General features: G+C 41.5%; 2 protein-coding genes across 2 annotated transcripts; both read left to right on the top strand.

Moving 5' to 3' along the window:
- The first annotated feature begins 9544 nt into the window (after window positions 1-9544).
- elovl7a (ELOVL fatty acid elongase 7a) lies at window positions 9545-18385 on the top strand. Its single transcript, XM_078410196.1, has 7 exons — window positions 9545-9608; window positions 10313-10503; window positions 11532-11612; window positions 12607-12663; window positions 13479-13584; window positions 15112-15248; window positions 18179-18385. The coding sequence occupies exons 1-7, from the start codon at window positions 9545-9547 to the stop codon at window positions 18383-18385; spliced, it is 843 nt and encodes a 280-aa protein (XP_078266322.1).
- Window positions 18386-26680: 8295 nt separating this feature from the next.
- On the top strand, window positions 26681-60315 carry LOC144599378 (DEP domain-containing protein 1B-like). The gene is made up of 11 exons (XM_078410181.1): window positions 26681-26815; window positions 33231-33496; window positions 37447-37573; window positions 41182-41309; window positions 48536-48666; window positions 49776-49823; window positions 50984-51124; window positions 54487-54653; window positions 55647-55823; window positions 55991-56167; window positions 60094-60315. Exons 1-11 carry the CDS (start codon window positions 26771-26773, stop codon window positions 60253-60255), a joined length of 1569 nt encoding a protein of 522 aa, XP_078266307.1. The 5' UTR covers window positions 26681-26770; the 3' UTR covers window positions 60256-60315.
- Window positions 60316-72089: the final 11774 nt, after the last annotated feature.

Below are 72089 nucleotides of genomic sequence, written 5' to 3'. Positions count from 1 at the left end.
ACACAATGCTGGAGTAGCTCAGGCAGCATCTCTGGATAGAAGGAATGGGAATGGGTGACGTTTCAGGTAGAGACTCTTCAGACCCTTGTCTTCCGGTGGGGGTTGGGGGGGGGGGGTGGAGGACTAAGATTATTTATGTTGAGATAAAATGAGAGCACATGGGAGAAACTCGTGTGGTTACAGGAGAACATGCAAACCATTAAGCTATGCCAGCCTGGTGCTGTGCTTTCTGGATTGACATGATTTGAAAAGGAACTAAGTTTTTTAAAGAAAGGTGCGTTAATTTGATGTGTTATCCTAAAACAAATCTAACATTTCACATTTATGAGCTACACAACATCTAGCTAATATATTTATAAGTCTTCTGGGCTTTTGGTGGACATTTTCAGGTCGGGATCCTTCTTTGGACTGAGCCACTTGGTCTGAAGAAGTGTCTTGACCCAAAATGTCACTTCTCCATTCCCTCCTTGGATGCTGTCTGAGCTGCAGAGTTCCTCCAACACTGTTTGTTAACCATGTATGTTTATCTGCCTTTTGGATATGTAAATAGTTGTGTAATTGTATCCTTGTGCACACGCCCATGACTTGCAGTAAATCAAATTCAAAATGGCAGTATGTACTGATATCCTGGTTCCTCTTCCTAGCCATACATTTCATTGCAGCATTTGCAAAACTTTGCACTGATTTCCTATTCCTCTTTCTATTCATACTTAATCTTTTTAGCTGTGTATATAACTTTGGTTTTAAAATCCTGTCCTCTGCTCCTATAATGAGAAATTGCCCATGGCTTGATGTGGAGAATCTGCGTTGAGACCTGGTGTTGGGTTGCCAATGGCAAGTGGCACTCAGATGTGGGGCTTGGTCCTGCATCCTAGCTGGTAGTTTTTTTCAGCTATTGCTGTGAACTATCAAGGGGTGCTTCCTGGGTTCACAAATTGGTTTGGTGTATTATTGTCACATGTACTGAGATACAGTGGGAAACATTTTTTGCATGCTATCAAATTATTGTATACACGAGTACAATCAAGCCACATTTACAATGGGTAGAGCAAAGATTTGTGGACATTAGTAAGACCTTTGACAAGGTGTTGCCTGGTAATTGATCCAGAAGGATGGTGCATGAGTGTTCTGGGGTGAGCTAGCTAATTGGATACAAAATTGGCTTGCAGGATGGTAGTGGAGAGTTGTTAATCAAATCGGAGGTCTGAGCAGTGGTGTGCCACAGGGATTGGTGTTGGGTCCCCGGTTAGCATACATGATTTGGATGAGAATGGAGGCATGATTGCTAAGTTTGCAAATTACACAAGTCTGTGGTATAGTGGACAGTGAAGAAATTTGTCCAAGTTCCAACAGGATGTAAATCAAGTGGGCAAAGTAATGACAGATGGAATTTAACTCCGACAGGTGTGAAATTAGATATTTTGGTGTTAAACCAGGCCAGGATGTAGACAGTGAATGGCAGCTTGTTAGAGGTGAACAGAAGGATCCACATAGTTTTCTGAAAGTTGCTTCACAGATAAACAGGATGTTGAAGAAAGTGTTTAGTGCACTTCATTGGTTGGGGCATTGAATAGGAGAGTTGGGACATCATCTCTGTCTCGCCAAGGCATTGTCAAAGACTGTACATGTGTATTCCTTCTCTCCAGAGATGCTGCCTGTCCAGCAGAGTTACTCCAGCATTTTGTGTCTACCTTTGATTTAAACCAGCATCTGCAGTTCTTTCCTACACACTGCACTTTTGTACTGTTCTGCTTGCCATGCTATGGAAGAATGTAACCATGCTGGAAAATTGGTAAATTGTATGTTGCTCGGTCTGGAGAACATGAGTGGGAAGAAGCGTGCACTTGGCATCCACCTTGCCAATCCACTTCAGAATTTGTTATGTTTCAATGCGGTGACTGCAGGCCCAATTGTGCTACTTTCTTCATAAATCAATTATTTGATCAGAGGAATCTTCCTACTAGACCTTTTTTCTGAAATGCTACCAATGTAGGTGGAAGCTTCCTCAAACGTGTCAACCAAAGCTGTAGTAAGTACTTCGGGTATGGTGTAACCAACATCCTGTCAAGATGTATCCAAGCTTCCCTGTTTGGATACGCCATAGCCCTTGCAATCAAGATCAACAGTTCATTTACCTTTCTACATCAAGGAACTACAGATGCTGGAATCTTGAGCAAAACACAGTGCTGAATGAACTCTGAAGGAACTGGGGGGGGGGGGGGGGGGGGGGCAGGGGGAAGAAGAGTGGGGGCGGGACAAAGCCTGGCAAGTTGTAGGTGGATACGGGGGATGAATTTTGATTGGCAGATGAGTTGAAAAAGGCTGGAGATGAAAAGGAGGTAAAAGGTTGAGGGAAGATTGAAATATAAAGTTGGGGGTCTGGGTCTCTCTGATCACTGTTTAGTTCACCTTATTCCGACCTACGGGCAGAAACTAAAATCTGATAAGCTTGTGATCAGAACAACGAACAGGTGGACAAGTGAGGGCATTGAAAAACTACAGTCCTGCTTTGACTGCACTGATTGGAATGTGTTCAGGGAAGCAACCACAAGCCTCTGAGTACTCAGACACTGTGTCAGCTTTCACGAGGACAGTTGCATTCCCACAGACCCAGATCTGGTTCAAAAACGACAAGCCCGGCCAGATTCACAGCAGAATTGGGACCGCTCCGCCATTCCAAAGATGAGGCCTACAGGAGTGGGGTGCAGACCTCTACAGGCAGGCCAAGTACAAGCTGAGAAGAGGAATTGGAGCTGCCAAGGAAAGTACGCTGAGGAGCAAGTTCTCAGCTAAGGACTCTTCAGTTTGGAAGGACTTAAAACAAATCACCAGCTACAAGAGGAAACCCCCTCCAGAGGATGTACTTCCTGCGGCAGCTGAGGAAACACAATCTGCCACAGGCAATGATGGTCCAATTCTATACCCCCATCATAGTCTGTCCTCACTATCTCCATGGTCTGGTTTGACTCAGCCACCAAGTACGACATCCAGAGGCTGCAACGAATCGTTCGATCAGCTGAGAAGGTTGTTGGCTGCAACCTACCCCCCCATTGATGAAATGTACACTGCAAGGGCCAGGAAGCGAGCAGAAGATCATCTCTGATCCCTCTCACCCTGGCCACGAACTCTTTGAAGCACTTCCCTCTGTAAGGCGACTCCGGACTGTCAAAGCAGCCACAGCCAGACATAAAAACAATTTTATTCCACGAGTAGTGGCTCTACTCATGTTTAAACTGTAAAGTTGCATTCTTAATGTTTCAATGTTTTATGCTTTATTCTTAATTGTTTACTGTATGTTTGTGTTGTTACTTGCGAGCGGAGCACCAAGGCACATTCCTTGTATGTGTACATACTTAGCCAATAAACTTATTCATTCATTCAAAACCAGAAGGTCCAGCAGGCCTTGGTGGACTGAGTGCGTGTTCAGCAAAACCGTTACCTGGTCAATGATTAATCTCCAATATAAAGGAGGACACGCACCAAATGCCATAGATGGCATGATCTAAAGCAGATAACTTTGAATTTTTCCACTTTATACTCCAATGTCTGTTTTTTTGCGATTTGGCCTATCTGTATCCATTACAGGCCCTTGGCCTCTGCACAACTTAGTAACTCATCTTTGCATCAGCTGTAATTTGGCTACTGTACATTGGATGACTACTTCTACCATGACAAGAATATTAAATATTTAGACACCAAGCTGGAGTAACTCAGTTGGCCAGGCAGCATCCCTGGAGAAAAGGAATGGGTGACGTTTTAGGTCAAGACCAGTCTGAAGAAGAGTCTTGATCCAAAACGTCAGCCATTCCTCTCCAGAGATGCTGCCTGTCTCGCTGAGTTACTCCAACTGTTCCTTCTTACACTAAATATTTAGAATTTGCCCAATAGTTTCCTGTTTATTCACTTCTAAGGGATGGGCACTTACTTGAGCTGCAGAATGCAAGAGGAACTGGTTCCAGCAAAGTCTCAGGATTCCAGCATCTACTATCTCTTGTCTCATTCTTTGTGATCTGCTCTCTTCGTAGTACCTGAGGAACCATCTTATGAATTTGTCACCCTTTAAAGTTATTACCATGTAGTTACTTTGGTCCCAGATTTCCATTTTATTTGGTGCAGGATTTAGTCTAGCTTGGAAACTTGTCTAATATGGTCTGTCTCCATCTAAATTTTCAGTTAATTTTATCTGGAATGATTAATGTGTTCTACATTCTGATATTAGTTACTTGGTGTATTTGTTTACATTGTTTTCTTTTGACATTTGATCACAATTCAGTCTTGCTCCTTTGACAGATCTCACATTTAAAGATTAACAGACAAAATCTTTCTTCTGACTATTCAATGGCCTGGGGTGCAGCCAACATGAATCAAAGCAAGTTGACTTTATTGGCATATGCATAAGTACAATGAAAATCTTGCTTACAGCAGTACCACAACTTGGACAAAATGCAAAAAAAACAGATTATAATAAATTATACATTCTCCAGGACCATAAACAAAAGGACAACTTGAAAACAAGTATGATAACAGTGCAACTAGACCTGGGTGTCCTTGTACAGTGCAACGAGACCTGTGTGTCCTTGTACACCAGTCATGAAAGTAAACATGCAGGCAGTGAAGAAAGAGGGGATTTGAGTAAAGGAGTCCTTCTGCATTTGTACAGGGCCCTGGTGAGACCACATCTGGAGTATTGTGTGCAGTTTTGGTCTCCTAATTTGAGGAAGGACATCCTTGCTATTGAGGCAGTGCAGCGTAGGTTCACGAGGTTAATCCCCGGTTTGGCAAGACTGTCATATGAGGAAAGATTGGAAAGGCTGTGCTTGTATTCACTGGAATTTAGAAGGGTGAGAGGGGATCTTATAGAAACGTATAAAATTATAAAGACTGGACAAGCTAGATGTAGGAAAAATGTTCCCAATGTTGGAGAGTCCAGAACCAGGGATGAGAAAACTGAGATGAGAAGACTTTTCACCCAGAGAGTTGTGAATTTGTGGAATTTTCTGCCACAGAAGGCAGTCGAGGCCAATTCACTGGATGAATTTAAAAGAGTTAGAGCTTTTGGGGCTAGCGGAATCAAGGTACATAGGGAGAAGGCAGGCTTGGGTTACTGATTGTGGATGATCAGCCATTATCACAATGAATGGTGGTGCTAGCTCAAAGGGCCAAATGGCCTCCTCCTGTACCTATTTTCTATGTTTCTATAATGCAAGTGGCTGTCCATGGTGTTCTGCTACTGAGGTAGGACCTCGTGTAGTGCCTATGGTTAACTGGGTTGAGTCCACTACTGTCACCTCTTGTCGATCTATGCATTGGAGTTGCCATCCTAGGCCATGATAAGGAATGTATCCAAGGATACTTTCTATAGTGCATCCGTAGATGTTTCTTGTAGCATCTGAAGGGTATTCAGTGACATGCTGAATCTCTCTACTTCTAAGGCACCCTAGCCCACCATCTTTGATTATAACTCCATGCTGGGATCAAGATATTTCATGTGAAATATGAACACCCAGGAATTTGAATTTGCTAACTCTCTATCACCATTTCACCTAAAAGCTGGTGTTTGGTCTCCTGACTCCCCTTTCTGAAGTTGAAAATTAGCTTTTTGTTGATGTTGAGGAGGTTGATCACTGATCTTTTTATTATGTCTCTCTTTGGCAAACCTATTTGCTTTGCTGCTATTGTATACTTTCTGCAGTTTGCATATTTAAATGCAATGCCATTTCATCATCAAAACAAAATTGAATGTATTTGAGAAATGAGTTTACAATATTACCTGATATTTTTGATAGTGAATATAATTTAAATCGTATTTAAATTAATAAGTTAAATTCCTAATGTTAATTATTGACATGGTGAAGGAAAATATATGTGGAGAGGAAAATGTACTTATCTAAATTGTAATGTTGATGAAGCAAATCTTTTGTGATTCTCTCAGAATTTGCCAATTAGCAAGATTACCAGAGTAGTATTTCCAGGATGTATAGATCCTGATTAATATTTCTATTGAATAATTTGGAAAATTGAATTGCTGATCAATTCTTGAATATATTGCAATCAATAGTTTGACTTCATTAGCACATTCCATCCCTTGATGGAAGGCGAGGAATTGATGGAATAGAATTTAATATGCAACACTTGCTTTTTGACAATTATCCATTCCTTAATTAGATGTAGCAACAGATTAGGCAATGTATTTCTAAAGTATATAAATCCCTGTTGGAATGCTTGTCTACAAGCAGAGGTTACTAGATGTAAATGGGAAAAGGATTTAGATATGGAGATAAGCAAAGAGGACTGGTCTTTTTTTTTGCCTTAATGCTCATAAATGTTCTTACAACATGAGGCACAAACTTTCTTTTTAAACTCTACATAGAACTTATTACACACCTGAAAAACTTCATAAAATGAACAATGAAATGTCCTTATTCACAAAATGCTGGAGTAACTCAGCAGGTCGGGTCGAGACCCTTCAGACTGATGTCAGGGGGGCGTGACAAAGGAAGGATATAGGTGGAGAAGGATCTCCACCTTGAAGAAGGGTCTCGACCCGAAACGTCACCCATTCCTTCTCTCCCGAGATGCTGCCTGACCTGCTGAGTTACTCCAACATTTTGTGAATAAATACCTTCGATTTGTACCAGCATCTGCAGTTATTTTCTTATATAATGAAATGTCCTTTCTGTGTCGGCATTGCAAAAAACAAAAAGGGAACTTTTATCACATGTTTTGGTCCTGTGATTTGCTGTCAACATTTTGGAATTCTGTAATTGATATTATAACACTGTTTAGATATGCATATCACAAAATCTGCTTGCTTGTGCCTTCTTGGCACAGGTAATATGGACCCTTGATGAATGTCATAAAAAATATATTGACCTTTGATCGCTGCAAGGAAGTGTATTACAATCCACTGGAAATCTGATTACCCCCATACAGTATTGCATTGGTTAAATGAAATCTCTAGCTACATCCCATTAGATAAAATCTATTACAACATAAGATGTAAGAGTCGGACTTTAAAAAAAATATGGCAACCACATATAGATTTTATGGCAAGAAGGGCAGCTTCAGGGACTATTGGTTGATATGTCACGTTTCAATGTATTTCCTGTTTGTGGCCATGTATGGCAATGTTTGGCATCCAGTGTAATTGTAATTGTAAATGTGATATGGTGCAACCTACCTACTACCCAAACTGTCAATCAAACCATATAACTTTTTGTTTTGTCTTTTCTTTTCTTCCCCTTGTACTGTGCATAATTGTAAAATTAATTCTCATTTGTATTTTTGTGAAGCTCTATAAAATAATAAAAAAGGGGGAAAAAAAGGAATTTCACCCGTATCTTGATGGATGCAGTTGAACTGTCGGGAATCAACAACCAAATGATTGTTTTACAGAAATCTGATCAGAACTTTGCTCATTGGTGGGTCCCATGCCACAAAGGACACGCTGATCTTGATTTAGCAAAATAAGACTTGAGCATTATAGAATTCCATGAGTGAATGGAGTCAGTGTTCATTGAAAATGTGCAAAAAAAACAGCATAGTCATCTGCAAATAGGATGGTATAATTTGGAAGAGATTAGGTTTAGTTTAAGGTATGTAGTATTATTGACAAGACAAGAACATTCTAAGGTGTTTTCATGTTCTTGAATAATGCATTTCATTGTAACCTGGCAGAGATGGCTTGAAGGAAGCTTGTTCTTCAAGGTCTTGTATCGTACCAATTAAGGTACAGTGATATTCGAATTACCATACAGCCATACTAAAAAAGCAACAAGACACACAACATAAAAGTTAACATAAACATCCATCAGAGGATTCTCCACATTCCTCACTGATGGAAGGCAATAAAGTCCAATCTTCCTCTTTATTCCCCCGAAGGGCGGTCGAAGCTGGTCTTCAACATGAGACTGCGAGCTCCATGATAAAATCTGCAGGCTCCCATGGTTGAAGCTCCCGTCATTCTCCAGAGGCCGCCAACTCCTCGATGTTAGGCCGCAGTGCGGACGGAGATACGATACGGAAAGAAAATCGCATCCCCATTGATACAAGAGATTTAAAAAAAGCTTCCCCAATTCCCCCACCCCCACATAAAACAAGCTAAAGAACACTAAAACAAACATTTAACACATACTATAAACAAAGAAGGAATGGACAAGACAGACTGTTGGCAAGGCAGCCATTGCTGACGCCACCTGGTGGATGATTCTAACTTCTATTTGATGGTTGTGCTGAGAATGAATGTGTTTTGGAAAGCTTATTTTTAAGTGTCAATTGTACATTTGCAACGGAATGCTTGCCCCTCTTCAGGTTAAATGAAACCTATGTTGGAGGAATTGTAGCTTTTTCCCCCTCACAGTACATTTAGCTCATAGTTATGGTAGCCTCAGTTTGTAGTATACCCGTGTAGAACAATTGTTTATTGTGGGGGAGAGATTGTGTGTGGAATGTGAAGGATTTCAACCTGAACTACTTTAAGATTCAAATATGTGGAAAGACTTGTTTTAAGTAACCGTAGTAAATGTGCCATGTTGGCTTGTATTTGTAAAGGTTGAGGAATTTGTATTTAAATTGATCCATTAAAGCTTTTTGAAGAGCCTATTGTATCCATTATAAGACTTTTGAATATCAAATTACACCACAAATGCTGCTTAAAGCATACATTGTGCTGATGATTTGACTGCTCCACATTTCTTGGTTCTGATTCCAGAGGAATCCATTCAGTTCAGTTTAGTTTATTGTCACATGTACTGAGGTACAGAGAAAAGCTTTTGTTGCGTGCTAACCGGTCAGCAGAAAGACAATACATAATTACAATCTATCCATTTGCAGTGTATACACCAATGCGCCAAAACATTATGACCATTGACATGTGAAGTGAATAACAGTGGTTATCTTGTTACCATGGCACCTGTCAAGGGGTGGGATATATTAGGCAGCAAGTGAACAGTCAGTTCTTGAAGTTGATGTGTTGGATGTGTTTGACAAGGGCCAAATTGTTATGGCCAGACGACTGGGTCAGAGCATCTCTGAAACGGCAAGGCTTGTGGGGTGCTCCCGGTCAGCAGTGGCGAGTACCTACCGACAGTGGTCCGAGGAGGGACAAACCACAAACCGGCAACAGGGTGTTGAGCGCCCAAGGCTCATCGCTGCGCGAGGACAACGAAGGCTATCCTGTCTGGTCTGAATGGACTGTGGGAAGACGACAAGCCAATGGAGGGAGTGTGATGCTCTGGGCACGCAGCATCTCTGGAGAGAAGGAATGGGTAATGGTTCGGGTCGGTCAAGACCCTTATTCAGAATTCTCTCCAGAGATGCTGCCTGGCAATGCTGAATTACACCAGCATTTTCTCTATATCTTCGATGTAAACCAGCATCTGCAGTAGTGCATGGGGTGATCACTGGTCTGTACTCGGTTGGCCGAAAGGCCTGTTTCCATGCTGTTTCCTCCTATCCTGTTTCAACTTTGCTCAAAAGGGGCATTATTAACTAACTTTTGTATGTTATTTGTAGAACTAAAGAGGAATCTTGAACGTAACAGATAATGTCTTTGCAAGAACTGACATCGAGAGCGGTGCTTTTATACGATGAATGGCTCAAAGATGCAGGTGACTCTTTGTTGAATTGAGAATTAGAGCTGTGGCATTGTTTAAGATGTTGTTATATATTTATACATTGTGTCCATGTTTGTGAAATTCTTTGCCTTTTAAATCTTTAAAAGATCTATCCTTCATCTTCTGAAATTAAAAAATTGCCACCAGTTATTTGCCTAAGATTGGATCTGTTCTGGTAGTCTTGTACTATTGTGACATTGATGTGGAGTGAAATGTAAAAAGAGCCAGGTGACACTATTTCTTGATTGTGTAAGAATTCTTGAAGCTTAATTTACAAGGTGTTGGTAGTTGTTTTGTAATTTGCCATTTTGCTAACCTTGGTGTTAGTCATTCATCAGGGAGGGAGATCGATATCAAGTGATCCAGGTATTGTCGGACAACTCTCTTATTTGTTTCAATAATTGAACAACTGGAAAATCGGGAAAGCTAATCAATGGAGATAGACATCTTTATGTTAAATTCGCTAAACTTTAGGAGGCCAATGCTGAAAGCAACATTTCCCCCCTCCCCCCCCCCCCCCAGACAGCCTTTAGAAATCAAGTATTGATGAGCCAAGTTAGGAGGCCATCTCTGAAGAAGGGTCTCGACCCGAAACGTCACCTATTCCTTCTCTCCCGAGATGCTGCCTGACCTGCTGAGTTACTCCAGCATTTTATGAATAAATCTGAATTAATATGGTTCTCTTTTTCATTTTGTAGATCCCAGGGTTGAAAACTGGCTACTAATGTCTTCACCCCTTCCACAAACAATCATCCTTGGTGCTTATATCTACTTTGTCACAACATTTGGACCAAGATTAATGGAGAACAGGAAGCCTTTGAACTTGAAGCAAGTAATGATTGTGTACAATTTTTCAATGGTGATCTTTTCCCTGTACATGTGTTATGAAGTGAGTATTTTGTGACTAATTTAACTACTTTTTTAATTAATAGTAAATGTTGATCCAAAGTTATTTGAAATTTGCATTTAATTGCTGTATGGATGTAAAAGTACAATCCATTCCTGGGTTATGAATGTCCAATGTATGGACTCCCATACACAAGAACAAGCTCCCTGAGATGACCTGTACTCCACTTTCACATTATGTGAAAAGCATTTGCAACTTGCTGTCCTTTGTTCCCAGGAAGTTCTCATTTGTTTCTCCCATCAACTCCAGTTCAGGATTCTGAGATTACATATTTGCATTTTCATTAAGTACAACTGTAAAGTTTAGGTGGCTTGTATTCATTTGGTTTGGGATGAAACAATATTAAAGAAATACTATGAAACCGAGAATGTTTGAAATGGCATGTTATATGGACATTCTCTACAGAAATATACACTTTTTCATATTTGATGGAAATACAAATATGTACTCTGTACACAAAATCTAGAATTGGAGTTGAACGGGGGAAACAAATGAGAGCATCTGGGGAGGGGAGGGGGGGGGGGGGGGTGGCAGCAAATTGCAAACTGCTTTCATCTAATAAGAAAAGAGAACAACTACAGAAAGAAACAGTTTGTTTCAGCATCATCACCTTAGTCAAAAAAACTCAAATAGCCACTCTAATAAAGGGTTATGTGCAAAGCCATCACTTAACTTCCCTAAAGATGTTTACAGAGCAGCATCTCTGTGGATATTTTAGCTGTGATACTTTAAAGGTTCCTCATGTGGTGCCTTTGGATTCTAGAATGTCAGCATCTAGTATTTCATTTAAGGGAATTTTGTCTCTAGATCATCATTTAATTTTATACCTGGTGTGGGGAAACTTGTTGGTTTTAGAGAATATAAACCCGTCTGTTTTGATATGCTTGGGTTAAAAGCATTACTGTTACAGAGATTCTTATTACAAAATTAAGTTGAGACATAAAAATAATGTTCACTTTTCTTTTTAATGTAAAAAATTATTAACATTGTATTGCTTTCCTGACCACCAGTTTCTTATGTCTGGCTGGGCCACAGGATACTCATTTCGTTGTGACATTGTGGATTATTCTAGGTCACCACAGGCCCTCAGGGTATGTAAATATTCAACTATCCTTTTTTCAATCTGAAGGTAATATGAACAGCATGTTGTAGATCAGTTTAGTGTAATGTGTGGGATCAATGGAAATGGAGCAAGTAGAAAAGAATGTGGATTTGCAATGAATTGTGCCCGAAAAGTTAACTAGTATTATTGGAACCAGTAATTGTATAGTCTGAGCAATGCAAGTGTGACCTGTGATGTACCATAAGGATTGGTGCTGGGACCCTTGCTGTTTGTGTACATCAATGATTTTGATTTAATGCAGGAACTGTTCCGTTTGTGGACAACAGAATATTAGGTGTTTTTGGTCGGAATAGTTGGGAGAGATTGGATAGGATGGGTTAATTTTCCTTGGAACAGAGGGCTGCAGAGGGGCTGAATAATAGAGAAATGTAAAATCACGAGGGACATTGCTCTGGTGAAGAAAAAATCTTATTTACTGTGTCAACAATGTTTAAATGAAAGGACTGAGGTTTAGAGGGAATCTGAGACTGTATATGTTGACAGAGGATGTTAAATCACCAAGCCAGAAAACTACAGACCAAGTGCTGGTATATGGAATTGCCATTAATGAGTACTCTTTGCTTGGCACTGACAGTGCTCTACTTTATTCCCATATTACTACTTGTATGCATTATGGAAAATGCCTTAATCTTTCAAGTATGCTCTCTTTAAAGGGAGGGTGAGGGGCAATGAAAGGCAAATTGCAAATGCGTAAAGCCAATTTTAATGAATTTCTGAATTTAAATTATTGCCATGTATGGGGATGTTGGTTTCCACAATATATAATCCTGTTAGATGAACAAGTTCTAGTCCAGCACATTACCATTGCCAAGCATAAAATACCCTTCTACCAATCTGTAATTCCATATACTATCCTTCTATGCCTGTGTTTTAATGTGTAGATAATAAAGATAGACAAATTAAACTGCATTAATACAAGTTTTATTTCTTACTAAAGTGTTTAATGTGCTACCATATTTTAGATGGCCTGGACTTGTTGGCTTTTTTACCTCTCCAAGTTTATTGAATTATTGGACACTGTAAGTAACACAGGAGGTCAGAAGTCTGTTTTTTTTCATCTGATATTTGCTACATGAACCTTTAACTATTAGTCTTGGATATTATTACATTGAACCAAGTTAAGGTTTGGCATCATGTAGTCCATAAAATAGGCCAAGGTTTTAAGGTAATAGTTCTGAATTATTAACTGTATCAAGAATTTGTCCTCTTTTAAAGCTGCCAACCATCTTGTTGAATCTTGTGCTTAGCAGCAACCATAGCTGAGTAGTGTTGCTTGTGGTGTCACTGCTTGGCTGTGCCAGGATATTCAGTCCTGATCCTGGGTGCTAACCTTGAAAGCAAGCACATTCTCCCTGTAATGGTGTGGGTTTTCTATAGTCTCCTGTTTCTTCCTACACTTCAAAAATATGTGGGGTGGTCGGTTAATTGGCCACTGACATTCTCCTGATGTGCAGGCAAGTGTGGAAGAGTGAATGGTAATGTAGGAAAAATATAATTGTAAGATTGGTATAAATGGGTGGTTGATGGTTTGCATTGATTTTATAGGGCAAAAGACTTGTTTCTGTGCTATATCTTTGACAGCTCTGCTCATGCCTCACATGGTGGAAACTGTTAATAGTGAGTGAAAATTTCTTGAATTACTACACCTTTCTGCCTAATTAGAACCTGCCCAAACTCCTTGACATTTTCTTTGCATTAAAAGTATTGAGGTTTCTTATTTTGACTTTGAATTCCTGTTTTTTCATAAAATACCTTTTCAAATTGCAAAAGCAGTGTTTTGTGGTGATTTAAAACGTTAGTGGTGAATACATTTCTCCTGATTTTCCCCATACAGGTTTTCTTTGTGCTTCGAAAGAAGAATGGTCAAGTGACATTTCTTCATGTCTACCACCATACAATCATGTCTTTCACTTGGTGGTTTGGGGTTAAATTTGCTCCAGGTAAAATTGATGATGAACTCTGATTATTTGAGTGGGTTGCTTAATTCACCAATCAGCTATGATTGTTTTTAAAATGATAAGTCAGTCACTATATTTGTTAGGAAGGAACTGCAGATGCTGTTTTAAACTGAAGATAGACATAAAATGCTGGAGTAACTCGGTGGGACAGGCAGCATCTCAGGAGAGAAAGAATGTGTCGAGACCCTTCAGACTGATGTTGGGAGAGGGAGATAAGGAAGTGTAAGGTGTGAAAATAGGATGAAGGGAATAGAGTTCAAGGAAAATGTAGAATAGATCATTGTTAGCTGGGAGAGGTTAACAACAAAGCAAATGGAGATAAAATGCAGTTGGAGGTGGTAAGACTGGTTGGAGAAGGAGGATGGAGAGAGGAAAAGCAAGGGTTATTTGAAGTTCAATGTTAATACTGCTGGGGTGTAAGCTGCCCATGAAATATGAGGTGCTGTTCCTCCAATTTGCGCTGAGCCTCTGACAATGGAGGAGGACAAAGGTCAGTGTGGGAATGAGAGGGGGAGTTAAAGTGTTTAGCAACTGGGAGATTAGGTAGGTTTAGGGTGACTGAGCGGAGGTATTCAGCAAAACGATCGCCGAGCCTGTGCTTGGTCTAAGGTTCCAATTTCAACTATATCGTTCACTTGCACCTCCTCCAACCTCATCTACTGTATCTGCTGTTCCAGGTGTGGACTATATATTGGCGAGAGCCATTCTACATTTCCTTAATCAACATCTGCTTTGATCTGTCATTTTCACACATTACCCTTCCATATCTCTATTCCCCTCTCCCCTGACTGTCTGAAGAAGGGTCTTGACCCATAACATCACCCATTCTTTCTCTCCAGAGATGCTACCTGTCCTGCAGAGTTACTCCAACATTTTGTCTATATTCAGAAAACTAATTGTTACAAATAGTCTTTTTTTAAAGATCGTAATTGTAAATTTTTCCAATTCATTTTGGAAACAACTAATCTATTGTAGTTAAAGCACGATTTGCCATCTTTGGAGGTACAGATTCCAGCAAAGTTTTATTATGCATGATACCATTGGGTGGCGCAAGCCTCTTGCTGTGGTTGCTAAATTCAAAGTTAGTTCTGTGATACTGAAGTATTAAATTACTGCAGGACCTATAATCAGCAAATGTGGATGGGTGAATAAAGATAACAAACTGTTACGTACAAATAATCTACACATTAAACACTTTTATGATGAAAAAATTGATCATAATGTTTTATATGACTTAATTTTTTAAGCAAAAGATGGTATTAGGTTTGGTGTTTTTTTTGAGTATTTTCTACTACTAATCATATTCAAATACCAGCATGCACCTTTTCATGTCTGAGGAAAGGTCTCGACCCGAAACATCACCCGAAACGTCACCCTCGCTCCTAGATGCTGCCTGACCTGCTGAATTACTCCAGCATTTTGTGACACCTTTTCATGAGCTCTGTATTCTTACAATACCAATCCAATTTATTTCTAAATCTGCCTTTTCTTTCTCCTTGCCCAATACAGGTGGTCTAGGAACATTTCATGCTCTCGTGAACTGCATAGTACATGTTTTCATGTATTCATATTATGGTTTATCTGCATTGGGACAATATTACCAGAAGTATTTATGGTGGAAAAAGTACATGACTGCAGTTCAGTTGGTAGGTTTTTAAATTTTGTCTTGACTGACATTGGAAAGGCTGCATTTATTGACAATCCAAACTTTCTCAGAGGATTTAGAAATGGTCATATTTAAGGGATTAGTGGTAAAACCATTACTAGAGAGTAATATGTCCGAAAATTTTGTGGGTTTTAACCTATCCTGTATTTCTTGCTGTCAGCTGGTATACTGGTATTTTCCCGTGGCAAGCTGAAGTGTGAAAGCAAAAACACTTATGGTCTCTGATAGTTTAATTGCCTATTATACACTATTCAGTCTTTTCTATAATTCCTCAATAAAAACATTGTTCTGGTGGAAACAGGAACACAAATCAAAATTGATAGGCTAATTAGAAATGCTTAAGTCTGCATAGGACATTCAATCTTTCTATTACAAAGTTTTGACCTAAAAATACTTTGAATTAATGGGATTAAAATGTACTAACAATTTACAAGCCTTGGTCACAATGATGTATAACAAGTTTTTGCCTATCCTTAAAGTTATTTGTCATTGAATAATCCATGGTAATGTAATTATTTAACACCATGATCAACAAAGTGCTTTACCACAGGTTGGAGCATGTTAAAGCAGGAGTTTTTAAGTGCGTAGACAGCATAAGAGTATAGGCAACTAGGTTCAAGTAATTGAATACCTTGAAGGGTACACTTGGGATAGAAATCAGAAGGGCGAAAGAGGAACATTGGATGGTTCTGGTAGATGAGGTAAAAAATAATCCAAGAGATATTAATACAAAAGAGTAATGAGAAAGAGAACAGGGTCTTCTATATGTGGCGGCACAGGAGATGAGTGATGTGTTCAATATTTCTTATTTACGATGGAGAAAGAGGTGGATGCCTGGATGCTCAAAGGTACGAGTAACGGTGTGAAGAATCCACATTACAGAAGTGTTCAAGAAACGCAATTTTTAAAACCTTTAGACGGGTACATTGATAGAATGGGTTTAGATATGGGCCAACTGCAGGCAGGTGGGGCCAATGTAGATGGGGCGTGTTGGTCAGTGTGGGGAAGTAGGGTTAAAAGGCCTAGTTCCACGCTGTATGACTCTTGGAGGTGCTGGAGGTCTTAAAACACATTAGAGGTAGATAAATTCCTGGAATCCGATCAAAATGTATCCTAGAAATTGTCAGGCCACTGGTGAAGATCATCAATAGTCATGAATGAGGTGTCAGAAAATTGGAGGGTGGCTAATATTTAGGAGGGTGGCCTCTATTTATGGAAACATGGGAACTACTTGTCAGTGAACATTGCATCAATAATGGCAAGTTGCTGGAAGTGATTTTGGGACACGTGCATCTGGAAAGCCAAGGACTGGTAAAGCCAATGGTTATCATGGTTTTGTACATGGGAAAATTGCCTTGCTTTTGAAGAGATGACCAAGAATATTGAGGGTAATGTGGTAGAAATTAGCTTAATGGACTTTATCAAGTTCTTTGACAAGGTACCAAATGTTAGGCTGGTCTGGAAGATTGGATCACATGGGATCCAGGGCAAGCTGGCCTATTAAATACAAAATTGGCTTTAAGGTGGTGGTAGAGGCTTGTTTCTCAGGCTGGAGCCTGTAACGAATGGTGTACTACAGGGGTTATGGTTGGCTCCACATTTGCTTGTTACTTGTATTAATGATCTGGATGTCAATATAGGTGGCATGGTTAAGTTTGTAGAAGACACTAAAATTGGTGGTATATTGGGCAGTTGAGGTTATCTACAATTGCTTGTGGCATGAGTTGACAGGGTGGTGAAACTGTGTGGCACATTGCCATTATCAGTCAGGTTGAGTGGGAGTTGGAATGTCATATTGCAGCTTAAATCAGGCTAAGTCCGCATTTACAGTACTGTGTACCATTCTGGTCACCTCGCGCAGAGGAAAGATGCCATTAAACTGTAAGGATTGAAAAAAAAATGTGAGTATGATGCTAGATTTAGTGGGTTTGAGCTACACGGAGAGGCTATATGCAGGGTCTTTGTTCCCTAGCACATGGGCTGAGGGGTGACTGATGTATAAAATCACGAGTGGGGAGGATAGATAAGGTCAACAACCAGACTCTGTATTTCACCCAGAATATGGAAATCAAAACCCAGAGGGCATGGGTTTAAGATGAGAGGGGAAAGATTTAAAAGGGAGCTGACCGGCAATGTTTTCGCAAAGGGTGGTGTGTTCATGGAATGAGCTGCCAGAGGAATTAATTGAGGCAGGTACAATTACAACATTTAAAACACATTAGGATAACTGCATGGTTAAGAGGTTTGGAGGGGTATTTAGCGAGGTGAAGGCAAAGCAAGTAGCTGGCTTGGTTGCCATGGACAAGTGGGCCAAATGAGATGTTTCTGTTCATTATACCTCTGACTTGACTGTGTGGCACTCTAAACAATTTGCAGGCACTAAGTTATGATCTCAAAATTGCCTATTCTGTTTCAGCAGAGTGTATGGCTGGATGTATTTAAACATCTTTCTTACACAGAGGCTTCTTGACTTTCCTTACCCCACTCCCTAACCTCCAGACACCCAATTTTCCTGAAGTCCCTTCTTTGGGTTTGTTGAAGTTATCATTTGCTGAGGTAGGTTCCTGTTCTGTGGCAGAAATTGATGAATAGGAGACTATCTGTTATTGAAATTCCTTGGCTGCTTTTTGATCATTTTTCAGACATGTGTAACAGGAATGGTGATATTGCTTGTCATCCGAATGACCTGTCTTGAAGTATATTGCAGAAATTCTCTGATCAAATCTGATCTTTTGGTCTCATAATATAGCTTGGTTCTGTTTTTGAGAAGTGGACCTACTATAAACTGTGTAGACTTAAATGCTACTTGGAGCCATTCTTAAATCTTCAATTCTATTTAAAGGGATTTTTAATTTTTTTAATGGTTTACCAAAAATTAAGACAAACTGACATTTTTTCTTTTGCTTTCAGATCCAGTTTGTGATCATCACAGTTCATATTGGACAGTTTTTCTTCATGATAAACTGCCCATACCAGTATCCAGTCTTCCTCTACGTAATATGGCTATATGGAGTTAGTTTCATGCTGTTATTTCTGAACTTCTGGTACTATGCATACACACAAGGTCAAAGATTGCCCAAGAACACAACGAACAAATTGGAGAGCAGTAAAAATTAATTGGAATTTAAATACGATGTACCTGGCTGAAATTAAAAACATTTGACCGTGTAGTAGAAGGCATACTTTTTAAAGAAATTGATAATAAGCATCTATTTTTGTGATTAATGTCTCTGAAGTTGATTTGTCTTAATGCATGCTACCATGTAGCTGCACATTTTGTAAATTAAATCAAACCTCTTTAAAATGTGTTGTGCCTCTAACTGGCTGTTTTGCTATGTTAAACTCATTTGTGTTGTAGATGTTCAGCTTGTGCTTCCTTTCCTCCTGCTTGATTACGTTTGTGTAAAATGATGTAAATGAATTTTGTGGATTTTGAACTGGAAGCTGTACCAGTGGCAGATTAATATTTGGTCTAGGTGGTCTCACTTTGGCAGGAGGGATGCAGTTGGATGGCTTTAATTTTGCATTTGTTTCCTTTGAACTGCCACAATAACTGATTTTACTGCAGTGTCCTTTTATTATTAAAAGGATGGATGGCATTACCAGCTTCAAATTATCCACCTCCGACCTAAAGAAAAGATTTGCAAAAGCTGAGATTTTAAAACTAGAAAGCTGCAAGCAATGTGGGGGACCAGAATTAAAATTTGAAAACAATAAGATAATTAAAACAATCAGTTTCAGTTCAATGATTTGTTTATGATATGAATTGATGTATAAAATTCACAAGTGTGCACTTTTAGGAAAGGTGCAAAAATACTTCATGCAGCATTTAGCTGAAAAGATATGTTGTTCTCGTGGCCTTTGATCAAATTAACACTGAGCAGCTGGAGAGTCTTTTTGAGAAGAATTTCTTAGAAACGTGTCTAACTGCCTGTTCACCTTCGCACAACTGTCTTATTTGAATGAACATTAGGTCTTTAAGGGGTACACCGCATATTTTTAAACTAGCTTTATATTCGACTCCCCAGCCCGAACCTTGTACCTCCCTTGTTTTCAATATTTAAATATTTTTGTTTGGCTACTATTTTTGTGAAGGGCAACAAATGGTGTTTGGGATATTAAAGGGAAACTGAAACCTTTGCTTATTTCTAGTCTTAATCTTGCCAACAGTGTATTTTTAAAATCTGTTTATGGTGTTTGGTGCTTTTTTTATAGTGAAGTATTGTACTTCAAAGAATGCTTGCCTGTTTCAACTTGTGGTTGGATCCTTTAATGTAGTCAAATTCTACCCTTTTTTTTGCCAATATGTGATTTGACATATCTCCATATATTCTTTTCATCTTGGGTTTAAGATTTACTTTCGGCAGTCAGGCCAATTTCTACACTTGGAAAATGTACATTCCTCAGCCAAGTTTGTGTAACACTTTAAAAAGCATAATGCAAGAAGTTGTCAAAGCGTTTTTCATAAATGACACGAGTGAATTTAGCTACTAACAAAATATAATAATGAATATGGATGTTTAAATAGCACCTAAATGCATAGTTCATTTCCAACTTGGAACCATCTAACTCCAGTTGCTGTTTAATGGGAGGTATCATATCACAAGCTGGATATTCACAATGGAAGAATGAAATGATGCATGAACTGGTGAAAGGGTATACAGGAAATTGATAATGTATCTAAAGAGGGTTGAATGTTTTATTTTTAAACTACTATTTTCTAAAGTAAATTTTTTTTTCAAATATGAAATTATGATTGGTGGAAGGACAGGTCCAGATGTAAATATTCTGAGGGAAAACAATGATGGGTCCACTAAGTTGCACCTTGAGGTTTCTCAGATTTTTTTAACACAAGAACCATATTGTATTCCACTCTGCAAGTGTTTCTAAATGAATTTTTGTAATTTTATGAATGGTAATACTTGCAATTTCTTTATGTACATCCTTGAATATATACAATTAAAATGTGATATTTTGACACCTGTGTTCATCCAGCAGAAATCACTTATTTGAAACTTTAAATTTAAGAAATGGTTGCTCAGCCAGTGTTTGCACTGATTGGGTTTTGGAGAGATTTTCATGTGGCTCACTCTAGGAATGGAGGTGGCCCAAATGGTATCAGTATAGGAATGGGATAGGAATTAAAGTGGGTAACACCAGTCACATCGTCCCATCCCCATTGCTTTCTACAGAGCATGCTCTTCTTCCAGCTCTTTGGTTTGCTTATTTTCCCACCTCCCCAGGTACTTTCTCCGGCAACTGTAGGACACTTGTCCCCATCACGCTTCCCTTGTGTCTATCCAGGAACTCCAGCAGTCCTTCCAGGTGAGATAGAAGTTTGCATGTTCTCCTTTACATCAGTAATGCCAAGTATCGGCTAGACAAGTTTTCACAGAACACTCGTGCTCAGTCCACAAAGACTTGTTGGATCTCCCAGTAGCTAACCACATTCCCATGCTGATTTTTCTATCCTGGACTTCCATCACTGCCAGAGTAAGGCCACATGCATAGTGGAAGAGCAGTGCCTTGCATTTCTCTTGGGTAGCTTGCAACCCAACATTGTGTACAATGCCTGTAGTACAACCCTAGCAATGCAATCACCTTTTTTGTTTCTGAATGCCCATATGAATGAACTAATAGGCTGGTTCTCAGATATTCACCCTCTTTATTACAATAATAGACTCCTTGATTTAACATTACAATGCTGTTGCTACCCACTCCCTGCCACACTAACCTGAAGAATCTATACCATGGAATGCTGTTTCCAACCATATGTGATCTGGTCTTACAAGCATGTAATTGGGGAATAGAGAGCATGTGCATTTTAAATTGGCATCGTAGTTGGCACAGAGGGGCCTGTTCCTGTGTTTTATATTTTCCTTATGTTAATGCCCTCTCAGTTCAACAGACTGGCATTAAACTCCTTGCATTAAAGTACTTGCACACCTCCTTCTGAATCTGAAGTTGGTTTCCTTCTGTTTCTTCCCCATCTGCTACTACCTGTATCCTGTTCTCTTGCCAAATCTGTTAAAATTTTTGCTAATGGCTCTAGCAAATATCCCTGCAAGAATGTTGGGCCTATTGCGGCTCCAATACATTTCTGGTTTGTACAGGTGACCGTTTTCTCAATGATCCCAATGATCTATGCATCTAGAACTCTCTTGGGATTTCCTCAACTATGCCTGCGATAACCAATTTTCCTCCCCCTCTACTTGCCATCATGTGGCACTGAATGTAATCTAAGTGTTTAAATTAATGGCAGTCTTAGTCGCACAGCTTGAAAAGTAGGCCCTTTGGTCCAAATGATCCATGCTGATGAAGATGCCTCATCTAGATGGTCCTAGTGTATTTATCTGTGTTTGGCCCTCTAAACCTTCCCTATCCAAGTACCTGTCCAAAAGTCTTTAAAATGTTGGTATTGCACCTACCTCAATTCAGCTGGCAGCTCATTTCATATACCCACCACCTCTATGTGAAGAAAGATGGCCCTTAGATTCCCATTTAATTGTCATCGCTTGCCGTAAACCTAAGTCCTCTGGTTCTTGATTTTCCTTACCCTGGGGAAAACAATTCACTCGATCTCTTACCCTCATAATTTTATATGCCTCTAAGATCACCACCTGCCTCCTACATTCCAAAGGAATAAAATCCAAACCTGCTTAATTTCTCCATAGTTCAGGCCCTCGCGTCCAGGCAGTATCCTTGTATCTCTGCACCCTCCATCTCGATGACATCCTTCTTATGAACACAGTACACGCAGGTGCAGCCTCTGCAACTTCTCTTAAAGCTGTTACATAACATCCTAACTTCTAAACTCTGATTGATGAAAGTCCATATGTTAAAGGCCTCTTCACCACCCTAAGGAGATGCAACTCTATTTTTGAGGAGTTAGGCACGTGCTCCTAGGTCTCCGCTTTACAACACCCTCCAGGGCTCCACTATTCACTGTGAAGGTCTTGCCCTGTTTGACTTCCAGAGATGCACCACATTGCACATCTGAATTGAACTTCATTAGCCATTCATCAGGTCATCAGGATCCCAATGTCATTCTTGATTTAACCATCTTCACTGTCTATGATACCATATAGTGTTGTAAATGAAACAAACTAAATTTAATGGCTTGGCTGTTGCAAGGCAAAAAGGTAATTGGATGAACCATGTGATTTTAAAATGCAAGGAATTTTCCAGTCTGACCATTTCAAATGGAAAAAAAGCAAGTCCCATAATTAGATATTCTTGCAGATTTTAGTTGTGGCGAGGAAATGTTTACATAATACATGATGTTCACAGACCCACCCTTGCTCTTGGCAGAACTAATGAGAGAAATGATAAGTGTTGTATCTGATTTGGTAGGATTCCAAGAATAGCGGAATGAGACACTTAATCCATTGCTCTTCAAACCAGACAATAAAGTTAATTATATTCCCCTGAAGTCCACATTGAACCCCTGGAATCTTTACTTTATCCAATTTGCTTTTTGAAACTACCATTGAATCTTTTGTCAGAGTCTGTACTTGTAATTTTGTTTGAGATTACTTCAAACATTTAAGATCTGATCTGAAGAGTAATTCTTAGAATACAATGAAAACCTGAGACACGACCTGTGGATGGCACAGTGGCAAAATAGTGGAGTTGCTGCCTTACAGTGCCAGAGAACTGGGTTTGATCCTGACTACAGGTGTTGTCTGTACAGTTTGTACGTTCTCCCTGTGGCCTGCTTGTGTTTTCTGCGGGATCACCAGCTTCCTCCCACACTATTATAATCTGAAAATCTTAGTGCTAAAATGAGCCACACATGGACCAGAAAAAGGTTGAAATGGTTTTCTTTTCCATTCCTAACGATCACGTCTTTGAAATTCACACGTGAATACTAGGAATAAGCTATAAATAAGAGTCTTGCTCACTAAACAGAAATGTACATTTTCATGGAGCCATTGAATGTCTGTTCACATGCATCCAAGATGTCGTCTGAATATTATTGCTGATCTTTTGCAACTGTTCACCAAGTAATCCATTGAATGGTAAGAATGAAGTGCATTTTTGTTCTTTAAATATTGTAGCTTCGGTGAACTGATCTAAGTGCATTTGATTGCTGGTATTGTGCAATATGTGATGAGAAAGGTTGTATATGAGGAGAATTGACTTGTGATGATTTTCAATCGTATAAATTCAGGATGCAGCAGGCAATGGCATGAAATTTAAGGCTATATATGGATAATGCTGAAATAGCATTAACATTTGCACTCCAGTGAAACTTGATTTGTACATGTCAGAATTCTTTGAGGAAGTAACAAGCAGGATAGACAAAGGGCCAGGGGATTATGTTTACTTGGATTTTGAGAAGATCTTTAAGGTGCCACACGTGAGGCTGCTAAACAAGACAGGAGCCCATGGTATTAGAGTGAAGACACCAGTGTGGATAGAAGATTGGTTGACAGGCAGAAGGCAAAGAGTGCCAATAAAGAGGGCCTTTCCTGGTTGGTGGCTGGTGACTTGTGTTCCTCAGTACTTCGTATTGGATCCATTACTTTTGTTAATGATTTGGAAAATTAAATTGATGGATTTGTGGCTAAGTTTGTGGATGATAGGAAGATAGGTGGAGGGGCAGGCAGTGTCGAGGAAACGGGAGGGGAGGGGGGCTGCAGAAGGGCATGGAGAGTGGGCAAAGAAGTGGCAGATGGAATACAGTGTAGAAAAGTCTACAGTCATGCCATTTGTTAGGAGGACTGGTGTAGTCTATCTATTTTCTAAAATGGGGAGAGGATTATGAAATCAGATGTGCACAGGAACTTGAGTGCTGGTGCATGATTCCCACAGGTTAATTTGCAGGTTGAGTTGGCAATAAGGAAATCAAATGCAATTTTAACATTAATTTCTTTTTTCGCATTCGTGAGGACTAGAAAATAAAACCAAGCATGTAATGCTGAGGATTTAGAAGACTGGTCAAACCTCATTTGGAATATTGTGAGCTGTTCTGGATCCCACATTCACCCCTCCCAACCCTTCTAAATTTGGCGGAAAGTTTCCGCTTATTTCATTTCCGCCATTCCTATTTCGCCTCGCATTTTGACGCAAAACAGTCGGTAATTGCAATTTGTCAATTCGGCTGCTAGAGGTCTAGGGGTTCCTCAAGAAATCCCACCGCCCTGTAAGTCTCCCCGAAAATGTGGCACCTAGGCTGGGCAAGGCAGCCAATCTTGACCTCATCGGAACTTCCATGGCCAATCTGGTGGGTTGAATTTGCAACCTGCGGCCCCGGAGCCAGCAAATCTATCCCCATAGCCGACTTTCTTGGCCAGCTGGATAAACCAGCTTAGCTCTGGAAAATCAGCTCTTAGTGCCAGAAAATCAGTGTAATGAGTAAATATTAAATTTAAGTGCAAGATCATATAAATATATTAATTAATTAACTGTTAAATTATAAAACACAGCAGAAAAGCCAATTACCACCTTTTTGGGGCTGATTATCAATTAATGTGCAAATTTACTTCAAGTACCGTATGCTAAGTCGAGTCGCATATATCAACTCTTTCTTCATAACTTAGTCATACATTTTATGACCATTGTTCTTTTATTCAATACCAAGAGAATTGGGATGTGTAAGGAAAAGCAAAATAGAAAAAACAAAACAAAACGATTTTTTCTTTGTGTTGCAAAAAGTATCTCTGTGCAATAACCTTTCTATAAATAGCAGAATATTCTCCTAATAGGTCTGACATTGCACATGTAGTCTAAGAACTACAGACTGTTGGAAATAATAGTCATTTTCAGACATGAATGTAGCGCAACGCGTATGCGCATTTGACGTGGATACTTTTTTTGCTGAAAAGTTGCATTACATGACAATTATTAATTTTGATGTATAATTCTGAATTTTGGACAAAATTATGAATTTGTAAAATCAAATGGTGGGAGGTCTGCACGTTGGAGGAAGGATGTGCTGGTGTTGCAGCGGGTCCGGAGGAGCTGTACGAGAATGATCGTGGGGTTAACCTACAGAGTGATGGCTCTGGGCTCTGCTTGCTGGAGTTTAGAAGGGAGGGGTGGGATGGGATGGTCTCATTGAAACTTAATTTCTTTAGACAGAGGGTGGTGAATCTGTGGAGTTCATTGCACGAGACTCTGGAGGCCAAGTCACCTGTATTTTTTAAGCAGAGATTAATAGGTTCATGATTAGTAAAGGTGTCAAAGTTTTCAAGAAGAAGGCAGGATAATGGGGTTGAGAGGGAAAAATAGATCAGCCATGATCGATTGGCAGAGCAGACTTGATGGGCCGAATGGCTCAATTGTGCTCCTATGTCTTATGAACGCAATTTTCAGCAATATGTTTATATTTTACGTAAATACAGGTCTATGCTAGAAAATTCAACTTAAAATGATAGGCAGGGCCTAACAAGCAATTCATTAAATGTGGCACATTTAAGTCATGCCATCAAACAGCTAAGACTTGAAAAAGTTGCAGATTGCTGGAGTAACTCAGCGGGTCAGGCAGCATCTCTGGAGAATATGAATATGTGACGTTTCGGGTTGAGATCCTTCTTCGGACCTGGCCCTTGCGTTTTGAAACAAAGACAGACATCAACAGAGAATTTGTACGTGCCTCTGCAAGGAGGCGTTTCGTTTGCATTCAATATTTTTAAAAACTGTTGGAGGGGGAAGACTGTTATGAAACATACAGGTTGTGGCTTGTGGTGCAGCGCCCAGCAACCGCGCCACCCGCCGCCTCCTCAGCACTTCGTCTCCTCTCACTGGTCGCGAGCCCTGTACAAAGCGGTCGCCCCTGGTTACCGCCTCCTTATAAGGGCAGCGCCGCGGGTCACGGGGCTTCTGGCCCTGCCCAATCAGGGCCCGGCGTCTCCTTGTTCCCCCAGATTTAAACTGGCTCGGGTTCTACACACGAGGCGGATGGAGGGTAACGGCTAACTGGCGGTGGCAGGGGGAGAGAGCGGGGAGCGGGGAGCCGGGAGCCGGGAGCCGGGAGCAGGGAGCAGGGCAGCCAGGGCAGGGGGGGGGGGGGGGGGGAAGAGAGTGAGCGGGGAGCCGGGGTAGGGCAGGAGGGAGCGAGTGGGGAGCCGGGGTAGGGCGGCGGGGAGCCGGGATAGTGCGGCGGGGTGCATCGGGCAGTGTGAGCCGCCCGCTCGCCTCTGGGCAGGAGAGCGGAGCAGAGTGAGTGACGGGGTGGGGGTGCACAGGGCAGAGGCAGAATTGTACGGAGACTGGGTACACGGACAGTGAGCGACGGAACAGCGGTGCCTGGAGCAGGGTAGAGGTGCACAGTGCAGTGGTACACGGGCAGGGAGAGGGTAACACGGGGTCGGGTAGAGGTGCACAGTGCAGTGGTACACGGGCAGGGAGTGGGTAACACGGGGCCGCGCAACGGTGCATAGTGCAGCGGTACACGGGCAGGGAGAGGGTAACACGGGGTCGGGTAGCCGTACACAGTGCAGTGGTACACGGGCAAGGGATTCAATTGAAGCGGAGCGCACTGTGGACGTGAAGATCATGGGGAGCAGGATAACGCCGGGACCGTATCGAGCAACCAAGTTGGTGAGTTGCTCTACAGTGCCCGGGTTAAAGCTTCGATGCGCGTGGAAATGTAGAGTTCGGCCATTGCCGGGAAGCCGTAGGTTGCATTTGCAAAGGCTTCAGTTGTAATTTCGTTACCCGGTTTTCAAGCATCCTGTGGTCAGAGCAGATGGATTGTTTGATTTATTTATCTTGGTGTTTAAAGTTTCGTTTCCATTTCCCTAACTAGTCTGGAGAGGGGTCTGAATGAGAAAAGGTTGGCATCAAATATGCAAGGATTTCTAAAAAAAATGCAGTTTAGTTCAGACATGTATTCAGTGAGGAAGGATTGTAAGTGGAAATGTCGGGGCGATCAAAGGGTAAAAAGGTAATCTGCTAAAGGAGAAGGCTCATTTGAGTAATAAGCTAATTTCAGTCGACTTGAAAATAAACCAAACGTGGTTTCAAATGAACTGCATCCAAGAGTTTAATGTAGAAATTCATGTAGAGTTTCATGTACAGTCTCTTACAAATGGATGATAAGGCCGTGAGATGGTGCCAAAAAAATCAGTTTAAGCGATCTTCAGCAAAATCGCTTTGTGGTAAAGTTCTGGTCACTGAAGAGGATGCAGGCGAGATATGGTCACTGAAGAGCATGCAAGGGGGATAGTGTTAAAAAACAAACTGCTGAAGGAACTCAGCAGATCAGAAAGCATCTGTAGAGGGAAATGGACAGAGGACATTTGGGGTTGTGACTCCGTCCATCATCTGTAGTCACCATTAACAAAGGTATAACCAAGTTGCCAGAAATTTGTTGTCAATGCGGAAAGATATCCTAATTGTTAATGTGTCGGAAGGAACCGACGAGAGTTCTGCACAATCCTCTCTCGCTGCTCCCCTTCTGTGATTCTTCCTGCCGGCATTCATTCGTTGTTCTTTACCTCTCAACATCATCATCTATATCTCGTTTCCCCTTTCCCTAACTAGTCTGAAGGGGGGACTCGACCCAAAACGTCACCCATTCCTTCTCTCCGGGGATGCTGCCTGTTCCGCTGAGTTATTCCAGCTTTTTGTGTCTGATTGTTAATGTGTTTTCTTTGGCACACAAGAGGCCGAGGGAGGTATTAATTGAGGGGATGGTTTAGTTTAGGCAGGAAAATGTAAGATTGATGAAACAATAGGTGCAGGAGTAGGCCATTCAGCCCTTCGAGCCAGCACCACCATTCAATGTGATCATGGCTGATCATTCTCAATCAGTACCCCGTTCCTGCCTTCTCCCCATACCGCCTGACTCCGCTATCCTTAAGAGCTCTATCTAGCTCTCTCTTGATCTCTTGAATCTTGAAACCATTCAGAAAATTGGCCTCCACTGCCTTCTGAGGCAGAGAATTCCACAGATTTACAACTCTCTGACTGAAAACGTTTTTCCTCATCTCCGTTCTAAATGGCCTACCTCTTATTCTTAAACTGTGGCCCCTGGTTCTGGACTCCCCCCCCCCCCCCCCCCCCCAACATTGGGAACATGTTTCCTGCCTCTAACGTGTCCAACCCCTTACAAGGGAGACCCAGAATTATAGAACGCCCAGAGTTGCGTTCAGAGGGACAAGGAGAGCAAATGAGAAAAGGTTGACATCAAATATGCAGGGTTTCCAAAAAAAAATGCAGTTTAGACATGTAATCAGTGAGGAATGATTGTAAGTGGAAATGTTGGGGTGATCAATGGTAAAGGATAAGGCTTATTTGAGATACTACGTGTATACTTTACAACAGTGTTTGTCAAGGAGTATGATGGCGATTGGGAAAAGAATCAAACGTGAAAGAAAAACTTGATGTGGCAGATATTTAGTCATGAATGCACAACCAGGACTAGTAGAAAGCGCATTCAAATGTGGCATTAAAATAGGATCTGAATAAGTACTTTAAAAGGAATTTGCAGGACAATGGGTAGAAGGCAAAGAAGCGGGACTGACTAGTTTGCTCTTGGGCCTCCTTTTTTGTGCAGTAACCTTTTAAAATTATTTTTCAGGTCTATTTCCATAAACAGCTTTGTCTGTGAACAGTGGGAATTGATTTAATATAACATTGGGAGGGGACCTAAGGAAGAGAACAGTGAAAATGGAACAACATTGTTTTGTTGCAGAGATCTAGAACGTCGATTGAAAGTTGTGATAACCTTAAAAAGTGCTGGAATATGAACTTGAAGAGAAATGATCCACAGTACTATGGGATTTAGTGGAAGGTGGGATTAAGCTGGGTAGATCTTGGTGCCTGCCCTACAATTTCAATCATTTATTGACTAAGCTATATAGCTCCCAGAAGTATAGAAATCCATGGATTTGTATTTATGTAACGTTTCCCCTCATGTTTATAAATGGAAGTTCAGTTTGTTGAAGCTTACTCTGAATACCAGCTTACCCTTTTTGGGGGTAGACACAAAATGTTTGAGTAAACAGGCAGCATCTCTGGAGAGAAGGAATGGGTGACGTTTCGGGTTGAGAACTTTCTTCAGACTCAACCCGAAACGTCACCCATTCCTTCTCTCCAGAGATGCTGCCTATCCTGCTGAGTTACTCCAGCATTTTGTGTCTACCTTCGATTTAAATTAGCATCTGCAGTTTTTTTTAATACTCTTTTGGGGGCAAATTAGCCTTTCGTAATTGTATCTATCAAAGTATTGTGAATGTTCCAATATTACAAGCATTGAGCACAATTTTTTTTGATTTTACACCATGGGGAGTTGGGGAGACTGCCCCATGGCTCCATTTGAATGGCATTAATATTGTTATGAAGAAAGTATTGTACAGTATTGAAATTTTTAGAGGTTAAGTGGAGACCCTAGGAGGCTGGCATTGGGTAATAAAATCAGTGTATTTGGCTATTTGTAATCCTTAGCCGAGTAAATAATTAATTTAAAAAAACCAGAAAATATTACAAATGAACAAAAGGTCAGGATGTGTGTGCCCTCCGAATCGATTAAGTTTCAGGTCAATGATCTTTATTCAGAAAAAATGAAGGCTCTTTCACTGGCAATTTTGACTGTTATTCCATCTGCTATTGGTGGTTTAAGTTAAGCACTTCAGCACCAATTGAATTTCTGTTATAAAGTTAGGGTCAGTAGCTGAGGGGAGTGAGAATGAATGTGCAGAAGTATTGGGAGTGCAAAAGTAAGATTTATTTAATGCTAATTTAATCTGCTTTTGTAAATTACTCCATTTACATTGACAAATTTTGGTGAAGCAAAGTTGTCTTGTGAATCTAATTCTGTATAATTGCATTTGTGTTTTGAAGTAATGATAAAAGAGTTGGAAAATAGTGTTATATGAGGAAAGCAGAGGGAAGGCCAGAATAAAAACTCTTTTTTTGGGCCAATAAATTAGTGACAAAAAAGCCAGAAGGAAGTTTTTAATTGGGGAAGTGAGGAGAGATGTAATTCCTGGGGACTACTGCATCGATAATTAATGTCTTGAATGAAATATAATTTGAGACCATAGAATGGTACTGCACAGGAACAGGTCCTTCAGTGTCTGTACTGAAAATGATTTCAAGATAGTCAACTCTGCTTGCACAGGATTCCACAATTCCCTACATATACAAATGTGGATTTTGAAATCTCTTACACACCACTATTGTATCTGCTTCATCCATCAACCCTGGCAGTGTGTCCCAGATAACCACTACTCTATGTGTAGAAAATTGCCCCGCACACCACTTTTTAACTTTCCCCCTCTGGTCATAAAGCTATGTCCTCTAGTCTTTGACATTTCCACCCTGGGGATAAAGGTTCTTATAGACTATTCTATCTATGCTTATCAAATCCTCGATCATAGCATTCCCCTATGGTCCATTATAACGTACTTTTATCAGGTCTCCCCTCGGCCTCCGATCCTCCTGTGGGAACAATCCAAGCTTGTCCAATCTCTCCTCATGGCTAATGCTTTCAGGCAGGCAGTGTTGTGGTAAAGTGTAGGAAGGAACTGCAGATGCTGGTTTAAACCAAAGATAGACACAAAATGCTGGAGTATCTCAGCGGGATGGGCAGCATCTCTGGATAGAAGGAATGGGTGACATTTTGCGACCCTTGTTCAGACTGAAGAAGGGTCTCAACCTGAAACGTCACCCATTCCTTCTATCCAGAGATGCTACCTGTCCCGCTGAGTTACTCCAGCATTTTGTGTCTATCTTCAGTGTTATGGTAAACCTCTTCTGCACCCTCTCTAGAGCCTCTCCTTCCTATAATGCAGAGATAAACTGGACATAATACTCCAAAAGCAGCTTGTGCAAAGTTTTATAGAGCAGGGAACATTTGCCTCCTTAAACACTATCTATTCGTATTACAGGAAGCTATAGACTTGTAACCCACGATCCCTCTGTACATCAATGTTGTTACAGTTTTTGCCTTTAAGTGTGTACCATTGCATTTGCCCTTTCAAGGTGCAACACCTCTCAACTTGCTTGGATTAAACTCCATCTGCCATTTTTCCACCCTTATCTGTAACTGATCTATATCCCCTTGTATCCTTTGACATTCTTCTTTACTGTCTGCAACTTCACCAATTTTATTGTCATCCACAAACTTACAAATCATCCCATCTATATTTACATCCAAGTCATTTATATATGTCACAAATAATAGATCCAGCGCAGATGTGGTACAGCACTAGTCACAGACTTCCAGCTAGAATAAAACCTTTCCCATCAGGCTCTGTGGATTTATCCACCTTAATGCTTTTCAAGATTCCCAATACCACCATGTACTTGTTTTTGCGATCTTCCATGTTGTTCTTCTTGGTACATACAGAAAATGTAACAGGATAGTTAAATTAAAAATTTGTTTTTAAACATAAAATTTTCTGCAGATATTTGCTCTGTAGGGAGATAAATGGGGAGAAAGTAAGCAAGGTAAAGAGGCCATGGTAATGGGTAACCAATTTGAAAGATACAGTATTGGTGTTTGGGGAATGGAGCATTGGGTGGCAAATAACATTACATCAACGCTTTTGGCACTTTGGCCTTCATCAGTCAGAGTATTGAGTATAGAAGTTGGGAGGTCATGTTGCAGTTATATAAGATGTTGGTGAGACCACATTTAGAATATTGTGTGTTCAGTTCTGGGCACCATGTTATAGGAAAGATGTTGTCAAGCATGAAAGGGTTCAGAAAAGATTTACGAGGATGTTGCCTGGACTAGAGGATGTGAGCTATTGGGAGAGGTTAAGTAGGCTGGGTCTCTATTCCATGAGGCGTAGGAGGATGAGAGGAGATCTTATAGAGGTGTACAAAATCATGAAAGGAATAGATCGGGTAGATGCACAGAGTTTTTTTACCCAGAGTAGGGGAATCGAGGACCAGAGGACATAGGTTCACGGTGATGGAGAAAAGATTTAATAGGAATCCGAGGGGTAACATTTTCACACAGAGGGTGGGTGATGGGTGTATGAAACAAGTTGCCAGAAGAGGTAGTTGAGGCTGGGACTATCCCATCGTTTAAGAAACAGCTGGACAGGTACATGGATAGGACGGGTTTGGAGGGTTATGGACCAAGCACAGACAAGTTGGGATTAGGGTAGCTGGGACATTGTTGGCCGGTATGGGCGAGTTGGGCTGAAGGGCCTATCAATCTATGACTCGATTTCCCAATTTGTACTTGTTGACCCAATGGACTGTAGATGTGGGTTTATCAAAAAAGAGACAAAGTGCTGGAGTAACTCAGCAGCTTCGGGAGCATCTCTGGAGAAAGTGGATAGGCAACATTTTGGTTTGGGTTTCTTCTTAAGAGTGATTGTAGTCAGAGGGGGGAGGAAACTGGAAGAGGGGTGGTGATGGGACAAAGCTGGTAAGTGCTACAGGTGAGAGGCATTTTTTAATTGGCATTGGTCGGACAAATGCCACAGATGAAAACGCCTCGTCTATCCTTATCTCCTCATCTCAAACTTTTTGTACTTTCGGCTCTAGCCTTTGTCCTATGCTCCCCAGGACCCTCCTGTTCCCTGGTCCAACTTACCAAAATTCAACACTTCAGACGTATGTGAATTAATTTCCATTCACTATTCCTCGGCCCAGCTGATCAAGATCCTGCTGTGATTCTTGATAAGCATCTTCAATGTCTCCACACTGCCCATTTTAGTGTTACCTGCAAACCGTATCATACCATATACATTTTCATCCAAATCTTTTGATTTTTTTTGTTGGACAAGAGTACTGAGGAAAGTGGTGTTAAGATTTAGATAATCTATTATCTAATTGATGGGTTTGCTCAGTTCAATTGTTGTAAGACGTTTATCAAGAGTAATTATTTTAACAAAATTGAATCTGCAATTTTCAGAGTAAGAAACCAGCAGGTAAAGGATCGGGACAAAATAAATTGTAAATGTATAATCTAGCCTCAAAATAAGCATCAGCAGAAGACTAAGAACAAATGTTATTTTGCTAATCTTTATATTTTTCCTACCTTTCCCAGTGGAATGAAATTATTGAACTTTTTCGAGCTGGAATGCCTCTGAGAAGGCATCGCCTTCACTTCAGGACTCATGATCGCTGCTTTGCTGCCACAGAGGGAATTGATTGGTTAAATCGATTACTTAGAAGTAATCACAATTTTGGACCTGATGTTACTCGTCACCAGACTGTACAGCTGCTGAAAAAATTCTTTAAAAATCATGTGATTGAAGATATAAAAGGAAGGTGGGGAAAAGAAGACTTTGAAGATAATAATCGATTGTACAGGTACGGCAGCATTGCAAAACTGTGTTTTGTGACAGTGATTTCACTCATACTTTTTATCCTTTTCATACATCTTCGAATCTTACCGGAAGGAGAGAGCGCTTTGGCCCTATGCATTCACGTTAATCAACAAGAACGTATACGAATCACATTGTTAGTGACAATAGACAATAGGTGCAGGAGTAGGCCATTCAGCCCTTCGAGCCAGCACCGCCATTCAATGCGATCATGGCTGATCACTCTCAATCAGTACCCCGTTCCTGCCTTCTCCCCATACCCCCTCACTCCGCTATCCTTAAGAGCTCTATCCAGCTCTCTCTTGAAAGCATCCAACGAACTGGCCTCCACTGCCTTCTGAGGCAGAGAATTCCACACCTTCACCACTCTGACTGAAAAAGTTCTTCCTCATCTCCGTTCTAAATGGCCTACCCCTTATTCTTAAACTGTGGCCCCTTGTTCTGGACTCCCCCAACATTGGGAACATGTTTCCTGCCTCTAATGTGTCCAATCCCCTAATTATCTTATATGTTTCAATAAGATCCCCCCTCATCCTTCTAAATTCCAGTGTATACAAGCCCAATCGCTCCAGCCTTTCAACATACGACAGTCCCGCCATTCCGGGAATTAACCTAGTGAACCTACGCTGCACGCCCTCCATAGCAAGAATATCCTTCCTCAAATTTGGAGACCAAAACTGCACACAGTACTCCAGGTGCGGTCTCACCAGGGCCCGGTACAACTGTAGAAGGACCTCTTTGCTCCTATACTCAACTCCTCTTGTTACGAAGGCCAACATTCCATTGGCTTTCTTCACTGCCTGCTGTACCTGCATGCTTCCTTTCATTGACTGATGCACTAGGACACCCAGATCTCGTTGAACTCCCCCTCCTCCTAACTTGACACCATTCAGATAATAATCTGCCTTTCTATTCTTACTTCCAAAGTGAATGACCTCACACTTATCTATATTAAACTGCATCTGCCATGTATCCGCCCACTCACACAACCTGTCCAAGTCACCCTGCAGCCTTATTGCATCTTCCTCACAATTCACACTACCCCCCAGCTTAGTATCATCTGCAAATTTGCTAATGGTACTTTTAATCCCTTCGTCTAAGTCATTAATGTATATCGTAAATAGCTGGGGTCCCAGCACCGAACCTTGCGGTACCCCACTGGTCACTGCCTCCCATTCCGAAAGGGACCCATTTATCCCCACTCTTTGCTTTCTGTCTGTCAACCAATTTTCTATCCATGTCAGTACCCTACCCCCAATACCATGTGCCCTAATTTTGCCCACTAATCTCCTGTGTGGGACCTTGTCGAAGGCTTTCTGAAAGTCGAGGTACACCACATCCACTGACTCTCCCTTGTCAATTTTCCTAGTTACATCCTCAAAAAATTCCAGTAGATTTGTCAAGCATGATTTCCCCTTCGTAAATCCATGCTGACTCGGAATGATCCCGTTACTGCTATCCAAATGCTCAGCAATTTCGTCTTTTATAATTGACTCCAGCATCTTCCCCACCACTGATGTCAGACTAACTGGTCTATAATTACCCGTTTTCTCTCTCCCTCCTTTCTTAAAAAGTGGGGTAACATTTGCTATCCTCCAATCCACCGGAACTGATCCTGAATCTATAGAACATTGAAAAATGATCTCCAATGCTTCCACTATTTCTAGAGCCACCTCCTTAAGTACCCTGGGATGCAGACCAACAGGCCCTGGGGATTTATCAGCCTTCAGTCCCATCAGTCTACCCAAAACCATTTCCTGCCTAATGTGGATTTCCTTCAGTTCCTCCATCACCCTAGGTTCCCCGACCCCTAGAACATTTGGGAGATTGTGTGTATCTTCCTCAGTGAAGACAGATCCAAAGTAACGGTTTAACTCGTCTGCCATTTCTTTGTTCCCCATAATAAATTCCCCTGTTTCTGTCTTCAAGGGACCCACATTTGCCTTGACTATTTTTTTCCTCTTCACGTACCTAAAAAAACTTTTGCTATCCTCCTTTATATTATTGGCTAGTTTACCCTCGTACCTCATCTTTTCTCCCCGTATTGCCTTTTTAGTTAACTTTTGTTGCTCTTTAAAAGAGTCCCAATCCTCTGTCTTCCCACTCTTCTTTGCCATGTCCTCTTGCATCTCCGTCCACTACACAAAAAACAAACTTATGGAAGAGCTTGGTGGGTCAACCAGTATTTGTGGAGGGAATGGACTGAGGGAGAAGGGGGGTGGGGAGAAAGCTGGAAAAGAGTCAGAGTTGGCAGAGGGGTGGAGTAGGTGACAAAGGCTAGAGGTGAAAAGGAGACAAAAGGGTATCAGATAAGGAAAGAAGTGGATGTGTAAAATGTAAAACCCAAAGAGAGGTATGTGGGTGGAGTGGGTCAGCAGGGAGGGTAAACATGTGGCATGAAAGGGTAAGATGGGAGTCAGAGATTGGAGCTGAGCATATGGAGGAGGGGAAATGAGCACAGTGATTATGGGAGAAATGTGTGATTGCTGGTGTGGAGGTTTAGGACAGAGGAGAGGGGGGCATGAAGGAGTATTAATTGACAAGTTAATTGTTCATACTTTTGGGACGTAGGATATTCAAGTGGAATATGTGGTGCTGTTCTTCCAGTTTGCACGTGGCCTCGCTCAGACAATGGAAGAGGCTGAGTGAGGATAGATGGGTTGCTATGCAAAGGGAAGTTAAAATGGTTAGCAATCAGGAGTTCCAACAGGCCATGGTGGACAGAGCGCAAGTGTTCGGCACGGTTGCCTTGTCTATACTTAAACTCGCTGATCAATTGAGGTGACACCTGGAGCACCGAATGCAATAAACAAGTTGGAAGAGGTCTTACCAGCAAGGATGACTGGTGTTGCTGGATGGAATTGAGATAGGACCAACCTGCCTATATTTGTGTCACTTTACAATGGCCAGTTAACCTACCAACCAGCACTGGTCAATGATGACAGGCAGTAGACGTAGTTTACATTGATTTCAGCAAAGCCTTTTAGACACTGTCGGCTGTTTTGGAAAGCTAGATTTCATGGGATCCTGGTAAAACTAGCTAATTGGATACATAATTGGCTTAATTGGAGGAAGCAGATGGTGGTAGTGGAAGGTTGTTCTTTGAACTTGAGGTCCCTGACAAGTAGTTTGCCTCAGGGGTCAGTGCTTGGTCCTTTGTAATTTTTTTATCAATATCAATTATTTGGATTAGAATGTGCAAAGCATGGTTAATAAATGAAGTGACATTAATGTTTGGCTGAGGACCAAAGCTAAACTATTGTAATTGTTAGCCTAAGTAGTGCTAATTTAATTTTAGGTTTATTATTTTCAAGTGTACTAAGGCACAATGAACAGTTTTGTTCTGCAAACAAATCGAACAATACTACACATACTGTAAATACAATCAAGTCCAACTCGAGTACAATAGATGGAGCCAAGGAGAAGATACAGGATGCAGAATATAGTACTCTGCATTTTAATGCATCAATTCCTTAGACGAAGTTTAATGTACGAAATGGGTAGAGGTGAATCGAACAGTACCCTAGCTTATGGAAGGACGATTCAGAAGGCTGAGAACAGAGGGGAAGAAGCATAACATAGTAGTCCTTGTTATCAAGTTGTTCCAGAGATGGGTTTTCAACCAGGGAGATGGCATCTGCTGTTGTGACAGTAAGCAAACTGCAGTGGATCAAGGCTAACTGGGAGGCTGGAGTTAATGTGCGCAATCATGGTATGTCGATTCCTTACTGTCAGTTTGGGTTGCTTCTCGATGCAAATTGCATTTGGATTTACTGAAGTGTTTGTATGGAGCAAAATCATTTTACTCCAAGTTTACATTTGTAGTATAAATTCTAGGCAAATTATTTTAATTTCCATAGCCCACTTATTGAATATGTAGTTATTAATTGTGGTATAAGTAAAGTCATTACATGATCTGTTCCTTTTATTTTTCAGATTTCCTCCAACGTCCCCGCTTAAGCCATATCCAAAAAGGTCATATCATTTAAATTCCAAATTTCAAAATTGGAGTGAATATGATGTTCCAAGGCCAGGTCATATCCTAGTAAGGCCTATAATTTTGGTAAGAATTTTATAAATTTATTGCAATGTAAATTTGGGCCCACAACTGATGTAAATCGTTGCCACTAATTATTAAATGTTGAAAATTTCACTGTGGTTAGTTTAGTTTAAATCTTTGAGTTATATTTGAAATTAATTTTCAAGCAAAGCATTTCATGTGGTGGCAGTATTTACAGAGTTTTTGTTTGATGATGAAGCATAGCGATTGTATTTCCATGTCAAGAAGATGTACGAGTTGAAGGTGAAGTGTTTGTGGTGGATCTCATGTACGCTGCCTTTGTTCTGTAATTCCCAATCTATTGCAATAAAATCAATTTATTCACACATAAATACCTATGCCATCTCTCACAATTCCGTAACACTTGGCATGGCAGTGGAGCTGCTGCCTCACAGCGCCAGAGATTTGGGTTAGATCCCGACTATGGGTGCTGTCTGTGTGGAGTTTGCACGTTCTCCCCGTGAATGCATGGGTTTTCTCCAGGTCCTCTGGTTTCCTGCCACATTGCAAAGAAATGCAGGTTTGTAGGTTAATCTGCTTCTGTAACTTGTCCTGACTGTGCAGGATGTCTAAAGTGGTCTGTGGGAGTCATTTATGTTTAGACTAGCTACTATTGGCATATTATATTATTTTGTCAAGATATATCTTGCCGTATTATTTTGGATACTTGGGGGCAGTCGTTAGATGATCAATGTGATATATATATATATATATATATACATACATATATATATATATTTTAAAATATATTTATATCTTTATATATTTATATATATATTTGTATGTATATATTTGTATGTATGTATATCTCTGAGATTTTAAAATTTGGTTGTGGACATGTGGACCTGCAGCCAAAACAGCCAAAAGGGGAGAATGAGAGTGGGGGTGGGGGAGTGAAGGGGAGGGGGTGAGGGAGGAGAGAGTGGGGGTGGGGGGAGAGTGGAGCTGGGGAGGAGAGAGTGGGGGTGGGGGTAGAGTGGAGCTGGGGAGGAGGGCAGACTGGGGTGGGGAGGAGGGAAGAGTGGGGATGGGGGAGAGTGGCAATGGGGGGAGGAGGAGGAGGAGTGGGAGGGAGGAGGAGGAGTGGGGGTGAGAGGCAGGGAGGGGGGTGGTGGTGGGGGGAAGAGAGAGTGGGGGGGAAGGGGGGACAGTGGTGATAGGGAAGGGAGGGGGGGTGGGGAGAGTGGAGGTGGGGAGGGGTGGGGTGGGGAGGAGGGAACAGTGGGGGTGGGGGAGAGTGGGGATGGGGAAGAGGGAAGATTTGGGTGGGGAGAGTGGGGTGCGGACCGGGGGAGGGGGGGGAATAGGGGTAGGGAGGGGGGGGGAATAGGGGTAGGGAGGGGGGAAGGGGGTGGAGGCGGGGCTGGTGGGGGTGGGGGCAGGGGAGGTGCAAGTGGGGGTGGGGTAGGGGGGATGGAGTGGGTCAGTGGGGGGAGGAGGGGCGGATAAGGGGGATTGAGTGGGGGGTTGAGGGTGCTACACCAGTACAGGAGAGGCTTTGGGTCCAGGGCTCACTCACTCACGCTCTCTCTCCTTCCCTGCCCCTCCCTACGAGGAATGGGCCCAACGGGTCCACTTGGTCTAATATATATATGTATACATATACACATATATATGTATGTATATATATATATGTATATGTCATAATGGACTGGGAGTGGTCAGATACAGGGAGGGAGAGTATACAGTTCTTACCAGATTGGAGAACAGACCTGGGAGCAGATGGGGGAGCAAACCTGGAAAAGACCTGGAGACCTGGGACCAGACCAGGGTCAGAGCAGCCAGCTACGACTTGTATGCGAAATAAGTACTGCCTGGTATGTTCAAAACTAAACGCTGTTTCTCCGTGTTTAGTTCTGACTCTGGGGATAGAAAGCAGACCTGTCCCGGACGACCTGAGAGGTCTGGATGGTTCATAATGTAGCAGAAGATCAGAAATGTATTTTGGCCCTAAACCATTCAGTGCTTTATAAACCAACCGTAGTATTTTGAAATCAATAACAATAACGAAGATATATCTGCTCCAAGAAGCTGAAACTGATGGCCCTAAAGATTGATGAATCACTGAATCACTGAAGATGCCAACATATAGTACATACCTTTTAAAAAAAAAAAGTATAATGTTTTTATAGCTCCTTTTAATGTTAATTGGCAATTGTTTTGTTATATACGTAGAACAATTAGGGGCCAGATTGTAGGAGCCATTTATGTTTAGACTAGCTACTGTTGGCATATTATATTATTTTGTTTAGATATATCTTTCCATATTATTTCAGACACTTGCAGGCGGTCGTTAGATAAACCGGGCAGTGTATATATATATATATATATATATATATATATGGGCATAACAGACTGGGAGTGGTCAGATACAGGGAGGGAGAGTGTACAGTTCTTACCAGACCGGGGAACAGACCTGTGAGCAGACGGGGGAACAAACCTGGAAAAGACCTGGGACCAGACCAGGGTCAGAGTAGCCAGCAACGACTTGTATGTAAAATAAGTACAGCCTGGTATGTTCATCTCCTTGTTTGTACAACTACTTCAATGAACAACTGGAAAAATGACTGGAAGATCTGTTCTGTTGGGGTTTGCGTACGATCACGCCGACTCCCTGTATAGTAATGACAATTACTACAAGAACCTACAAGACGTCAACGGCAGACCAGGCAGACAAAGTTATTTTGTACCCAACGGCTGTGAAAGCAGATGAAGGCTACAACAGATCTATCAGCTCCAATCGTCTTAGTTCCCTTGCCATTGGAATTAGTTGATTGATTTGTGAAGGACCGTGTGCTTCTTGGAGCACAAGCGTCTTCGTTCTGTGAAGGTGCGTAGACCATCATCCTCGACCTTGAGGGATAGCCATGACGACGGAATGGCAATTAGAAAATAGTTTACTGGAAAAGTCTGGAAGTTGCCATTACATGGTCCAACACAGAACGAATGTAGGGTGATTAAAGGGCCTGTTTCCAAGCTATCTCAAAACAAAACTAAACTTCATAAAATTGGAAACTGGTTTATATACAAGGAATTGAACCTTTCCTGGAGAATGTAAGAAGCTCTAAAGCAACGGCTTGCTAACTTGTGGAGTACATTTTTACATTTTCAGTGAACTTTGTTGCTAAATTATCTCTTATGTGATCCATGTGATTTTTGGCACCCTCCTTTAATTCCCTTTGAGGCGTTTGCACATCAAAGATTGAGAACCACTGTGCTATTATGGGGTTGAGGTGTGCTTTGGAAGCAAAATTTTAACAATCCTTTGCACGAGATGCACTGCAGCAATAAATGGTGTACATTGTGGTTGCAATGTTCTGAGGGGGTAAGGTGCAAATAATTGAAGGTGATGGAAAGGGTATCAATTAAATACCAAACACTTGGTTTGCTGCTGTGATGGCCAAAGACATAGTGTGTTGATAGCTGAGGATAAAGTAGATTTTTCCTCTCGTTGGTTCTTTCGTATGCTGAGCCTAATAGCTCTGTCCTTCAGGGCTCAAGTGAATTGTTCCGATAATGGATGTCCTCCCAGAGGATATATGCAATAGTCCTGCTACCTTGTGTGTTTTTTCTCAAATGTTTATTATCAACTGTCATTCAATATTTTGCAGAACTCTGAATTATGGCACAAGCGCCACAGCATTGCAATTGGGGAAGTTTCAGAATGCAGAATTGTACATCGGGAAAAGGTTTCTCAAGGAACTGTTGAAGGAATCTGGAAATCAATGTCGTTAGCACAGTATGTACAGTTTTGCTTCCCACGTATTCTTTTTCTTCCCTTCTCTCGCATCCCTTGCACCCACCTAGGTCATAGAGCAATTATTTCAAAACCGCTTATTTTCTTCAGAATGTTTTAGAAGTTGCAGCAGAACATTTGGGGACCATTGAAATTTCTATGTCAAACTGGTGGCATCTTTGCTGTCTGTGCTTCCAAGTTTAGGACTTTCTACAAATGAGGAAGTTCCAACCTGATGGATGTTCTTTTCAATGGGCTTTCTAACTGCACTCTATTGAAGTTCAGCAATGGAACATGAATTTTCTGTAATTCCCAAAACAATTGCACCTGGAGCAGGAATTTTCCTGCTAAATATATCCCAAGATAGACATGGCTCCAGAACAAACACATCCATTAAATGGAAGGAACGGCTGCAAGAGTGCAGGCAAGTCCTGACAATTTGCAGACACAAGAACATCCAGATGCCGGAATCTTGAACAAAAATTAATTTGCCTTCTTTTTAATAGTCAATAGTCGTTTATTTGTTACATACACATAAATGTGTAGTAAAATGAAACATTACCCGCAGTTGAACAATAAGACCAATAAGATTAATCAATAAAAATGCAATAACACATACAATCACAACTAACACCAAACAAAAAGAAACATCCATCACAGTGAGTCTCCTCCAGTCCCTCCTCACTGTGATGGAAGGCCAGAATGTCTTTTTCTCTTCCCTGCCGTCTTGTCCCGCGGTCAGGCTGTTGGAGTTGCCACGTCGCGGCGGTCGGGGCTCCCGATATTGAAGCCCCCGCTGGGCGGTGGAAAAAAATCCCGCGGCCTATTTCAGGCCGCGCCGGATGGTGAAAGGTCCGCGGCGGGCCGACCCAAGCCCCGCGATTCGGGGCGGGCGGACACGTTGCCTCTGCCGCTGCCGGAGCTCCCGATGTCGGCCCCCATCCAGGGGCCTGCGGGCTTCCGACGTCCACGCGGCCCGCGCCGGAGCCTCCGTAGACGAGTCGCAGCCGTTCCCGCAGCATTCGCAGGCAGCCAGCGCCGCAGGTGGTGAGTCCGGACCGCGGGCTCTGCGAACCAGAGACCCAGGTGGTCCCAGGTGCATGGCCGGTGGTAGGCCGCAGCGGGAACGGAGACACGGCACAGAACAAAGGTCGCGTCTCCGTTCTGGAGAGAGAATGTTACAGTTACAGTTCCCGTTCCCTCCCACCCCCCCCCCCCCCCCAAAACATAACATACAACACTACATCATATTAACACTACAATTGAGACAAAAACAACAAAAAACACAAAAGACAGACGGACTGCAGGCAAGCCGCAGCTGCGACGGCAGCGCTGGCTCCTCCATTTTGGTTCAAATGTTTTGCCATTGTTTGCTTTTTAAATGTTATTTTAAATTATTCATATTTTGTATTTAATTTGCATATTTCACATGTCATTGCCTTTCAATTAAGATGAACTCTTAATAGCTTTGAAAACTGATGAGCCTCTGATCATTTCTTAGCAACTATTCTGCTCTCTTTCCCTTAGTTGTTTTGTAGGCACAGGTTATTCTGGTCTGCTGATAAAACAGCATTACATCAAAATAAGATCCTGTTGCAACCTTTGGATCAATGGAGTTTTTATCAGCAGTTGAGACCAGTTCTGAAAATGAAATTTGCTTACTTCTAAGGCTAACTGGGTGCAGTGGATGATGATGATAAGTTTGACTATGAACAGCAGAAATGCAAGCGAACCCCTGCTGTTTAGTAGGAAAATAACTGCAGATGCTGGTATAAATCGAAGGTATCACAAAATGCTGGAGTAACTCAGCGGGTCAGGCAGCATCTCTGGAGTCAACCGCTGGAGATGCAACACCTGTCCCTTTACCTCCTCCCTCGACTCCATCCAAGGACCCAAACAGTCTTTCCAGGTGAGGCAGAGGTTCACCTGCACTTCATCCAACCTCATCTATTCTATCCGCTATTCCAGATGTCAACTTCTCTACATCGGCGAGACCAAACGCAGGCTCGGCGATCATTTCGCTCAACACCTTCGCTCAGTCTGCCTTAACTATCCTGATCTCCTGGTGGCTCAGCACTTCAACTCCCCCTCCAACCCCCAGTCTGACCTTTCTGTCATGGGCCTCCTCCACTGCCACAGTGAGGCCCACCGCAAATTGGAGGAACAGCACCTCATATTTCGCTTGGGCAGTTTACAGCCCAGCGGTATGGACATTGACTTCTCCAACTTTAGATAGCTCCTCTGTCCCTCTCTTCCCTTCCCCCTTCCCAGTTCTCCTACTGTCTTCCTGTCTCCACCTATATCCTTTCTTTGTCCCGCCCCCCCTGACATCAGTCTGAAGAAGGGTCTCGACCCAAAACATCACCCATTCCTTCTCTCCAGAGATGCAGCCTGACCCGCTGAGTTACTCCAGCATTTTGTGATACCTGCTGTTTAGTGCTTCCACATAGAGAAGAATGTATAAGAAAGTTGATGGAATATAAATTCATAAGATTTCTCATGCAAGTTTTCACCTTTTTGAAACTACAATTTCTTTCAACATCTAAGGTAGGTTGCATCGTAGACAGTGACGAGGATTGTCAGGGATTGCAACAGGATCTTGATCAGCTGGGCAAGTAGGCTAAAGAATGGCTAATGGAGGTCGGTGCGTATGGGTGTAGGGTGTTGAATTTTGGGGAGTTAAACCAGTAGGGACCTTCGTATTGGATCGGGGGCCCTGTGGAGTTTTGTAAAGCAGAAGGATGTAGGAGTACAGGTGCATAATATCCTGAAAGTAACATTACAGGTGGATATGCTGGAAACAAAGGCTTTTGGTATATTGTCCTTCATCAGCCAGGTTATTGAGCGTAGAAGATGGGATGTTCTATTACAGTTGTACAAGGTATTTTGAGTATTAGACAATAGACAATAGGTGCAGGAGTAGGCTGGAGTAGGAGTACATTGTTTTGCTCGCCCTAATATGGGAAAAATGTCATTAAGCTGGGAAGAATGCAGAGAAGATTTCCGAGGAGGTTGCCATGGCTCGAAGGCCTGAGATTGGGCAGGCTAGGATATTATTCTTTGGAATGCAGAAGGCGTTTAAAATCCAGTGGGTAATTGATAGGGTGAATGCACAGTCTTTACCCAGAGTAGGGGAATCAAGATCCAGAGGATATAGGTTTATGGTGAGTGGGGAACAAGTTAATGGGAACCAGAGGGGTAACGTATGTGGGGCATTTGAAGGCTTTGGGCCTGTTCTCGCTGGAGTGTATAAGAGTGAGGGAGGGGGAAATCTCATTGAATCCTACCAGATAATGAAATACCTAGAAAGTGTAGACGCGGAAAGGGTGTTTCCGGTATTGGGAAAGTCAAGATTCAGAGGGCACAGCCTCCGATTAAAAGGACGTACCTTCAAAATGGAGATGAGGAGGAATTTCTTGAGCCAAAGGGTGTTGAATCTGGAATTCATTGCCATTGATGGCTTTGGAGGCCAAGACATTAGGTGTTTTTAAGTCTGAGATTGATAGATTCTTGATTAGGAAGGGTGTCAAAGGTTATGGGGCAAAGGCAGGAGAATGAGGTTGAGAGGGGAAAATAGATTAGCCACGATTGAATGGCGGAGTAGACTCGATGGACTGAATTGCCAAATTCTGTTCCATTGTCTTCTGGGTAACATTTTCACACAGAGGGTAGTGGCGACATGGAATGAGCTGCCAGAGGAGGAAGTTGTGGCAGGTAAAAGACACGGACAGGTACATGGATAGGAACTATTTCAAAGGATGTGGGTAAATATGACTAGCTTAAATGGGGCATCTTGGTCAGCATGGACAAATTGGACCCAAAAGGCCTGTTTTTGTGCTGTATGACTGACTCACAAGGTTTACGGGTGGTGGAGAGATGTGGCTCGAGGTATAGAATGCATAGGGAGCCTGAAATGATGATGCTGACCCATTTATTAAGATGTTTTATGTGGAAATATAGCAATGGATGGAATAAGACCGGCGCATGGGTTTTATAAGCAGTGAGAATTTTGAATTTGTTATGTTTGAGGGTAGAGTGAAAGTCAACAATACAAACAATTGAGTGGTGCCTGGTGAAATGCAGTGATTACAGTAGGATATGTATAACTTCTGTCTTTACAACTGGAAATTTGATACTAGAGTTAAGTTACAGGGCAATTAGTTCAATGAATGAGTCTACCCTTCAATTCCGAATTTGGAATCTGGTGTTAATAAAAGCTTTTGAATTGGTATTAAATAATGCTTGTTCAGTTTCCTTTAAGAAACTCCTTGTTTCTTTCTGGGCCACCTTAAATAGGATTATTTTTTATTGTTCTTTAAAGTGTCCTTGCAAATGGTACCATTGCATCAAGCTACTGGACTTCAGTGGTTTCAGATGAACTCTTAAGCCCCTCTTGTGGCAACCAGGAGTACTAATCATGTTTAACAATATCATTGTCTTAAGAATGAATATTTAAAAATGGTACATGATAATATTCCCTGTTCTCAGCTGATCCAGAGGACTAACGTGTATGGTGACTTGGAGGAATGGATTACTGAAAGAAGGCAGACGTTTGCGGTGATGGGGCATTATTCCTGCTGGTAGTCAGTGAGCAGTGGAGTTCTGTAGAGATCTGTGCTTGGACCTCTGTTTGTGATATATGGATATAAATGATTGGGATGTAAATGTAGATGGGTTAGTTAATAATCTTGTAGATGACACCAACATTGCTGGAGTTGAAGACAGTGAGGAAGGCTCTCGAAGCAGACAGTGGGAGATAGATCGACGCTAGAGATTCATTCAAGCAAGTGTGAGGTTTTGGGAGGTCAAATGTAAGGGGAAGGTGTACAGTTGATAATGAGACCCATAACACCATTAATATACAGAGTGCTTATAGTGGCAACATACAGTGTATTTAGAAAGTATTCAGACCCCTTCACTTTTTCCACATTTTGCTACATTACAGCCTTATTATAAAATGGGTTAAATTCATTTTTTTAATCATCAATCTACACACAATACCCCATAATAAAAAAAAGTGAAAACAGGAGTTTAGAAATGTTTGCAAAGTAATTAAAAAGAAATGACTGAAATATCACATTTACCTAAGTATTCAGACCCTTTACTCAGTATTTTGTTGAGGCACCTTTGGCAGCGATTACAGCCTCAAGTCTTCTTGGGTATGACGCTTCAATCTTGGCACACCTGTATTTGGGTAATTTCTCCCATTCTTCTCTGCAGATCCTCTCAAGCTCTGTCAGGTTGGATGTGGAGTGTCGATGCACAGCTATTTTCAGGTCCCTCCAGAGATATTCGATCGGGTTCAAATCTGGGCTCTGGCTGGGCCACTCAAAGACATTCAGAGACTTATCATGAAGCCACTCCTGCATTGTCTTGGCTGTGTGCTTAGGGTTGTTATCCTGTTGGAAGGTGAACCTCCGCCCCAGTCTGAGGTCCAGAACACTCCGGAGCAAGTTTTCATCAAGGATCTCTCTGTACTTTGCTCCGTTCATCTTTCCCTCAATCCTGACTAGTCTCCCAGTTCCTGCTGCTGAAAAACATCCCCACAGCATGATGCTGCCACCACCATGCTTCACCGTTTGGCATTCAGGCCAAAGAGTTCAATCTTGGTTTCATCAGACCAGAGAATCTTGTTTCTCATGGTCTAAGAGTCCTTTAGGTGCTTTTTGGCAAACTCCAAGCAGGCTATCATGTGCCTTTTATAGAGGATTGACTTCTGTCTGGCCACTACCATAAAGGTCTGATTGGTGGAGTGCTGCAGATATAGTTGTCCTTCTGGAATTTTCTCCCATCTTCACAGAGAAACTCTGGAGCTCTGTCAGAGTGACCATCGGGTTCTTGGTCACGTCCCTGACAAGGTCCTTCTCCCCCGATTGCTCAGTTTGACTGGGCAGCCAGCTCTGAAGAGTCCTGGTGGTTCCAAAGTTCTTCCATTTAAGAATGACGGCGGCCACTGTGCTCTTCGGGACCTGCATTGCTGCAGAAATTGTTTCATACCCTTCCCCAGATCTGTGTCTCAACACAATCCTGTCTCGGATGTCCACGGACAATTCCTTCAACTTCATGGCTTGGTTTTTGCTCTAACATGCATTGTCAACTGTGGGACCTTATAACTGTGCCTTTCCAAATCATGTCCAATCAATTTAATTTACCACTAGTGGACTCCAATCAAGTTGTGGAAACGTCTCAAGGATAATTAATGGAAACAGGATGAACATAAGCTCAATTTTGAGTATCATAGCAAAGGGTCTGAATACTTATGTAAATGTGATATTTTAGTTATTTCTTTATAATTACTTTGCAAAAATGTCTAAACACCTATTTTCACATTTTTATTATGGGGTATTATTGTGTGTAGATTGGTGATAAAAAAAAGAATTTAATCCATTTTAAAATAAGGCTGTAATGTGGAAAAGGTGAAGGGGTCTGAATACTTTGAATGCACTGTAAAATAGACCATGGTAAATAAGGTATAGTGGCAACATAAATAGACAATGGTAAATAAGGTATATGGTATGCTGCTGTACAAGACTTTGGTTGGATTGAATTTGGAGTAATGTGTGCAGTTCTGTTTGCTCCATTACAGGAAGGGTGTGGAGGTTTTAAGGGGTTGCAGAAGAGGTTTACTAGAATGCTTCCTCGATTAGGTGTTATTTGGAGATGTTGACAAACTTGGATTGTTTTTTTTGGGAAACCTGAAGTTGACAAAATTGTATAAAATTAGGAGAGGTGTAGAGAGGGTAAGTGGTCAGAACCTTTTTTCCCCATGGTGGAAACGTCAAAAACTAGAGAGCAAAGTGAGAGGGGCAATGTTTAAAGGGAATGCGTGGGACAATTTTTTTAAATATAGAGTGGGTGGGTGCCTGGAATGCACTGCAAGAGATTGTGGTGGAGGCAGACATGATTATGACATTTAAGAGACTTTTAGATAGGCATGTGGATATGGAGGGATATGGATATGTACAGGCAGGTAAGGTAAGTTTAGTTTGGCATCAATAGCACAGCTATTGTGAGCTCAACCTTCATTGCTGTACTTTTTTATTTTCTATGTTCTAACTAGTGCATTGAGGAGTCAAAGGATGAATCTTCCACAATATTTTTTTATTAATCAAATTCTTAGGTGTTTGAGGAGAATGTTTATTGCACTGATTTTACGATGTGGATTTTGTAGCTATTTATGTTGTATGTCTCTATGAGAATAGATGAAATTGTATTTGCCTGTTTTCCAGTTTGCAGAAAATCTTGGGGCTTACGTCTCTGGAAGGAGTGCTGGATCCTAAACAAGTCAATCCCAAATATATAACCTATAATGTTCACCATGTCAATAAACAAGGAGTGGTAATTTTGGAGAATAAATTGGGTATGTATTTTAACATTTGAAGAATTTGGATTAAATGCTAAAATTGAGAAATTATATTCAGTAATTAAACATACTTTAAAAGCAAGTTTCCTCCTTGCGTTTTGATGTTGAACAATTTTTAAAAACTTTTTGCTTTGTGTTGTACCTGTGATTAATTTTTCCCATGGGTTCCACAGATCCCAATAGTCTCCCATTTGCATGCCCAAGTCTCTTATTTTTGGTGAATCTGATTCACCAAATCAGACAAGTAGCTTAACATGAATTCAAAAGTTAAGTTTCATACATCTGGGTTTTCTGTGTGTTACTTCAACTTTTAGTTCATATAGACCAAGTGGACCCATTGGGCCCAAACCTCTCTTGCATTGGTGCAGCACCCCCTCCCTCCTCTCCTCCTCCCCCCTCCCCTCCACTCTCCCACTCCATCCCCCTCAACCACCCTTATCCACCCCTCCCTCCTTAGGAGATAAATTTAAACTTTAAAATGTAAATAACTTAAAATATATAACACTGATTTCAATGAAACTTCTTCCATTAGCACCAAAGGGACGACGGTGAGTAAGGTGGGCCTAAAATTGTTGTGCTATCGTAAACCGTTTGGGCTGTAGTTCAGGAACAAACAAACAAACAAACAAACAAACAACCGTGAGTTTTAGTATATAGATCATAATCATTGTTGTTCTGGTATTCAGAAACCAGCAATGCCAGAGTCAACATTTCAGTGAAAGTAGATTATCACAGCTATCTTGGTCTGATATCCAAACATGCCAACCAAACATGGGATTTAGGAGCAAAAATCAAAGAACTTGGATATTTCCCCTACAACCTTGCATGGTATGAGGAGACTAATTGAGGAATATGAACTATTACTCAGCTATGATTAATAAAAACTATTGATCAATTCTCGACATTCTTTGGATCTCTGTGGTTTAGTCGTACATCCAAATGTCTCTACTGCACAACATGTAGCCGATCAGGAAATTATATCTTTCAAAGCAAGGGTTAAATCGTTTGAAGGGTTGTGAAGGTTATATAAGAATTTACGGAAGAAAAAGAGAAAATGTTATAAAGAGTGTGATAAATAACCTGGAAATCTTTCCATTTTAAAATAGAAGAGCTTCCGCATTGGGTTCTATCAGCCATGAGGTGTTTGGCAAACTGTAAGTATGAACGTAGTTACCTATAATCTTTTAACCTAGATAAAACAATAAATTAGACACAAATTACCCTTTTGAATTGCAGAAACTCAATGAAATTGTTTGTACCTGAAACAGTAATGTGTCCCTAATACTATTGCTACCTCAACTACGTCCTCCGGCAGCTTGTTCCATATACCTACCTCCTTATGTGTGAAAAACAAAGTTGCCACTCAGTTTCCTATTAGATCTTTCCCCTCTCCTAAAACCTATGTACCCTGGTTCTTGATTCTCCTACTCTGGTTAAATGGAGCACAGGAAGATGATGGGTGATCTTATAGAGGCGTATAAGATCATGAGAGGACGAGTAGGTGCACAGTGTCTTTTACCCTCCCAATCTATTCCTAAGATCACCCCCATGCTCCAAGTCAGCCGCTTGCTCTGCAGCAGGGGGTGTGTGCACATTTATTAGCCTGAGTAGAGTGTTTTGATACATGACGTTTCACCTTGGAGATATCCACCAACTTGCTCTTTGACTTTAGTAATTGAAAAATTGCTTCCCCGCAGTAGTATACCCAGGCCAGAACTGGGATAATCGTTTCATCTTGCCATCCTGACAACCCTTCTTGCTTGTGGAAGGCGCCCCCTGGGGAACCTGGGCTGAAGAGGGCCAGGCGTGGAGAGGGACATCAGGTCGCGGGACGACCAAAATGGAGGCGACAGCTTCAAAGGGCTTTTGTTACTAGCTGCAGCTGGGACTATAATACAGCGCCTCTTGCATATGGACTCAATGGGCTGTTCTGTACTGACTGGGGCATTTGTACTTGTGTATGGGAATAGTCTAGCGGAGCTGTATGCAGAACATGTATTTCACTGTACCTGGTATATACGACAATAAAGAAACCATTAGACCATTGTTCACGAAAACCCTTGAGTTCACCATCTACCACTTCCGAGAGGTGCAGCAGCCACAGAAAGGATGAATATTTCTCTTCCCCCCCATAAAGTCCTTTAACTGTTGTCTAGGATGCACTGGCACCACTTTTAAGTAATGTGTGGGGTTGGTAAAATTCCTTCAATTAATATAATACTTTGTTCATTCACTTATCCGTGTGAATTGGTGTATTGTATGGTTAAGTGGTCCAAGCCTTTTTTTAGTGTGACTTGCTTTTTCCTTTTCTGAGGGCCAAATGGAAGTGAATTAAACCGACCAATGTACCCAGGGTTTGAAAGAGATGTGTTCAAAACGATAGCAGACTACTTTCAAAAACCATTGGAGCCTTTGTTGACATTTGAGTTCTATGAACTTTTCATCAACACTTTAGGTGGGTAATAATTTACAATTAACAAATATTAAAGTTTCTGAAATAATTTGCATAGTCAGGTTTTGGCCAAAAGTCTTGGATTTGTAGTAACCCTGAATCCAGCACTGGCTGCCAAAAGGTTGTCCAATTCCTCATGAAACATGTTTTGAAGTGGTAATCTCCACTTCTGTAGCTATTGATGAAATTATGAAACATTCTGTTCCTCATTTATATTACATGCAGGCCTCTCGGGTGTTGCCCACTTCACAAATGGGAATTTGACATTGGTTAAAAGGAAGTTAAGTTATTGTTAGAGCAGGTGGATGTAGTGCTTTGTAATGTGCTTGCTTGAATTTAGATGAAAATGTTTTGAATGAGCGTGCATCAATCTGCAGTAAATTATCTGCAATGTTAAATTGCTTAGTTTGTGGCTACAGAGTATTGTTTAAATGTAAGATCACTTGTTTTCAGGGGTGACATATCTTTTTTGGTTAATTGGCCACTCATCGAGTCATGCAACCTTGGAAGTGAAAAAATTCCAGAGATTGACTACACAAAATGCATAATCCGAAATGGCCTAACCTTTTCAATTTGAGATGGTGAGCCCCACTCTGAAAATCAAAAACAACAGATGACAAAAATCTGAAATGAAAACACTATCCTACACACAGTAGGGACAATTTACATTTATACCAAACCAAATTAACCTACAAACCTGTACGTGCTTGGAATGTGGAATGAAATCGAAGATCTCGGTGAAAATCCACACGGTCACGGGGAGAATGTACAAACTCTGTACAGACTGCACCCATAGTCAGGATCGAACCCGGGTATCAAAAGGCAGCAAGTATTTCATTCCTCTATAATTTCCTTATTACAGAGTGATAGAGCTATACAGCACGGAAACTGGCTCTTTGGCCCACTTTGTCGTGGCAACCAAGTTGGCATATTGGGCTTGTCCTACTTGGCCCACAGCCCACTAAACCCTTCATATCTATAAATCTCTCAATGTTTTTTAAAAGTCATAATTGAACCTGCTTCTATAGCTTCGTTTGGCACTGTTCCAAATAAGGACTGCTCTCTGAGTGAAAAAGTTGCACCCGAGGTCCCTCTTAAATCTTTCCCCTCCCACAATAAGCCTACATCATCTAATTTTACAATGCTCTACTCCGGCAAAAAGACTGAGTGTTCACTTTATCTATGCCCCATATGGCAGAAGAGTTGAACAGGTACTTCGGATCTGTCTTCATTAAGGAAGACACAAACAATCTCCCAGATGTACTTGAGGACAGAGGATCTAGGGGATAGAGGAACTGAAAGAAATTTGCATTAGGCAAGAAATAGTATTGTGTAGACCGTATGGAACATTCTGGAGGGCTCTATCACTTACCGTGCAAGTCCTGCCCTGGTTCACAGACCAAAGTCCGACATCTTGCCCTGTTTGAGTTAAATGTAATTTATAACGATCTGGATGACAATGGAATTAATATTGTTAGTAAATTTGCAGATGACATCAAAATTGGTGATTAAGTGGACAGCGAGGAAGGATATCAAAGTTTACAACAGGGACTTGATCAGTTGGGAAGGTGGATCAGGGTATACCCTGATCCACCTTCCCAACTGATCAAGTCCCTGTTGTAAACTTTGATATCCTTCCTCGCTGTCCACTTAATCACCAATTTTGATGTCATCTGCAAATTTACTAACAATATTAATTCCATTGTCATCCAGATCGTTAATGTATATAACAAACAGCAATTTTCTCCCTCGCTTCCTACAAAGTCTGATGATGCATTTGGCCATGCCCCAAGAATTTATAGACTTGAATGTGCTTTAAAACTATTAATACCCTCCTCTTTGATAATTCATATATGATCTAAGACATCCCAAATCCTATACCTCAATTACGTACCTTCCATGATCGCAGTAAAAACAGAAGAAGATTTTTTTTTAATGTCTCCCTCTTTTATGGTTACACTGAGTAGGTCTGTCCTACCCTTCTCCTTTAAAACTAATAGAATCATGGTCACTGGTCCCAAAGAGGAGGTTCGGTGTTGTGTCCTCTCTAGTGGAGCCCTCAATATGTTTATTCAGCAAGTTTTCTTGGATACATTGAACAAATTCCCCATCCCGTACAAGCCCTTTACACAATGGGAGACCCAGTCCATATTAAGGAAGTTGAGATCTCCCACGAACACTAATCTATTATTTTTTAAATTATTAGCAATTTCCCTGCACATCTGCTCCACTGATTATTGCAAGGCCTATAATACCGTCCTATCAAAGTGATCATTCTGTTTCTATTTCTAAGTTCTCCCCATGTAGCCTACCTGGACGAACCCCCAAGAGTATCCTCTCTGCGTACTATGGTTAGTTCATCCCTAATCAAAAAGGCAACCCTGCCACTCGCCCCCACTCCCCTGCTTCCTACCTGCATCCCTACCATGCCTGAGCATCTGTACTCTGGGATACTGAGATGCGAGCCCTGCCCTTCTCTCAGTCATGTTTCTGTTATGGCCATAATATCCCAGTCCTCAAGCCAATCCACGTGCTCAGTTCGTCCACCTTATCGGTTCAGCTTCAAGCATTGAAATGAATACAGTTTAAACCATCTGACTTTCTATGCTATACTCCTGCCCTGTCTGCTAATCTTGCTCTCTGACCACCATATTTGCCCCCAACGTCTCATCTGCCTCTTTTCTGGTCTGTAACCTCTGCTCAATGAGCCAATTAAACAGCACCCTTTTTCAACCTCCCTGCTGCTGCTCTGGCCCCCCATTATACATTCTTCCAGCACTATATGAAAGGGATCACATTTGCTCTTGCTAATCTTTTTCCTGCTTTTTACATGTCCACAGAAGCTCTTACAGCACGATTTTATGTTCCTCACTAAGAGGTTTTGGGCACAAGAATGAAGGTAGTAAAAAGTGAAAATGTTGGAAATGTCATAACTGTTGAAAGGTTTGGGGCCTGAATCCTTAACTGTTTCCCTTTTCACAGATGCTGACTGACCTTTTCAGTGTTTCCTATACTCTGTTTCCATATCAGATTTACAGATCTTTAAAAAAAATAAATTCACAGAGATAATTTAGAAATGTATCTGATAAGGATTTGTGGTGAGCTCTTTCTTCCTTTTCACCATTTATATAAATTCCATTATTTTACACAAACTCTGATATAATGGAGAAAATTAATTGAAGTAAAAAATGCTGTATAAATTTGGTATTAAATTAGCTTTGGGTGATTTCTTTTGCTTGTGAAGAGGCAGCTGTTCATGTGGTTCATCGAGCCCCATTTTATTTACATTTTTCATGCCAAATTCAATTTACCTGATTCTAATTGCAGTGGGCTTTGGTTTAATATTGCACTATTTTGAAAGCTAGGTCTTCTGCAGGAACAGCGAGTTGGCGTTGAAGCACTTCAGATTTGTTGTCTTCTTTTGCCCCCGGAAAACCGGAGAAAGCTTCAGCTGTTAATGCGGATGATGGCTCGAATTGCTCTTAATGTTGAAATGCCTCCTCTTCATGAAGCTATTGCCAGCAGAACATTGGTGAGTTTTACACAGTTGATTAAATAAATAAAAATCCGTTAACATCTGGGAATAATGAATCGTAAACAAACTTTCAATTTAGTAAAAATATTTTTAAAGTTTTGGAACTTATCCATTATATATTATTGGTATACCTTTATGGAAAATGCATGTAGGTAGCTCATTGACCAATCAGTGATAGCTAGTTATATCATTATTAACATATGTATGTACCAATCCTGAAACAATGACAGTGGGACTAGTGTTTTATTTATTTTCCTTTTTTAAACATTCTACTTACTCCACTTGAACATTGTTCTTGCAATATGAGCTTAATGTAACTAAGCAGGAACTTGGAGGAATAAGCAGTCTTTGAAAGTTGCTATAAAACATTAGACAATAGACAATAGGTGCAGGAGTAGGCCATTTAGCCCTTCGAGCCAGCCCCGCCATTCAATGCGATCATGGCTGATCACTCTCAATCTTCCTAACTTGACACCATTCAGATAATAATCAGAAGCATGCATCTAATTTAAGAAAGCGAAAAGAAATAAAGAATGGTGTCAAAAACTTTACAAATAAAGGTGTTGGTCAGATGCACTATTTAATTGAAACATTGTTTAAATCATTTCCAGCTTCTTTAAACTTGACAGTCATTTTTACACAGTCATATAGTATGGTAAAAAGCCCATCGGCCCAACTTACCCATGCGACCAAGATGCCTATTCACACTTGTCTCACCTCTCTGCATGTGGCCCATATCCCTCTAAACCTTTCCTCTCCATGTACCTGTCCAAATGTCTTTTACATTTTGTAATATTTTGTGTCATTTCATTTGACTCCAACACAGATTTTAGAGCAGGGTGGAAATAGGTAGTGCAAGTAATGAAAACAGGAAGCAGAACATCACACATAGCCCCTTCCAAGCAATTTGCTTCACTTCATATTGCAAACTAGGAAGTGTGATTTTCAGTGGCCATCCATTAAAAACAAATGTTTCTTTTAAATTTGAAGATGATTCAAACCTTCTCTCGCTGTATCCTGCGCTCAGAGAATGAAGTGGATCTTGATGAACTATTTGCTACAAGACTTGTCAGTTTTATGATGGATCATTATCCAGAGATATTGGGAGTTCCAGACCATCTACAAAGTGCAGTGGAGGAACACTTAGCTCACCTCCGAAGAGTTCAGGTACTTTAAAGACCTCAGTTTAAGACTGAATGCATAGCAATAGGATTTTGTTCAATTGTCAAAGAATAATGTTACAAAATACCTCCTCTGGTAAGTTCTTGAGAAATTTTGATTTTTAGTCTCGGGCAGAGAGAGTTCTTAGTTGCATCTTTTTTTCCCTTCCCTAGATTAAGTATGCAGATGCGGATGCTTCACTAGCATCCCACACTATTTGTCAGAAGATTAGTTCTGAAGATTTTAAAGAATCTTGGAGAAATCCTCAAGCTGCTTTAACAGCACAACTGGAAGAAATAATAATGGGTAAAGACATGTCTGTTAAAGAGAAAAAGAAGAAATTAAAACAGGTAAAGCAACAATAACTCAATTCAGCCATCTGTTTCAGAATCTTACGAACTGAAATTCAAATATTTTATGGTTTTTCATATTGAGGTATTTTTAAGTAGTTGGTATCTGCATTAACATTAAAACTTATGAAAAACCATTTATTTCAGCCGTGCCTATTGAAAAAGAAATTGTAGCCAAACTGGGTTTAACAGTAAAGAGCAATAAACACTGCTGGAGGAAGTCAGCGGGTCAGGCAGCTCCTATAGTTTTGGGTCAGGAACCATCTCCTGATTGAAATTATATCCGTCCACTTCCATCCGCAGAAGTTGCCTGACTTGCAAAGTCCTTCAGCATTTTGTTGCTCAAATTCGAGCATTTGCAATCTGTGTTTCCATGCAGCATTGAGGTTGTGGATGTGCTTCTTATCTGATTTTGTCCAGTAAAAAGTTAATTTCATTTTATCTCTCCATGTTCTTGATATTGCACTTTCTTCTGCTACACTACAAACTCCCAAACAAAAGGATGCAATGTGTGCCCCATGATAGCAATCTAAGAAGTCTGAGCCGAAGAGAAACATACAAAATAAGAATATGTAGTCGTAAACAATTTAGCTCTTTTAAGCTTGCTCCTCCATTTGTGGCTGATCTACATTTCAGGATCCTTTTCTTGCTTTCTTCTTTTATCCTTAATTATTGTAGCCATTTTCTAGCACCTTGCATTTATTTAATTTGACTTTGATTGCTTTCCGTGAGAGAGAATTTTGCAGGTTTCCCACTCTTCAGATGCTAAAATGCCTCCTCGTTCTACTCTTAACTAGCATATCACAACTCCTTGGGCTGTGACGCCCCTAGTCTCCATGATCAGAACAACCTTCCAGTCCAGTCCCATCAGGGTTTAGGTTTATTCTTGTTGTGCACTGAGGTACTGTGAAAAGCCAATTAGATCAGATAACACAATCATGTCAAACTCAAGTTTAATGGGTAGATCAAATGGGAAGAAAAAGAATGCAGAATATATCGTACAATGCGACAATCCCAGCATTTTAGCACATGTTCCATACAAAGTCCAATGCCTGCAATAGGGTAGAGGTAGAACCCTAGTCTATGGAAGGATTGTTCAGATGCCTGATAACAGATGGGAAGATTCTGTTCCTGAGTCTGAATTTCATAGGTTTCCCTCATCAAACTGCCAAACCCTAGTGGACTTAAGTCTACTCATCATGTCAGTTCTGCCATCACAGGAATCAAGCTGATGAACCTTTGCAGCCCCTCTAGACAAGAACAGCCTTTATCAGACAAAGACCAAAATTGCACACAATTATTGATGTGGTCACATTGAGGCATCTCTCCTGCTCAAAGTGAAATAAAAGAACCCGCTTCCTGAATAATTTCTTCAAATCTTATGTAAATGTAATGGACCTGGAGCATGTATTGGCCTTTAATCCCAACAATTTCACTTGCTAGCCCAAAGGTACTTAACATTTCTGTGAGGTTATTTGTCTTCACCTTTACGAAGAGAGAGCAAAAATACTGGTGTGTTTGTTCTCCATTATAAATTCCATTGTTTCTGACTCCGTGTCTTGTATTAATCTTCACTTTTTTTCTCTCCACAAACTCTAATATACAGTTTTAATGTTTTTGCAAGTTTCCTCACACTTGCATTTTCCCCCCTCCTTTGTTAAGTTCTAAACTGTTCCCATTTCTTGGGCTTGCTACTTTTTTTTTTTACCAGTGTGTCTGTCTCTCTTAGGACATAATATGAACTTCCCTCATTAGTCATGGTTGTAATCCTTCCTGTATTATTTTTGTACTTCAGGCAGCTGCTTCATTATCTGTGTGTTACCCAATTGCAGTGATCACCACGCCCTGTATAACACTCTTCCCTGTAAATCAAAATATGGTTTAAATACACTGTACCGTTAGCGTTGCCAACTGTCCCGTATTAGCCGGGACATCCCGTATTTTGGGCTAAATTGGTTTTTCTCGTACGAGACCGCCCTTGTCCCGTATTAGGCCCGGGGGGGCGCTGAAGGCCCAGATGCTGCAGGAAACAAATCTGCAAGTGCTGGTTAAAATCGAAGGTCGACACAAAATGCTGGAGTAACTCAGCGGGTCGGGCGGCATCTCGGGAGAGAAGGAATGGGTGACGTTTTGGGTCGAGACACTTCTTCAGACTGAAGGTGTTTTATTTTTTTGAACTAAAATACTTTATTTCTGAGTGTTGTTTTACACAAGCCGACCTTACCCTTTCCTCTGCAGCCCCACGAGTCCCGACAGATTAAACGCTCCCTGTAACACGGCTTGGTTTGGGCACGGCGATCTGCGGCCGTGTCTCGATCCCCGGCGCTGTGCGGGCCGCTCTGTCCCACCGGTCGCTCCGCACTCTGTCCCGGCTCAGTGACGCTTCCGGACCGTGCTCCGGCTTCTGCGGCCACTCTGCCTCTAGCTCCTGGGGGCTCCCCTGACGAAGCCCCAGTCCACGCAGATGTGCTGCCCGGCCAGCTCCGACCCGTTCAAACCCTCCATGGTCACCTGCGTCTCCTTGTAGCCTAGGTCTCGTACTCCACCAGAGCGTAGCCCTAGGGGTAGCCGGTGCGCCGGTCCAGGTTCAGGTGCAGGTTTTTGATCTCACCGAACTCAGCAAACTTGTCATGGATGTCCTCCTCGGTGACTTCCTCGTGGACCCCGGTGACAAACAGGGTCCACCCATCCACCGAGCTTTGAGGGCCTGGCTCGTCGCCGTCTTGCTCCACAAAGTCGTAGTCTTCTCGCAGCCTGGATCGAGCGCCTTCCTCGCAGCCAAATCCTCGCCCCCTTCCTCTTTGCCTTCTTCAGTTTGTGGATACTCTCGTCGTCCATGGCGAAGTCCTCACCACCCGCCTCATGGAGGTCGAGCGGAAGATGGGTGAAGTTTCGGATCGAGACCCTTCTTCAGACTGAGGATGCGTCTTGACTCGAAACATAGAAAATAGGTGCAGGAGTAGGCCATTCGGCCCTTCGAGCCTGCACCGCCATTCAATATGATCATGGCTGATCATCCAGCTCAGTAAACTGTACCTGCCTTCTCTCCATACCCCCTGATCCCTTTAGCCACAAGGGCCACATCTAACTCCCTCTTAAATATAGCCAATGAACAGGCCTCAACTACCTTCTGTGGCAGAGAATTCCACAGACTCGCCACTCTCTGTGTGAAGAAATGTTTTCTCATCTCGGTCCTAAAAGACTTCCCCCTTATCCTTAAGCTGTGACCCCTGGTTCTGGACTTCCCCAACATCGGGAAACGTCACCCATTCCTTCTCTCCCGAGAGAAGCCTGACCCACTGAGTTACTCCAGCATTTTGTGTCTATCTCCGGACAGTGGAGGCCCGGGTGTTGCGTAGCAGCCTGCCTCCCGGCCCGGGCGGCCACCATTGGTGGAGCAGGAGCACGTGGCCGCTGGCTGGGTGAGATCACGTGGGGTGCGGGGCGGTGACGTCACCTTGTCCCGTATTTGGGAGTGAGGAAGTTGGCAACCCTATGCACAGTAGTGAATAAATTGTACTACCTCCCATTAGACTACTGCAAATTTGTTGTCAGAGCAACTTCTTGATCATGTTGGCAATTTTAGATTTTTCATTGGAAAGCTGCAGGTTGTTTGTAATATGTTATAAATATGCTGTTGTTTATACAGGCCCTACCCGACTTGCATAATAGACGACTTGGGAAAACTCACACTTATATAAACAATTCACAATAGGTGGTCCTGTTTCCTAAATGATGTGTTATTGCAACTTCCTTCACCCCTCGACTGACTTCTGCAGCTCTTTGTTTCTAACTAGTTTTAAGGTGATTACGACTTGTGTAAAATCAGACTTGCATGAGGGTTTACAGAACATGACCTTTGTGTAAGTTTGCATTTGTAAAATGATGCAGCCTTGGGTCATATCGTAAAATATTTCACTTTTCAGTTTCAGAAGGCCTACCCTGAAGTTTATAGAAATCGTTTTCCAACAACTGAGAGTGAATCAGTGCTTTTCCCTGAAAAATCAAAGCTGAAAACTCAACTTATGTTCTTCACAATGAGGAAATCATTCCAGCCATTTCATAGAACCAGGAGCTTCCGAATGTAAAATTACTTAGCTGACTGGTGTTAATGCTATCATGAGGATTTCTTGGTTAATATCCTCAGTTTTCTCTGGAATTTGGACATTGGTGCTAAGAATATTTTTGTATAACCTCTGTTAGAATTCTCTAGATATTGTTGTAATGGATAACTGTTTCTAAAATTTAGGAAATATTTACTAATTCCAGTGAATGAATTTATAAAGTTTCATTTTGATAATTGAGTGTTCGTGTTGGACGCAAAGTATTATTTAAGAGTTTTGTGCATTTTGTTGTTGATAGCAAACAATATTGGCACATTTGTGGCCCCTTTTTTCAGTGTTAATTTTTATGTTTGCTTATTTCGAAGATGGAAGATAACTAATCTCTTTAGCTGCACAGTAACAAGTATTTTGAGCGCAGGATTAGCAACCTAGAGGCTCTGTTCAAATACCACTAAACTGAATTGTGAACTAGAATTTGAAAATGTGGTTATTTGTGGTCTGGTATCAGAATATTTATACAAACTTTTATCGTAATTTCTTGAAAATAACTTTTCACAAACAACTCGGATTCTTGTTTCTCTGTGGTTCCAGTTTCCTGGAGGTTAGGTAGTTGACTTTTAATATGTGCAGCGAAGGATGGCAATAAATGTTGCCTTGCTAGCAATGCACAGATTGAAAAATATGATTAATTAATGCAAATTTATTTTAAAATATTTGCTAAAATTGATAAACATTTACTGTGTAGATTCAAGGCACTGATTGTAATTGTTACTTGGGCAGTAGCCATTACTGGCATTATTTCAGTTAACTTATTTCTGCTGAAAATCGATTGATTTGAATGGTTTACTTATTCCTCTAGTTACACCACAAATTTAAGGTCCTTTTCATTCCGCTGGTAAGGAAATTCATTGCCAAAACACGCTATCTTTATTTTGAGCTATTAATAGTAAAGGATTATATCTGCACCGAATCTGTCAGAAAGCAAACTACTGTGAGTACTGGAAATCTGAACTAAAGACAAAATGCTAGTAGTGAGGAATTTAGGAAGAATTTGTCAAGTGAAATAAATGTTTCGAATTTATGAACTTTTCATCAGGACTTGCCCTCATGCTATTTTTTCCTCTTCATGTGACTACCAAGTGCTCCAATGCAGAGTTAACTGACAGTTTAAATCTTTTCCAGTGCTTCCCTCCTTTGGCGAACCATCTGCATGTAGTCAAAAGCTGGGAATCATTTACGTGAGGGAATTAAAATATTAAAAGTGCTGGGTGTTTTGGTGCACCATTGTGCTGTGCTATTTTATCACCTAATTGTTCTATTTGTCTATTTTGGCAGAGATACTGGAATATATTGAAAATTTGCTGGCAGTAAACTAACGCTGCCATAATGGTAGAAAAAAATGGCAAATCTAGAGGAGCTAATCTTTATTTACACAGACCAAGTCTGTGAAATATGAACTAAACAAACTGGAGGAGATGAGTTTGTATTTTCTAAACTAAAAGACTATTCAATAACATCTGTGGTGTAAACATTAACTTTAAGAGCACAGGCCTCATCTTGGAGATTTGAAGTTAATTATTCAAATGGTCTGGTTTTTATTAAAGCTTTCCCAAATCCAATCCTTACCATAACTTTTGTGTGCAAGTAAGACATTACATACACATGTCATGACTCTTTTGGGTTCAATCTTATCACGAACAATTCCTCAATCCAATAAAGAGAAAATGTAATAAAAGACAATCTCTAATAGAAGTGTCCACCCCAGATGCTCTGTAGAAAATGCTGTGATTTTTGGCAACGATTTACATGAAAACTCAATAGGAAAACAGAACAGCCAAGTTTAAAATGCTGCAAGCAAAATCTGGCTAAATATAACTTTTCCCCATGCCACTGTCATAGGAATCTGGATGTCACAATATATCGACCAGTCTGGAATGGTTTGGTCTTAGACGTGGAAATTGTTGCACATGAGTGAAAGTTAAAATTACTTCAATAAAAAATGTGCTTCTGTCTAAAAAAGACACTGCAATTACCAAATAAGGGTAAACAGACTTTTATTAATTTTGCACAGTTGGTCGAATTTATTGTACGAGAATGAATTTTTTATGGTGTGGCCTGATTTGCTAAAATGAAAGCTGCTGCTTAGGTCCTGCATCTACTGTTACAAGTCTCGATCACTGAATATATTTTTAATTGTTATATTCTTTTCTGTTTCGCTTTGTTCAATTGTTACATCCATGTTTTTATTGTTGTCTCTATCAACCTGAAAGTGTACTCCACATTCATTTTTGTCAATTGCAAAGACTTTGTTTTTTTTTCTTTGTACTGTTCTTTGGCCACAAGATGGCATAATGTCTTGTTGCCAATCTTCCAGTGATGCTGCTGCTGCTGGTCAGCATGAAAGTGTTCTGCTTTAAGCAAGATGCTTTTTTAAAATAAAATCTCTGACAGGAATGTGTTTTCTTCAGAATTTGTGAATTTACTTATTTTTGACCATTTGATATAAGAATTCACTGGATGAATTTAAAAGAGAGTTAGATAGAGCTCTTGGGGGCTAGTGGAATCAAGGGATATGGAGAGAAGGCAGCCACATGTTACTGATTGTAGATGATCAGCCATGATCACAATGAATGGCTTGAAGGGCCAAATGGCCTCCTCCTGCACCTATTTTCTATGTTTCTAATAACTAACTGTACTCTGTTAATGTTAACAGTCAATGCATAGTTAAATAATGCGATACAAAATAGTGTACATAACGAATGTTGCTTTTCTGATTTAAAAGTAAACTTATGGTACCTCCAATAAAGTACAAAGATTGTTTTATTTAATAATTCATATATCCCTGCACAACCTGTGTGCCCCTTTATTATAAATTGCCAACCATGGACTTGAGTTTTCTGAAAATATGTGATAGTTTAAAAAAAAAGAATAACCAATGGAAAGTAATTGACAATTTACTTTCCATTTTTCCTTGAGCTGTTGAATTGATTTAATTAGTTGACTCTTAAAAAGCTTTGTAAGCCAGTCAATTCATGAGCTGTTTGGGGGCTCGGTAATAAATGCCAGCAACTGTTCGAATCTTGGAAGAATTGTACATAGATCAATTCTATTCCAATATTTTGTCAGCTTTGATCCAATGATCACTTATCGAGTCAACTCCTGACTAATTTTCTCCAATGTTCCCTTTTGTTATCCAATTGATAAAATAAAACACCAAGACAATGTTGAAGAAACTGTCTTATTCAAATTTGACTTTGATCAGTCATTCTTGAGGTCTGCCTGATGTGTTTAGAAAGAACATTGCACTCCTGTTTAGTTATCTCTGCTATCTCAACACAGTTCACAGTTCAGCATTGAGAACCAAGTGGCACAGAATTGATTTTAAAGTGAAAAGTTGGGTAATTGGTCTGACTTTAATATCCAGGTAGTGAACCATCAGTCATAGATAGAGTTGATCATAATGTATGCAAACTGCTGGTAAAAACACGTGAAAGCATTTAAGGTTCCTGATGTGAAAATCTTTAGACAAAATTATGTAGCCAGACACCAATATTAGCAAAAATATTCAAAACTTTAGTTAAGGATATGAATGAAAGTGAGGTTTATTATGGCATTTTCATAGATTAGTGGCATAGTTCCTGTCATAGGTAGTGTGATGAAAATTAAAATTGCCGAGATACCAGAATTGGCAGGTGTTTTCAAAGATGGCGATGGCATGAAGTCTTGGAGTGATTTGAATATAAATATAATTTTAAATTGTCTTGTGATTACATTGTACCTTTAAAACTACCATTCCCAGAGGTGTCACAGCAATATTATCATACAAAATTTGATAATGTCACTATTGGATCAACCACTTTGTCACATGTATCAATTCAAGTTATGAATTAGACTTGTCCAATCTTGTGATCAGTTGATACTTCTGTCCAATTTGGTACATTTCATCATGCACTTTATTATATGTGGAATGGAAAGGTTTATAGAAATTGTGTTCTAATTGTTAGATTTGATCGTCAAATACTTTAGTCAGCTAAAGCTGTACTGGTGCATGGAAGATTAGTTTTGTTATTAATAAGTTCATAAGTCATAGGAGCAGAAGTAGGCCATTGAGTCTACTCCGTCATTCAATCATTGCAGATCTATCTTTCCCTCTCAGCCCCATTCTCCTGTCTTCTCCCCATAACCCTCAATAACCTTACCAATCAAGAATCTGTCAATCTCCGCCTTAAAAATATCCGATGACTTGGTCTCTGGCAATGAATTCCACTGATTCACCACCCTCTGATAGAAGAAATTCATCCTCTTCTTTCTATGCTCACCATCCTCCGAGCCTAAACTGACCGACAACCTCTGTCGACACGCTAGCCTCCTCCCATCTAGACACTCCCCATTATGTATTAAGTCATACCCATAAGCATGTAAAAAAGACATAAACTAGAAATATTAAAACATAGCCATAACACAATGACAATAACTGAATTAAGCATAAATGGCTCCTACAATGTTGGTGAGACTGCATTTAAAATATTGTGTTCAGTTCTGGGCACCATGTTATAGGAAAGATATTGCCAAGCTTGAAAGGGTTCAGAAAAGATTTACAAGGACGTTGCCAGGACAAGAGGGTGTGAGCAGTTAAGTAGGGTGGGTCTCTATTCCATGGAGCGCAGGAGATTGAGGGGAGATCTTCTCGAGGTATACAAAATCATGAGAGGAATAGATCAAGTAGATGCACAGAATTACCCAGAGTAGGGGAATCGAGGACCAGAGGACATGGTTCAAGATGACGGAAAAGATTTGGAGGGGAGGGGGGTTATAGAGAGAATTCTTGTCATCAGCTGTAGAGGCCATCCTTACCAAAGCAGTTGATTTTGGTAAGCCTAAGGTTGATGTCTCGAATAGTTTTATTCTTTCTCAGTCTCATAATGGCTTCTTTGACTTTCATTGGCACAACTTTGATCCTCATGTTGATAAACAGCAATAAAAGTTTCCAAAGGTGATGGAAAGACTGGAGGAAAGACTAGGTGCCGAGAGCGCTCTTATCCTGCATTAAACACACCTGAGCAATTACAGACGCCTGTGAAGCCATGTGTCCAAAACATTATGGTGCCCTAAAACGGGGGGACTATGTATAAACGCAGCTGTAATTTCTACATGGTGAAACCAAAATGTATAAAAATGACCTTTATTAAAACCTGACAATGTGCACTTTAACCACGTGATTTTTTCTATTACAAATCTCAAATTGTGGAGTACAGAGGCAAATAAATAAATGATGGATCTTTGTCCCAAACATTATGGAGGACACTAGGTGTTTTCAAATAAGAAAGAGAAATGAACCATAACATTAATTCTTGTCTGAGAGTTGTAACACTCAAGGATCAGGAACTTGAATCTGTCCGGGAGATGGGCAATCAGCTCCCAATTAGAATGGCGAGGAGAAAATCAAGTAAATTTAGTACAATTGAGAAATGAATCTGAAATGCATCCTGTAGAAGCTGGGAAGTGCAAAAAGGTAAGTTTAGTGTCATTATATGCCAAAAGAATACAGGAAACTGATTTATTCACAAAATGCTGGAGTAACTCAGCAGGCCAGGCAGCATCTCAGGAGAGAAGGAATGGCTGACGTTTTGGATCGACACCCTTCTTCAGACCCGAAACGTCACCCATTCCTTCTCTCCTGAGATGCTGCCTGACCTGCTGAGTTACTCCAGCATTTTGTGAATTAAAAACCTTCGATTTGTACCAGCATCTGCAGTTATTTTCTTACAGGAAACAGTGATTGATTGCACATAGATGCAAGCACACAGACAATTTACCAGAGCTTCTACTCCCTCACAGGCGAGAGATTTGGTGTCTCAATAGACAATAGACAATAGACAATAGGTGCAGGAGTAGGCCATTCAGCCCTTCGAGCCAGCACCGCCATTCAATGCGATCATGGCTGATCACTATCAATCAGTACCCCGTTCCTGCTTTCTCCCCATACCCCCTCACTCCGCTATCCTTAAGAGCTCTATCCAGCTCTCTCTTGAAAGCATCCAACGAACTGGCCTCCACTGCCTTCTGAGGCAGAGAATTCCACACCTTCACCACCCTCTGACTGAAAAAGTTCTTCCTCATCTCCGTTCTAAATGGCCTACCCCTTATTCTCAAACTGTGGCCCCTTGTTCTGGACTCCCCCAACATTGGGAACATGTTATCTGCCTCTAATGTGTCCAATCCCCTAATTATCTTATATGTTTCAATAAGATCCCCCCTCATCCTTCTAAATTCCAGTGTATACAAGCCCAATCGCTCCAGCCTTTCAACATACGACAGTCCCGCCATTCCGGGAATTAATCTAGTGAACCTACGCTGCACGCCCTCCATAGCAAGAATATCCTTCCTCAAATTTGGAGACCAAAACTGCACACAGTACTCCAGGTGCGGTCTCACCAGGGCCCGGTACAACTGTAGAAGGACCTCTTTGCTCCTATACTCAACTCCTCTTGTTACGAAGGCCAACATTCCATTGGCTTTCTTCACTGCCTGCTGAACCTGCATGCTTCCTTTCATTGACTGATGCACTAGGACACCCAGATCTCGTTGAACTCCCCCTCCTCCTAACTTGACACCATTCAGATAATAATCTGCCTTTCTATTCTTACTTCCAAAGTGAATAACCTCACACTTATCTACATTAAACTGCATCTGCCATGTATCCGCCCACTCACACAACCTGTCCAGGTCACCCTGCAGCCTTATTGCATCTTCCTCACAATTCACACTACCCCCCAACTTAGTATCATCTGCAAATTTGCTAATGGTACTTTTAATCCCTTCGTCTAAGTCATTAATGTATATCGTAAATAGCTGGGGTCCCAGCACCGAACCTTGCGGTACCCCACTGGTCACTGCCTGCCATTCCGAAAGGGACCCATTAATTACTCTATCAAACCTCTATTACTGCACTGTGGAGAGCATACTAACTGGTTGCATTGCAGCTTGATTCAGGAAAAACAAACACTCAAGAATGAATGAGTGCAAAAGGTGGCAGCCATTGGCCAGTCCATCACATGTACTAATCTTCCCACCACTGAAGAGATCTGCAGTAAGTGCTACCTCTAGAATGCAGGCAAGTGAAATTAATCCAGAAGGCTATCTTGGTCAGTATGAACAAGTTGCTGTATAGCTGTATGAGTAAGATGGCAGCTAATATCAACAATGTCCCGTACCACATGCTCTTTGCTGTTACCATTGGGAACAAGGTACTGTAAGGGGTTTTTGCGCCGAGCTTTCGCCCGACCTAAGGTCCCTGTGCCTTGCTCTGGTCCCTCGTACAGGCCGCGCACACTGGTTCCCCGTGAGTGGTTCGACCCACTCACCCCCTACAGTTCTAGACACTGGACTTAGATGCAGGAGCGTTGATAGTGCAGAAAATTCAACCAGACCAGATTTGAAGACCAGGGTTTAAACGGAAAAAGGCTTTTATTGAGCGCTTGGGACTATGGTACATGAATGCTTTGACACAGTTCTATAAGACATATGCATAATTACATGAATACTTTGACACAGTTCTATTAGACATATGCACAATTACATGAATACAATGTCTCTGAATCATAAACGCAATGTTCTATAAGACATATACTTGACTGTAAGATGGGGAACGTACGACACATAGTAAAATTGGCCAACACATATTCACTTACACCCACGTTAATTAAACCACCCTCCCCTCTACACTAAACTATGTCCTGGATGTGCAGGATCGGGGTACATGCTCACCATGGGGCTATTACTGGGGTTACTGGCTGTTCGTGCTGCTTCCTCCGATGTTTTCCATGAGTGCCATGCTTGTTCCGTGAGTTTCTTCCTTCCGTTCTTCCTTCTTTTACCGTGCTGAGCTTCGGTTCCTGTGTGTGTCTTGCGTGAGTTTCTCTTCTGACTTGAAAACCCAAAAATCGTGGCCAGTTATACTAATCCTGACCCGTCCTATCTCCCGCCAGATCTCGGGATCTCTTTGTTTCAAAGATAGGTTTCGAGTGTTCTCTTTGTTCTGCGTTATGTCCGGGTGTACCGGTGATGGCTAGACGGTCTGTTAATCTGTTTTTCGTTAAGAGGTGATGGGTTTAACTGGTTTCCCATCACCTGCCAGGTAGGTTTCTATGGGCTATTGTGCCCCCTTAACGGGATTAACTGTGTAGGTCGGCTTGCGGCATTGTGAAGCATGCTGATGTCAGCGCCCCAGTGTCTGAACTTCGACCTGGTTTCGTGGGTTTCTGCACGGCCAATATCCATCTATTGTTCTGGCCATGGCTTTGCAGAAAACCTAGAGACTGGGCTGTGGGGTTTTTGCTTTTGTGGCTGTTCACGAGGTCCCGCGGCCATCTTGGGACCCACTGATTGTGACATCCCTTGTTAAAAACTGACCGCAGCCTTTCTCTGCTATCAGCCCCAGTCCCGTATAAAATGTCCAAACTGCAGCTCTTTGGTTTTGTTGATTGCAGAATGAGGGAAAACTTCTCAAATCTTACAGTACACGGGCTTGAAAACAGTAGATTCAGGTTGAAGAACAGCTACCTCCATCAACCATCAGGTTTTTGAACCACCCTGCACTCGCACTGAAACGCGATGAACTTTGAACTTCTAAGGTTGCTCTACGTACTTTGGTTTTTACACCATCGTAGTCTAGTTCACTTAGAATAATTTATAATTTATTTTGCATTTATTTTGGTTGCTGTTGCATGTCAGTGAAGTTGCAAGTATGAATGTCGTTGTCCTGGAGTAATAGAGTGATTGTTGTGCATATGGCCGTTCAACACACTCGTGTGTTGATTATATAATTTTCTGGCTATAAAGCAACCCGTTTACAGGCCTTGTCGCGTTTTTGTTAATTAAGTTTGTAAAGCATTGAATATAGTTAATAAAAACATTGGTTTATAATGTTTGTGTTTTAATGGGTATTAATTTATTTAATTGTTTCAGTGTGGAGTGGTGAGTTAGTGATGTGGAAAGATCATGGGTGGAGGGATAGTTTGTTCATGGTTAAATGCTAAAGAAATTTTGAATAAAAAAGACTTCTAAAATAGTTGTGTCACCAGTTATCAGATTGCAACTATATTTAACTCTTATGTAACGCATCAACTTGTAGTTCATTACCATTTTAATATACAATCAAATAATGAATGAATGCCTTTATTTGTCGTTGAAAGCACTGCATATAACAAAATTATTATTGCCACTCCATTGGTGCATATTATACTAACATAAAAGCACAGGACACAATTTAAAAACAATGTTATTTAACTAGGGCTTAAGATAATAAATAATCAATATTGCAATATATCAATTAACAATGGTGATAGTAAGGTAAAATGTGAGATAGGTAGCAGCATGGAAGAGTGCAGCATGAGTAATACTCAGTAGCTTTTCATATTGTGTGCAGATTGCTTTGGGGAAGAAACTGTCTCTTAGTCTAGAGGTGCGTGTTTTGGCTGACCTATAACGCCGGCCAGAGGGCAACAGTTCAAACAGGTGGTGACCGGGGTGTGTGGAGTCTTTAATGATGTTAGTGGCTCTGCTGAGGTGGCGTGAGATGGCAATATCCTCCATAGAGGGCAGTGGGCAGCCGGTGATTCTGTCTGCTGTTTTTACCACTCTTTGGAGCGTTTTCTTAATTGCAGCAGAGCAGCTGGCATACCAGACTGACATGCAATATGTCAGTAGACTCAATAGTCGCCCGATAGAAGGCCACCAGAAGCTCCTTCCTGGTGTTGTGCCTCCTGAGCACTCTCTGGAAGTGGAGTCTCTGTTGTGCTCTCTTGACAGTTGCAGTGGTGTTGGCCGACCAGGAGAGGTCCTCAGATATGAGGACGCCTAGGAATTGAAAGGTCTGCTCCCTTTCCACCCATGCCCCATTTATGCAGAGCGGGGCCGGCTCCACGTCCCGTTTCCTCCTGAAATCAAGTATTAACTCCTTTGTCTTGGTTGTGTTCAGTGTCAGGTTATTTACCGAACACCACTCTGACAGTCGCTGTATCTCATCCCTATATGCTGACTCGTCCCCCCCCATATATTTCAATTCCCCATGATTATTTGTTTCAAATATGGATCAAACAAGTACTGACCCTCCCTTGAGTAACTTAATTCGAAAAGCTGCAACCTGTGATTTGTATGTCTTGTAAAACTCTCTTTGTTCTATTTTGCCTAATATTATTGATCAATATTATAAACAACTTGTATTGTTCCCCTTCATATTGCAATAGTCAATAGGCAATAGGCAATAGTCAAGTTTATTTGTCACATACACATAAATGTGCAGTGAAATGAAAGATTACCCACAATCCAACAGTAGAGCAATAAAAATAAGCAATAACACACACAATCATAAAAGAAATAAAAAGAAACATCCATCACGGTGAGTCTCCTCCAGCCACCTCCTCACTGTGATGGAAGGCCAGAATGTATTTTCTCTTCCCCTGCCGTCTTCTCCCGCGGTCAGGCTGTTGAAGTTGCTACGTTCCAGGCCGCGCTGGACGGTGAAAGGTCCGCAGTGGGCCGACCCAAGCCCCGCGACTCAGGGTGGGCGAAGACGCCGCCGCTGCCGCTGCACGTCGGCCCGACATTGAAGCGCCCGCCGGGCGGAGAAAATACGGCAGCCTATTTCAGGCCGCGCCGGACGGTGAAAGGTCCGCGGCGGGCCGACCCAAGCCCCACGATTCGGGGCGGGCGAAGACGCTGCCGCTGCCGGAGCTCCCGATGTTGGCCCCACCCATGGCAGGTGCTGCGAGCATCCGACGTCCACACGGCCGGAGCCTCCACAGGTGAGTTCCAGGTGGAGGCCGCCAACTCCAGGGGTTTGGCCGAACGGAGACACGGCCCAGAAACAAAAGGTCGCGTCTCAGTTCGGAAGAGACAATTTTACGTTTACAGTTCCCCCCCCACCCCATAGTACAAAACCCCCCAAAACGACATCACATTTACACTACAATCAAGACAAAAAAACAACATAAAAACACAAAGACAGACGGACTGCCGGTAAGCCGCAGCTGCTACGGCAGCGCAGTAATGACAAATAAAAATTGTTATTACTGTATGAATAATATACAAGGTAGCAAAATTATTGGAGACAATTCTTTGGGATGGGATCTGCTAAACTCTGGAAAAGAATTGACTTATTAGGGATTTATTCGCAAAATGCTGGAGTAACTCAGCAGGTCAGGCAGCATCTCAGGAGAGAAGGAATGGGCGACGTTTTGGGTCGAGACCCTTCTTCAGACTTATTAGGGATAGTCAGCATAGCAAAGTGCAGGAGAGTGCATGTCTTGCAAACAAATGATTTTTTGACAAAGGTGATTGATGAGAGTGCAGCAGTTGATGGTGTCTGCATGGACTTTAGCAAAGCTTTCAACAAGTTCCCTCATGGTGGACTGATCTAGGCTATTATGAGAGGCATCGATATGGCAGGTAATCAGTCGTCTTCCCATGGTGGAAATGTCAAAATGTAGGGGGAATATTCAAAGGAGACTAGACCAAATGGACCTGTTGGGTTCAAACCTCTCCTCCCCACTCCCCCTTCCCTATCCCCCTCCACTCTCCCCCCCCTCTACTCACACCCCCTCCCCTCACCCACCCTCCTCCTCCCTCCCCTCACCCTCCCTCGCCCCCTCCCCCCTCTCCCCTCCTCGTCCCCTCCCCTCTCCCATTCCCCCTCCCTCCCCCCTCTCCCATCCCCCTTCCCCTCCCCCTTCCCCCCACCATCCCCCTCAACCCCCCTTATCTCCCACCCCCTCCCTCCAACCCCCTTCCCCTACCTCCCCACTCCATCCCCCTCAACCCCCCTTATCTACCCCCTCCCTCCCTTCCCCCTCCCTTCC

Source organism: Rhinoraja longicauda, chromosome 1 (assembly GCF_053455715.1).
Source record: "Rhinoraja longicauda isolate Sanriku21f chromosome 1, sRhiLon1.1, whole genome shotgun sequence".
Taxonomy (NCBI): domain Eukaryota; kingdom Metazoa; phylum Chordata; class Chondrichthyes; order Rajiformes; family Arhynchobatidae; genus Rhinoraja; species Rhinoraja longicauda.
Note: the sequence above shows the minus strand (reverse complement) of the source record. Positions and strands in the feature narration are given on the sequence as shown.

Bases quoted from the DNA above. Each gene is read 5' to 3' on its own strand.
- elovl7a (XM_078410196.1), top strand. From the start codon at position 9,545: ATGTCTTTGCAAGAACTGACATCGAGAGCGGTGCTTTTATACGATGAA. The intron at 11,613-12,606 runs GTATGTAAATAT...ACCATATTTTAG, and splicing joins GGTCACCACAGGCCCTCAGG to ATGGCCTGGACTTGTTGGCT. The intron at 13,585-15,111 runs GTAAAATTGATG...TGCCCAATACAG, and splicing joins TGGGGTTAAATTTGCTCCAG to GTGGTCTAGGAACATTTCAT.
- LOC144599378 (XM_078410181.1), top strand. From the start codon at position 26,771: ATGGGGAGCAGGATAACGCCGGGACCGTATCGAGCAACCAAGTTG. The intron at 33,497-37,446 runs GTACGGCAGCAT...TTTATTTTTCAG, and splicing joins GATAATAATCGATTGTACAG to ATTTCCTCCAACGTCCCCGC. The intron at 49,824-50,983 runs GTAAGTATGAAC...TCCTTTTCTGAG, and splicing joins CATGAGGTGTTTGGCAAACT to GGCCAAATGGAAGTGAATTA.